This window comes from Lotus japonicus, chromosome 1 (genome assembly GCF_012489685.1).
Source record: "Lotus japonicus ecotype B-129 chromosome 1, LjGifu_v1.2".
NCBI classification, from domain to species: Eukaryota; Viridiplantae; Streptophyta; class Magnoliopsida; order Fabales; family Fabaceae; genus Lotus; species Lotus japonicus.
In genome coordinates, this window is record NC_080041.1 from 37,038,251 (window position 1) to 37,099,198 (window position 60,948).

Here is a 60,948-nt window from a genome sequence, read left to right on the forward strand (position 1 = left end):
GAGCAAGCTAAAACCCAGACTGAAGACTTAAAATTCGAGTAACAAAGCAATACCCAATGTCTCCGTAGTTCTTCTTTCACTTGGTTCTTGGTCTTCTTAATAACAGAAGGTTCTACGCCTCTGTGTATCGAATATCGATAATGTTGCTTCAGATTCCTCGCTTCTCAAATTCTCTCAGAGACCCCTTCGATGTCGACCAGGCCTATCTTCATCGCAAAACCATTCTCCACAACCGAAAGCCTCCTCGCAAGTAATCCACTATCACATCGCATTCATTCTCAATCGCTTTTCCCCTTTTTTCAATTTCACTTTTCATTTTCCGTTGCTTCTCGTTTCGTAGTGCTGCGAGGTCGCTTGATGAATCGGAACTCGCGCGGAAGATTGTGTACGGTTGGGAAGAAGGTAGGTAATTTGTGGCTACTTTTGGATTTTCAGTTGATGCAAAAATTGATATGGTGGCTAATTAGCGGTGACATGTTTGCGTTTGGTGAATTGAAGCAGCTTCTGTGGAAGTGCATCAGACCTCCAAGCAGTTTATAGGAGCTGTGGTGGACTTGGTTGATGGAGAAATTCCATCTGAGGAGTTCCATGAGGTGGCGCTGGCGGTTTACCGACTTTTCGGCAGACCAATGGAGGAGGGGGTTCTATTGACAGAATCCTTTCTGTAAATAAGTTAGTGTTGGCTTTTCAAGTTTTGACAGTTGTTACAGATTTGAAGCGCTTGAACTTGAATAGTGTGTTTTTTGTGTTTTCACTTGCACTTTGTGACCATGTGTTAGGTTGTATATGTCTTTTTGGATCTAAATAATTTAATGAGTCTTGATAAATATCATTTAGAGGACTTGAACACATTGTTGTGGGGAAGTTCTATAAATTTGTATTGCTATGTGCATATTGCAAAATGCAGAGGCCATATATAATATGGTTTAATTATTTGGTTGATTATTGTCAGTGTTTTGAATGTTGGAGAGATTGAAGTATTGTTCAAAATACTAAACACTCGTGTGTGTGTAGCATTGGTACGCAGGTTAGAATTGCAAAAACTTAATTGTTGATGCCAAGTTGAGGCAAGCTGCTTATCTAGAACAGAGACTTTTAGATTTGCAGCCTGGCGATAAAAACTCTGCCTTTTCTTCGGAAAGAAATATCTGCTTATCTCGTTTCTTGGTTGATGTATCCTTAGGGCCCGTTTGGTGATCAGGACAGGATAGGATAGGACAGGATAATAATCATATCTTGTTGTTATCTATTGTTTGTTGTGCCAGGAGGATATGATAACACTATCCTGTCTCCTATCCTATCCTGTCAATCATGTGTAAAAGTTATCCTGAGGGGGAGTTAGGATAGAGCAGGATAGGATATCAGTTATATATTTTCTTTCAGTATCCTAACTTTAAATTAATTTATTTTAATATTATATAATTTATAATTTATAATAATATCAATTAATAAATATAAAAATATTAATTTAACTAAAATAAAAAATAAATAAAATTATTATTCATTAATAGTAAAATAGACTACTCACTTACAAATATTGATTTATTAATAATAATAGACTAATTTAATATTTTCATCTCCTATTATTTAAAAATTATTTATCTACTTATATAATAATTTAAATATAAAATATTTTTGAAATAATAATATTTTTAATTTAGTTAATTTTTATTGTTTATCATGTGTCACAACTAAGTGAAAAACATTGATTACAAACATTAATTTTTTAATAGTAATAGATTAATTTTTTATTTTCATCTCCTATTATTTAAAACTACTTATCTACTTATATTATAATTTATAATTCAAATATAAATTACATTTGAAATAATAATATTCTTAATTTAGTTAACTTTTATTGTTAATTATCACGTGTCACAACTAAGTGAAAACCAATCGGTTAACAGCATAATTTTATTTAAAATATAGGGTATCTTCAAAACAATAAAATAGGCTAATTAATAAAATTTAAATTAATTTTGTTTATTATAAAATATAGACTCATTCATGAAAATGTAAAGAAATTAAATTTAATAGAATGATCAATTTTAAATGTATTTTTTATTCAAATTTAAATCTGATACATTTTTCCTTATCATATCTTGTTCTTATCATGTGCACCTCAAACACATGATATGATAAGAGTCTATCCTGCTCTTATCATATTCTGTTAATATCCTGGTCACATATCATATCCTACCATATCCTATCCTGACCACCAAACGGGCCCTAATAATGGAGGAGATATGATAGATTTTAAATATACAGTTTATATATCATCTCAAAAAAAAAATGCATGTGTGTCACAATATGATAAAAATATAAGAGATAGTTTGAAAATGAATTTTTGTAAGAGAGAAAATGATTGAACCTCTGAAAAACATATTTGAAAATGAAATGCGTAACTGACAAGGAAACAAAGAAATAGTTTGTAAAGGGATATACACTGTCTGTGTAAACAGATTTTACACGGTTATTCAATTGAATTCCGCCATATCATAAAATGTATCTTTGTTTTAATTAAAATTTAAAATAAAAATCATTATTTCTCCTATGTGGCATGTTTTGATTAGTTGTCAGTGTAAAACTATTTTACACATGGTCTATACACATGGTCTATAAACTATTTTACGGCGACAGTGCATATCCATTAAACTCTAAATATAAAAATAAAAATTCTTTAAGTTTCTAGTTTATATGAAAGAGAAAAAGAGTTTGAAGGTAACTTTTAAACATTTTTGATAGGATGACTAACTAAACATTTTTTATAACGAACTAACTAAACATAAATAGTATTGGTTAGATTTTAACTATGTAAAAGATAAGCACATGTGTCACAATATGACAAAAAATCTGATTTTGTAAGAGAAAAATGATTAAACTCCTAAAAAAATTGAAAAACAAACTCGTAACTAACGGATCCCGTAACTAACAAGCAATATACCAAATAGTTTTTGTTTTGAAAATAATTCTATGAAAATAGATTTTATATCCTTAATTTAACAAAATCTTTTTTCAAGATTAAGTATATCCGGCCATTATCCAAATGAATGTAGATTGAGTTTTATAATCTATCTATATATATATGTAAAGCTCACTTGAGCTATAAGTATTAAATGCATTAAATAATGAAGTTAAACAAATTTTTATTCAACTTTTTTTTTAATTTTTAATTAGTAATTGTTAAACTTTTCAATTTCTCATATTTTAAATAAAATATTGATATTATTTAAATTTTAATTATTAATGAGGGAAATTTTTAAGTAATAATAATAATTGAAATTGACTAACTTTACACTAATAGTGTAAGACCCAAGTTTTAAGCTTATGCTAAGTGAATAAACTTCCTATTCACGATTAGGGTTGATGTATCGTGAAAGGAAAACCTGAACAAGAGTTTACTAAATGGAATAAATTATGAAGGAGGGAGTTCAGGAAAAGTCAAAGGATTGTATCGAAGTCGATTTAAGTTATAGCACGAATAATATTCGCTTTAAAACCTAGGACAAGAACCTTAGAAAATCAAACTATGTTCCACCCTTGGAACACTGTAGGAATTTAGTCAAAAAATCTTCAGAGAAATGTTAGAACTTCTCTTTTTCCATATATAACAATCGTTTCGAGGCGAAACTCTAGGATCTACGAACGTCCGATTCCAATCATCGGAAGTTTGCCGAAACCGAATCACTGATAGTTCAGAAACCCTAAAATCAACGAACGATGAAGACTTTTTCTATTCGGAGCATCAAATAAAGATTTCATCCGCGTTCGCCCACTCTAATCGACGTTCCAGATCTTTCTTCAGAAGGAAGTTTCTGCATCCGAGGTCAAAATCATAAAGTGCATTTTAAGCCGGTACACATTAAAAACAAGCCTCGAAAACCAAAAATCATACTGATATTTCTTTGGAGAATTAGAAGATTCAACGGGAAGAATATCGTGTCTAATATACGTTTGAATCAGTAGGAAAAATCGGAATCGCGAAATTCTCATTTTTCCGCATTTTCCATTTCCTATATATAGTATATGAAAGAAAAAAGAAAAAAACAACAAAAAAATCACAACACACACACGGCCGTAGCTTCAAGAGGAGGAAAAGGAAGAAAAGTGATTTTTCCAATTCTTGACCGATCGTCGTTCCGTTCGTTGCTACGCGTAGGCCTCGAGGTACTGATGCTTTTCCTTACCTCTGATCGCTTTTTCCATAGCTTTTCTGTAGAGTTTTCTGAGCGGATAGTTTATGGGTTTTTGCAAAACTATCCTGAATCTTTCATTTCTGATTCTAAACCTCTTCTATATGTGCCCAAGATCACTTCTGCCGGATTAGATTTTCCGTTATGTCGCCGGAATTCCGCCGGAATCAATTTTAGCCTTAAATACCCATTTTTGGAGTTTTTGAGGTAAAGCTTCAACCTTTAGGCTAAAAACTATCGCCTTAGCTTAGTGTTAGTAGGATTAGTTGTCATAAACGTCGTTGGTGACGTCCCTGCAAAATTTTATTTTTGGGGTTTCAGTTTTGAAAATCCTAAGTTAAAAATCATGACCAAAATACCCCTGCGACAGTTTTTGATCCGATAATTTTTCCGAGTTCAGAATACCCTTAGTTACGGCTTATGAAAGCATAGGAACCAAGTTTGATCGAAGAAAAATCGAGCCTCACAATTGTGAAAAGTGGCCGAGCCCTATAGAGGAGGAGGGGGAAAATTCCTTTTCCGAAAACTTGTCCTTTCGCGCTAGATTATCGTACCTTAGAGTATAGATTACTTCGAGTAACCTTAGTAAGTATCGATAACTTAGTTTTCGATAGATTCTGATAGTATTTCTGTGGTTTTGCTCTAAAGGTGATTTTGAGGAATTCCCAGAGGAGCAAGCCTTTGATTGTGAACAAGTGTTAGGAGATCGTCCTGGAGAATCTACAGGTGAGGGCTTCTCACTGAATCTCTAGTTAATGCTTAGAGTCGATGTTTCGACATTGTTTACTGTTTATGCACTGGAATTGTGTGTGATTGGAAAACGTTTTCTGAGGCTTCGGCTGACAATGTAGATGATGCATCTACTGTATGTTTTTGATGAGTGAATGACATGCTAAGTGCTAATTGGGTAATTTAGGATGTGTGGTGCATGCCTTATATGCTAGGTGCTATGTGGTTATTGCTTAAGATATTGACATATGACATGTTGATTGATTATGATGAGTTAATTCTGCTTTTGCACTATAATCTGAGTTTTTGAACGGTGAGAAAAGCGGGCAGGTCATGCCGATTTTATTTTGAGAGTTTTGAGAAAGCTTGAAAGGACGAATGAGATTCGGGCCTTGTTGTGGTGTTGTATGGATCGAGACATTCTCTGGAGTCATTTGGGGATTAGGAGATCCCGAGAACTTATAGGATTCGCGATAAGACTAAAAGGATAATTATTTTGTAAAGAAAACTCATAAGACATTAAACAACCTCTAAATCTTTAAGTAATGGTAATAATCTCGGAAGGAAGCTTTGGATGCAAATCATAGTTTTGGAAAACGAGAAGTGTCGTCGGATCCCAGCATTGAGAAAGTTGAGGGGCTTCGAGTATGTAGTTGTTGTTGTGCTGTTGGAGCAGCTATTGTGGTTGTGCTGTTGGAGCAGCTATGTTGTTGGGCGTATCTTCGACTTTGCGGCGCGAATCCGTATGTCCAAACCCGACGGGTTGGGCCGATTCGGCAATAATTGTTGACACGCGCGAATCCGTATATTCAATCCGATGGATTGGATCGATTCGGCGGTAGTCACTCAGGCACGCGTGAGTCCGTATGTTCAATCAGAGGGATTGGATCGATTCAGCGATTGCCATTTTACCTCGCGTGAATCCGTATGTTCAATCCGAGGGATTGGATCGATTCAGCGACAACTTGTTGACACGCGCGAATCCGTATATTCAATCCGATGGATTGGATCGATTCGGCGGTAGTCACTCAGGCACACATGAGTCCGTATGTTCAATCAGAGGGATTGGATCGATTCAGCGATTGCCATTTTAACTCGCGTGAATCCGTATGTTCAATCCGAGGGATTGGATCGATTCAGCGATAACCTTTCGACTCGCGCGGATCCGTATGTTCAATCCGATGGATTGGATCGATTCGGCGATAGTCATTGGACACGCGCAATGTCCGTATGTTCGACTCTTTTGAGTGAACCGACTTGGCGTTGTCATTTGTTGCGTGTGCGAGTCCGTATGTTCAACCCAAGGGGTTGGATCGACTCGACATGCCTAATTGTGGGAGTTGCGTGTGCGAGTCCGTATGTTCAACCCAAGGGGTTGGATCGACTTGACATGCCTAATTGTTGGGCTATCCTGGGGATAAGTCCGGGAAACCGGTAGTTTCCGAGTATGTGATACTCTTTGCTTGTTGAGCAGTTGTGACCATCGAATTGAGATGAGTCGGATGATCCGGAGATCATCATGAGTTACTATGTTGATGTGAAGAAGTGTCTTTTGTCGCAGAATCGACTTTACCTTAGGGTAAGCTTTTAGAGACTTTAATTTACCTAGAACACGTGGCGACGTGTCGAGTGAGAGTCGGAGACGTTGTTTGACTAATCATCCTGCATTCATGCATACTGATTTAGTTGTCGAGTGTGATTGTTATTTGTTAATCCTATTTGGAACATGTTAATTGTTATTATTGCCGTTAAGTTCATTATGGAATATGCAACCCTAGGATGTTATCCCTAGCTATAAGCCTAAGTGGCTATTCTCTTATCTATATCTATTGGTGCTATTATTTATGTAATTCTTTGGAGTTGACCCTCGCGTCTTCTGTGTGTGCTTTGGCGGACAAACGCCCTTTGTCAGATGTCTTTGGCGGACTGGTTCACGACGGTTCACCCTTCGGGGGAAACTAGAGTTGGGATGCTGGGACAGGAGCGCATCGCGATAGCGAGCGGAGGACGGATGGTGTACATAGACTAGGTCGTTCTGGATTTCGAATTCGGACGACGATCATGCTAGCATGTAGGTTTTAGTGCTGGTGTGAGCTCCTCGAGATGGGATTAGTGTAGGAGTAGAGTCTTAGCTCTGAACATCATTTGTTTTCTTTGGGGACAGGGTAGTTTCCCACCTATAGCTTTTTGTGTGGTTCCTTTACGGGAATCACAGAGAGTTGGTTGGACTTAAGAGGTCTTGTTTTAGGCCATCTGGGCTGACTTATTCTTATTTTGAGGGACAGTGTTGCAGACACCTAACCTTTCTTTTGGATTATACCTTTTGCCTACGGGCGTTCTTTTCTACTACTTTCCGTCACTGGAGGTTACTCGTGACGAGGTTGGGTACTTACAGCGGGGGGTTGTAAATATATATTGGATAATAGTTTTATTGCTTTTCGCATTTGGGTTTTATTTAATTCAGTCTTGTCTTAGTTATTATCAAAAAAAAAATATTTACGTTTTTCCGCATTAAGTTTACTTTTGGTTACTAAAGTGACGCCACCAAAATCGGGGTGTTACAAATAGCAATATTACATAGTTAATAGTAATTTTTTATACTTCTTTCTAATTGTAAAACTTTCTAATTTTTTATATATTAAAATTAAAATTAATTTAATAATAATTATTCATCATGAGTTGAGGAATTTTAAAAAAAAAAACTTATTACTATTTTTTACACCACCTACTAAAATGTAAAAGTAAAAGTTACTTTGAACCTTTGTATTAACATTTTCATTTGTATTAAATAAATTATATTAAAATATTAAAAATGAATAAAACTGCCTAAGTCATTAGCTATTTAAACACCTACTAAAATGTATAATTAAATTGAAATTTTGTTATAAATACACCAAAAAAAAATTGTATTATATACATTAAACTAAACTAAAACCTGATCAATAATATTTTCAAATTAATTAGTTATTCAACAACCAACTAAATTTCATGTTTGTTATATAAGGTAAAATAGAACATGACAAAAGACTCCTGAAACATAACTCTTTAGTTCTCTAAAAATGTGTGGAAAAATAAAAACGAAACAAGACACTCTAATAAACAAAAACTTCACTTTTATTTCAGGTAGGGAGGTTAATACGAGTTAGTGTAATGATTTGATAAAATATTTAATTAGATACAAAAATATTTCAAAATATATATATTAGTCATAATCATTTATTTTTTAATTTAATTCTCATAAAAAATTCATTAAATACATTAAGCAGTAAAATCTTCCTAGCTTTGTACTAAAATAAAGGAAGCAATAGAAAATTTCTTTGTAATTAATATATTAAATAATAAAATTAAAAACTGAAAAAAAATTTATTTTCAAGAGTAATTCAACTACCTAAATTGAATAATAATGGTCATAAACTTTAAAAATTGACTTGAATTTCGCATTAGGGAAAAATAACAAAAATTAAACTTGATTAATGACAAAATAATGTTATCAATAAATAATTTAGGTAAAATAGTTTAAATTTTAATATGACGCTATAAGGTATTTACTATTAACTATAACGTAACGTTCAAAAAAATCTACAACGTATGTGTGTTTTATTTGAAGAAACAATCTCATTATAATTTTATGATCTTATTATATATTAGTAAAAATGATTTTGAGCACGCTTAATAGAGAAAAATAGTTATGACCGAAGTTCAATAAATATAAATTTATTACATAATTCTTAATCTATTTAATTTATATCTTATTATAGTTGAAAAAGATGAAATTGCTTTATTTTTCACGATTTTAACATGTGTTAAAATGTTTGGGAAATTGTGATTACCCTTTCCAAAAAATGACTTTCTCCAAAAAAAGTACAAAAATTGGTAAAACAACTTTTTTAATGGCATTAAAAACTTATTGCTTAATCTTTTTTTTAAATGGACTGTATTATTTTTCACATTCTTAAATAAATAAATAATTAAATTTATAAAATGATCTAACATGTGTAAACCTGTTGGGGAAATTGTAATTGCCCTTTCCAAAAAATGACTTTCTCTGTAAAAAGTACAAAAAATGGTAAAACAACTTTTTCGATGACATTAAAAACTTATTGCTTAATCTTTTTTTCAAATGGACTGTATTATTTTTCACGTTATTAAATAAATAAATAATTAAATTTATAAAATGATCCAATGCTGATTATTAAATATTAATTATTAAATTTGAGCAATATTAATTATTTATAAAGAAAACTCCAATACTATTTATTGAAAAGTCTTTTTTTTCAAAATTATTGAAATAATGAACACAATTATTATTTTTTATTTTAAAATAAAAATTATTTTAATATTTATGTAATAATTTAAACTGTAATTATTATTATATAATGTTAAAAAATATTGTAAATAAACCCGTGCAACGCACGGGTATAATACCTAGTTAGAAGATATTTTGGGCTCATAAAACTCAGAAGATGAGAGTTCAACTATATAAATATTAAATACAACACCCTTTAGACATAGCTCTTTTCATACTGCCTATAATATTATTCATACTACAATATCATCAGTGCGAATCAATATCGATGGATGCGGATCCTCTTTCCCGGTTTCATGAATTTCGACCCGTGTTCTTGATGGATGCAGATGCTCTTTCCAGGTTTCATGAATTTCGACCCGTGAACAACGTGCGTGGTCGCTTTACAATGGAGATCCATGGCCAGATTTTGGGGTTGAAGCCCGAAACTGATGAACATCAAGAAGATTCTTTTGAAAATCTTGAAAGGTTCATAATTGATGCAAATACAGTTAAAGAGTACTCAGAGTGTTCAGTGTGTCTTGGAGAGCTTTCAATTGGATCAAAAGCAATTCAATTGCCAAAGCCTTGCTCTCATGTCTATCATCAACATTGCATCATTCAGTGGCTCAACAATTCAAGAACATGCCCCTTGTGTCGCAGAACTATCTGAAGAAAATTTGTAATGCTTTTTCATTAAGTACTGGATCATATTCTTTTATGTACTGTATAATTTTTCTTTTACCTTTTTTTTCTGTGACTGTGAACTCGATCAGTGTTTAGCTTCATTGCTTACAAGTTACACGCAACTACGATGTTTTTGGTTAATTGTATGAAACATGGTTCGAAGGAAAAACGTTCTTTTTTTTGTATTTAAAAACCTTTGTTTCCCTCATTAGATCAATTCAATTCTTGATTTTGATTTTTTCCAACGTACAGTCTCTTATGTTATTTTTACCTTTTAGTGTAAAATAAAATATCTTTTACTCATGGGGTTTATTATCAATTCTTATTCATGAAGGTAACTTAACCATAATTTGATTTCTACTATATAAATTTGTTACGTTGGTTCAGATTTGGGAGTAAATTAGAATTCAAATTCTTTTTTGGTGATTGGGCAAGAATAAATTCAAACCAAATTGGATCGGCAAAAATCGGTTTAATTTTTTTTTACAATACCAAATTAAGAAAAGACGTATAAAGGTCCTTAAACATTATATCAGATATTGGCACAAAATTGTAAGGGCTTAAGTTGATGGCCTTGTTGGGAACCAAGCGCACAAATGTATGAATATCAAAGTTGATCTTGAATGGGTGCGAGGTTGGATGGAAATCACGACCGATTTCACCAACACCAAAAAACAAAATCTGATATACACGTCATTCACTCAGCAAAGATTGGAATCGATATATAAGAGTCTTTCTAACTGTAGCATGAATCTTACAACCCTGAAATTCAATAAAATGAGGAAATTTGAGATTTATAGTTAAAAAAAAAAGAACGTAATACATGGTTATTATGTGAAAAAGTGATTTACCTTGTCATCCATAAGAATCATGTCCATGGAAAATGGAAGCTTGGAGCCATATTAGCTCGGACTAAGCCACAACCGGTTCACCTTTGCAACAATAGACCATTTCTCCTTTGAGGCATCGATGGTGGCAAGATCGTCGATAGCCATTAGAACAAAGTATATTTCAAAGCTAATAGTTGGTGAGAAGGGATGATGAAGTTAAAGAATAGCATGAGATTATTTATATAGGAATTTGACAATTAGGGTTACTGGTCAATGAATGTTAAAAAAGAAAAAAAAAGGTTGGACAGTAATACAAATCTGATTGCAAGGAGGTAAATTTTTTTTCCAGGTCAATTTTCACTATTGAAAATAATTATTATGGACCAAATACCATGTGTTACACGTGAATTACTCATTCTGATTAGTAATTAAAGGAAAATAGGAATTAAGATTAACATGGTGTTATTACAGTATTTAAGGTTTGACTTTTATTGCAAATCATATTAATTTCTTTATTTTCGCACAAAAAAATAGTGCATATTTATTTCAAGAACGAGTCATTAATATGGTTCTCAAAATTAAGTTTTTAAGTTTTGACTTGTAAAGCAGCATTAACATGGTGTGAATGCTTGAAAGAAATTAACCCGTGACTTGCTCAGCAGAATTAACACTCTTTTAATTTTTTACTTCTTTTCCTTAACAGAATTAACACCATTAATTCTTCATTCAGTGTAGGTGCTGAATCTTAAATTCAAGGCTGTAAATATCCGTTTTAAAAATAGTTTGAAGATTCAGATTCAAACAAAAAAGTTTCAACAGCCTGAACGTTGTATTTGAGAATGTTTTCACCTTACTAAATTACCTTTTTCATGCCTTCCAAAAATTCAAATTTTTTTGAAAAATGATAATCAATGGTATAATGGTATATGTATACAACTTTTATGTTAACAATTAATTAGGGGTTATAAAACAATAAAAAAAAACTACTGAAATAAACTTATTTACTAAACACTTATAATAAACTTTTAAGCTAGTCAAATAAGCTTGAAGTTACTAAAATGTTCTTACCAATCACATAGCATTTGTAGTAACAATACCAAATCCTAGAACCTATATTGTTTAGGGATGAAAATTATGGGTTTCTTTTTTTAAATGAGATTATATTAAACGAAATCAAGCAACCATAGAGGCAACAACACCAATTTAAACCACATGAACAACAGCTGACGAAACCTCTTCCATCCAAACTCTGTTTGGATAAAGAGGAGCGTTCTTGGCCAAGTGATCAGCCACATAGTTTTTGGAGCGCCTAACAAAAGTAAAATGAAAAGACAAGAAATAAGAAACCAAGTCTCGACAATCACTAATAATATAAATTAGTAAGATGACCCTTTCAGAGCCTTATTCCAAGCTTCGAAGAGCTGCAAACAGTCAGTCTCGAAACATACATGCATGAAGAACAAATCAGCCGTCGTAGAAAGAAATCACCAAAATGCTAACGCCTCAACCACTAAAGGAGAAGTTACATCATCCTGATTTGTCATTGTCGTTGTCATTATCTCACAGCGGCAGTTTCACGGAACAAAACCCATACCAGCAACACCACGAATGAAAGAAGCATCAATGTTTATCTTCACAACATCCCCTACGAGATGACACCTAGCAGCTAGAAACTCTCAAACCAGAGCTCGTTGCTGATGCCTACAACGAAGCAACACACAACGTTAGCCGTACAATCGAAGCTACATCATCCTGATTTGCCATTGTCGCTACCATTATCTCACCGCAACATTTTCACGCAACAAAACCCATACCAACAACACCGCTATTTAAAGAAGCATCAAAGTTTATCTTCTCAACATCCCCCACGAGACAATGCCAAGTAGCTAGAAACTCTCGAACCAGAGCTCGTTGCTGATGAACCGCCGGAGCCTACAACGAAGCAACACATGACAATAACCGTACAACCGAAGCTTAGCCCCATGGAAGACCTGCTTGTTTCGAAGCTCCCAGATAGCGTAAACCAGCATCATAAAAAAACTAATCATTATAGGTCTGACATGTTGAAGATCTGTTGCAAAAATCTTGCAATCGTGTCACCAAGCTCGAATCAAAGGGCAAGGGGAGATGCGTACCACCACTGCACCACCATCGGATAGGTAAAAAAAACATATGACAGATCGTCTCCGATTTTGACGAACAGAACATAGAAGAGTCCTAAATGTCAATCCCCAGAAAATATGAGTTTTAAAACCTTGTAATGTTTTTTGACTTCTTTAACCCGTAAAGATGTTGCTAATACTAGTCACTTCCAAAAACATTTGAATAAGATATTTGAGAATTAAAACTCGAAATTTAATTTAAAAAAATCTGGTAGATGGTCCTCGAATCCGAATGATAGCTCAAGTGATCAGAGTTAGGGAACAAATGAGTTGAGAGAGCGAGGTTTATGGGTCATTCCATGAAAGAGGTACAATTTATGTTTAAGATGTAAAAAAAAGAAAATCCGGTGGTAAATGAAAATTGGGGTTTTGAGGTGGAAGTGATTTTTTTAGAAAAATTTTGTGTTTGGTACGTGGAGAGCAAGCTAAAACCCAGACTGAAGACTTAAAATTCGAGTAACAAAGCAATACCCAATGTCTCCGTAGTTCTTCTTTCACTTGGTTCTTGGTCTTCTTAATAACAGAAGGTTCTACGCCTCTGTGTATCGAATATCGATAATGTTGCTTCAGATTCCTCGCTTCTCAAATTCTCTCAGAGACCCCTTCGATGTCGACCAGGCCTATCTTCATCGCAAAACCATTCTCCACAACCGAAAGCCTCCTCGCAAGTAATCCACTATCACATCGCATTCATTCTCAATCGCTTTTCCCCTTTTTTCAATTTCACTTTTCATTTTCCGTTGCTTCGTGTTTCGTAGTGCTGCGAAGTCGCTTGATGAATCGGAACTCGCTCGGAAGATTGTGTACGGTTGGGAAGAAGGTAGGTGGTATTTTGTGGCTACTTTTGGATTTTCAGTTGATGCAAAAATTGATTGATGTGGTGGTTTGTTAGCGATTAATGGTCATGTTTGTGTTTGGTGAATTGAAGCAGCTTCTGTGGAAGTGCGTCAGGCTTACAAGCAGTTTATAGGAGCTGTAGTGGACTTGGTTGATGGAGAAATGCCGTCTGATGAGTTCCGTGAGGTGGCGCTGGCGGTTTACCGACTCTTCGGCAGACCAATGGAGGAGGGGGATTCTATTGACAGAATCCTTTCTGAGAAAAAGTAAGTGATGGTTTTTGAAGTTTTGACAGTTGCTACAGATTTGAAGAGTGCTTGAACTTGAATAGTGTGTTTTTTGTGATTTCACTTGCACTTTGTGACCATGTGTTAGATTGTGTATGTTTTTTTGGATCTGAATAATTTAATGAGTCTTGATGAATATCGTTTAGAGGACTTGAACACGCTGTTGGGGAAGTTCTATAAATTTGTATTGCTAGGTGCATATTGCAAAATGTAGAGGCCATAATATGGTTTTATTATTTGATTGACTGATTGTTGTCAGTGTTTTGAATGTTGGAGGGATTGGACTATTGTTCAAAATACTATAAACTCTTTTGTGGCATTGGTACGCAGGTTAGAATTGCAAAAACTTATAGGTCATGCAATTGCGGATGCCAAGTTGAGGCAAGCTGCTCATCTAGCACAGAGACTTCTAGATTTGCAGCCTGGCGATAAAAACTCTGCCTTTTCTTCGGAAAGAAATCTTGATGCTGATGAGGATTTGGAATTTGGAGCTGATTTGGGGTTTCATGCGCCATCTCGTTTCTTGGTTGATGTATCCTTAGATGATGGAGACATGATAGATTTCAAAAACACTGTTCCTTTATCATCTCACAAAGAGCAGTATGGTCATGCTGACCCAACAGATCGTTCAGTTGTTGACAAGGAAAAGTTCGACTTGACCTGGTTAAGAGATGCATGTGATAAAATAGTTGGGAATTGTAATTCACAGTTCTCTCAAGATGAGTTGGCTATGGCTATTTGTAGAGTTCTTAATTCAGAAAAACCTGGTGAAGAGGTATTACTTGATGTCAACTTGACATGTACTGTCTATAACTGAGGTTTTCTGCGACATTGAAACTCTCTTTTTTCTCTCTTTTTGAAGATAGCTGGAGATTTGTTGGATCTTGTTGGTGACAGTGCATTTGAGACTGTGCAAAATCTTTTATTGGTGAGGATATCCTACTTCCCCTTCTTATTTCTTTAAAAGGTTACTTGTAACCCTTTGTGAACATTACTCTCCTCCCACAACCTAGTCATTATTGCTTCATATGTTGTGTCAAGTATAAATGTTTGCTTTTGATTTTTTTTCATATTTTCCCTTTGTTTGGATAAGATTGTGTTGGTTGCTGACCTTCAGTTCAAGACTGATGGCATGCATGTCAACTATCTGATGGTGAAAGATGGATACGTTTTTTAGTGGATTTGTTTGAACTATAGTAGGAATATTTATGACAATTTGCAGCATCGAAAGGAGATTGTCGATTCTATTCATCACGGCTTATTGGTTTTGAAATCTGATAAAAATGCTTCAAATCCTCAGTTTCGCATGCCTAGTTACGGGACACAGGTATTGGCCATGTTTCTTAAAATTGGTCTGTATTTCTTCACTTGAATCTGGTGAAATGCAGACACATATTCAGTCTTTATATAAAAATATTGCCTTCGATAAGGAACTGTTTCTTTTTAGGTGACTGTTCAAACTGAGTCTGGAAAGCAAATTGACAAGCTTCGGCGCAAGGAGGAAAAGCGAAACAGACGGGGAGTTGAGCATGCTGGTGATGGTGATTTGTCTACACTGGATATGTCATCTTTACTTCAAGCAAGTCAGAGGAAAAATTTGTTTGATGATATGATCGGTTCTGGAGATAGGTCCCAATCAATAGCTGTTACTGCTCTTCCTGAAGGAACTGTCAAGAAGCACTTTAAAGGCTATGAAGAGGTTATTATTCCCCCAAAACCAACCGCGCCAATGAAACCTGGGGAAAGGCTGGTATATCTCTTTTGTTCTATTTAATGAGACTAAGAATCTTATTTGGGAATGGTGACTGTATTGATACTTCATTAACATATGCAATAAGTGGCAGATTTGATACATGGATAACTTTTGTGTTGGGATCTGTGGTCATTGCAAGATGATACCTACATCAAAAAAATTAAAACCCACATTTAGCATATTTTCTTTCTTTAAATATTGCCAAAATGCATGACTAGTGTTACTATTTTTTCCATTCCCCTAAAATGGTCTTCTAAGTATGGGTTTGTGAGAAAGTGGTGCTATTAATGCATATCTACTACAATTATGCACTTTCAGATTGAGGTCAGCGAGTTAGATGACTTTGCTCAAGCTGCTTTCCGTGGTTACAAATCGCTAAACCGCATTCAGAGCAGGATATTTCAAACTGTTTATGGAACAAATGAGAATATATTGGTGAGTGATTTATGATCTAATTTTAAAACAGAATTAACTTTAATAATGATTGTAGAGAAAGAGTGTAACTTTTCTTGTTTATTAAAACGCTTTTCATGTGCTTGCAGGTGTGTGCTCCTACTGGAGCTGGAAAAACTAACATAGCTATGATTTCAATTCTGCACGAGGTTAATATTTGTATTATATTTTGGTCTTTCCTGAAAATATGGTATATTTTTGTCATCTGAAACAACAATTTAGATTGATTTCTGTCCCTCTATTGATCTCATGGGACAAAGAAAAATCTGGATGTACTAGCTGTTTACTTTATGTGTTCCTTACTTCCTTCCTTGATCTTAAACCTTTCTGACATTACACTTTAATTTTCAATTCATTTTCTGCTATGTTCATCATCATTTTGTTATAAAGTAAAGTATAAAATGCCATACTTTACATGTGTTATAGTGATTTAGAATTATTTTATGGTGCCCACTAGGGTGGAAATTTAAAAAATGGTCCACCCATGGACCAAGGGTGTTTTTAGTAATTTACAATACTTGAATATATCAAAAAAATTAAACCCTAAAAGTTTCGCACCTTTATCCACTATAGCCATGGTTGCTGGCGGCGGCCCCCACTTCACCAGCTCTAGATCCTCCCCCTTCCGCACCTTCTTCACCAGATCCAGATCCTCCTCCCCTCATCCTCCTCCGCAACTACTGCAGGTCCCTCTGCGTCTCCGCCAGAGCCGGTTAGGAGGTCGCTTCCCTCTCCGTCCTCAAACTTGTCTTCCTCCTCTTTGTCGTTTTTGGGACGGTGGTAGAGGTGTGTTGGAATAAGAGAAACTAGGGCTAGAGTAACAGAACGAAACTGAATCTGATGTAGGAGCTTTTTAAGATAATTTTAGTATTTTAGTAATTTTACTTATTTGTAATTAGGATCTTTTAGGATCTTAATTATTTTTTGTTAGGAACTTATTTATTTTCAATTAGGATCTTTTATTTTCAATTAGGATCTTTTAGGATATTATTTATTTTTCTATTAAGATATTTTCTTTTCCTATTTAAGCACTTGTAAGGCATAACCTATGGGAGTTTTGATTGATAATAAAATTTAAGAGTTTTCTCTTCTTCTCTGGTGGATTCCAGTGTATTTTCTAGGGTTTTAGCGCTTGCTAATTTCCTTTCTGGTGGATTCCAGAAACCTTTTCCTTAGGATTTGCGCTTGCAATCCTAGTACGACTTCCGCTGCATCAGAATCTGAAATCTTATTAACACTAGTAACTGAATACACTTGATGCTCTTTATATAGAGCCCATTAGCTTCTACAAGAAGCTCAGTAGCTTCTACAAGAAGCTTTACAAGTACATGACAGCTGTAACAGTTTAACTGTTAACAGAAACCCTAGGTAACTGAACTTCAACTAACACACTAGTATAACTAGTGTGTACCTGAGATGTATATCTCTCTAATAAGGTGAAGGAGGAGGGGGGGCTAAGCAGTCGATTCACCAGTTGCAGATGATAAGTGAGAGTTTCTGGGTTTGTAGTACCCAGATCTATCCAAGCCATGAATATTAAGTAACCCATAATGGAATTTTCCTTTTTTTTTGGCTGAAGTGATAAAATTAACGGGAAAGTGATAAATGATGTTTATTTCATTTGTTTAACTTAATGAGTATTCTTATGGTCAGGAGTTTGATTGTTAGATCTCTAGAGCAACTGTAGCGATTTATTGTATTTGTGTTCATGGTGTTGTTTTATTGTTTTATACTTTTGTTTGTGCTTTTTCATTTCAGTTCTGTGAAGTGAACTTATTATCCATGAACTGTATGCTATTTTTATGAATAATGTTATCTTCACACCTCAAAAAAGAGGTGTGGAGAGGTGGAGGAAGAGAGAGATAGGAAGAAAGGAGAGAGAAAGTAAAAATGTGATAGGTGATTTGATTGATAGAGAAAAGAGAAATAGATTGAAATGAAGGTGGAAAAGAAGTGGAGAGGTGTGTATATATCATAATTTTTATGTCAATAAAAATATGCTTTTCATAACCCTGAAGAAATCCTTCATTCCTTGATGACTTGTATGCAGATTGGACAGCACTTCAAGGATGGTTACTTGCATAAAGATGAATTTAAGATAGTTTATGTTGCTCCAATGAAGGTATTTTGGTGCTCTAGGGTCCCTTCTCTTTCTATTTCTCTATTCAGCTTTGCCTTTTGTTCATTGCATTGGTGTGTGATTTTAAGTTATTGCCATTTCTAGGCTTTGGCTGCAGAAGTGACAAGAACATTCAGCCAACGTTTATCTCCGTTAAATATGACTGTTAGAGAGCTTACTGGAGATATGCAGCTCTCTAAAAATGAACTCGAAGAAACTCAGGTTTCTTGCTATGAAAATTCCATGGCTAGGATTTCCTTGCCAGCATGTGAACTAAGTTTCTTGTTTTTGTTCATGGTTTAAATCAGATGATAGTGACAACCCCTGAGAAATGGGATGTCATTACTCGCAAGAGCAGTGACATGTCACTCTCAATGCTGGTGAAGCTATTAATTATTGACGAAGTGCATCTACTCAATGACGATAGAGGTCCCGTAATAGAAGCTCTAGTTGCTAGGACCCTACGGCAGGTAAAATCATTCAGTATGTTTCTAAATTTTAGCAAGTTCTGGTAAAGCTAACATGAAGCATTTCTGTACCTGGTGAATTGAGCTTATGTAGAGAAATCCAGACTGGTTTCTTAGCAATGATGTTTCTTGTGTTTCATTTTTCCCTAGTTTAAAAATTAAATCTAGAATTTTGATTAGATAGGCACTTCTGGCTGGTGGCTATGCAAAAATGTAGTTTTTACGAGCAGAACGAAATGTTTTTGTTTTCTACAATCATTTATTTTAATTGCATTATATAAACTTCAAATGCAACTATTAGAATTATAAGTTACATCCACACATCACCACAAAATCCTAAGCTTAAGGCAATGGGTGTGTGTGTTCTTTATTATATATACACTTGTACACTAGCTAATATACCAAATGTGGGACTTCTTTGAGTCTCCACTTGGTGTTCTCTAATAGCAACATATTTATAGGCTTATAATGAATCTTTAGATATCAATTTTTGTTTTGATGATATCTTAAAGATAATTCTTTTGGTTTCGGTGTAATTTATATGATATGCCAATCTGTGCAGTGGTGCTATTCCTACTATGCTGTGGTGTCCACTACCGCTAAAGCCATTTATTATATTGTATTTTCCTACATCACTACATGATAATTTGCTTCTAATTGAACAAATTATTCTTTCTTTTAATCTCAGGTGGAGTCATCTCAGACAATGATACGCATTGTGGGCCTTTCAGCCACACTACCTAATTACCTGGAGGTGATTGGTCCGAATAGAATATACTTGTTTTTATTAGCTTTATTGACTTTGAGGTTCTGTATGGTTGAAGTATTGCTGGACCTTACCTGCAAATTCTGACTATTCATTTCTCCAGGTTGCACAGTTTCTAAGAGTTAATCCAGACGCAGGTCTTTTCTTCTTTGATTCTACTTATCGTCCTGTACCTCTTGCGCAACAGTACATCGGAATAAGTGAGCAAAACTTTGCAGCCCGTAATGAATTGTTGAATGATATATGCTATAAAAAGGTATTGTTACATTTTTGTTCTCTTCAAAACATTATGAATCTTGCAGTGTTGGCTAATTTACTAACCTTGGTTCTTTTGTTTGAGGCAGGTTGTTGAATCTATTAGGCAAGGTTATCAGGCAATGGTATTTGTCCATTCACGAAAAGACACCGCAAAGACTGCTCAGAAACTGGTTTGTCATTTATGTTCATATTATTTGATCTTAAGTTCTTGGTCCTTATATTGATTGTTGGAACCATGATTATTGTAACTATCATAGGTATATCACTTCTGTGTATGAACAGATTGCACTATTATGGGCCCAATATTTTATTTTTAGTATCATCAGTCATCACTTGTATGCCATGCTCAACAGGTTGAACTTGTACAGAAGCATGAGGAATTGGAACTCTTTAGTAATAATACTCATGCGCAATATTCCTTAATGAAGGTGGTTAGAGTAAACATTTATTTGAAAATTTCTTGTAATACTTATGCTTCTCTTGAGTTCATAATTCTCTCTTATCTGTTACAGAGAGAAGTTGTCAAATCAAGAAATAGAGATGTTGTTGACCTGTTTGAATTTGGCATGGGCATTCATCACGCTGGGATGTTACGTGCAGACAGAGGACTTACTGAGCGGCTTTTCTCTGATGGACTTCTGAAGGTAGAGCATATGCTCTCTGTTTTTCCAGAATAGACCCTTTTAGAAATTGCTAAAAGTTTGCATCTAAGCATGCTTTTTCTGCTTTTAGGTACTTGTCTGTACAGCAACTCTGGCATGGGGTGTCAATCTACCTGCTCACACAGTTGTCATAAAGGTTTGAACCACAATTGCTCTGTATCTTATTTGTTTTTTTTTATATTAAATATGATTCCATTTCATCAATCCGTTTTTTGAATTGTCGAAATTTTCATGTTGATCATGTTTTCAAATTTCAAATATTTGGTTATGGCTTAATTGCAATTTTGGTCCCTGACGTTTACCAATTCCACGATTTTAGTCCCCCACCTAATTTAATTACACGGATGGTCCCTGACTTTGCTGGTCGTCTGCAACGTTGGTCCTGCCGTTTATTTGTTAACGGAGGAGGCTTACGTGGATGTCCAATTGGAGAGAGAAAGAAGGACTGAAGAGAGAGGGAAGCATGCGAGTTGCACGTGAGACCTGCAACGATCATCTTCTACCCTCTTCCTCCTTAAAAAACAAAGCACCGTGAGGAAGATGTTTCGAAGCTTGAGATTGAGCGAAAAAGGAAGAGATAAAGAACGAATGAGTCCCTGGAGGCAAGGAAGAAGATTGAATCAGTTGCTGGTCTCTTTCTCTCTCCAATTCGACTTCCACATCAGCTAAGTGACCATCCACGTAAACCTTCTTCGTTAACAAATAAACGGCAGGACTAATGTTGCAGACGACCAGCAAAGTCAGGGACCATCCGTGTAATTAAATTAGGTGGGGGACTAAAATCGTGGAATTGGTAAATGTCAGGGACCAAAGTTGCAATTAAGCCTTTGGTTATATATAAGTTGAAAATCATGTGTCAAAATTTCAGGAATTGGATGAAAAGGGGAAATGTTGCTAGAGATCTGTTAGGGTCATTAGTATCACAGCATTGAGAATTTGAATGGCTGATAGATATTGTTCTTTTTTAGTAAAAGAATATTGTCTTTAGATAATTCAACAAAAGCTCAAGTGGTAGGAGCTGAGGGACATATGGGTTGGGTAGAGGGAGGTCCAGGGATTGATTCTTGGTGGGTGTAATTTATCATTCCGATGTACCAAAAAAAAAAATAGAACTTGTGGGGGAAGGGCTCTAGGTGGAATATGTCAAGTTGTATGCTTTTAGTGTGTTGAAATTCTAACTGAATTGTAAACTGAATTGTATTTCTGAAAAGTTGAGTTACAATGAATAGCATTTAGCTATTTATAGAATCAGAGAAGCTTGCGTAGCAAGCTGTTACTAAGAGAGAGAGAGAGAGAGAGAGAGAGAATCAGTTACTGTGTAACTGATTCTGTTACACCTAATAACTAATTCTGTTACAGATTGACATGTCAGCAATGCCATGTCAGCATGTGACTACATATATCCTAATACACCCCCTCAAACTGAAGGTGGGTGAGAAACTAGTTTCTCAGTCACATTAAGTTTGCTTCTAAGGTCTTCAAAACGAGTAGGAGAAAGTGCTTTGGTGAAGAGGTCAGCAAGCTGATCAATGGAAGGAACATGATGAACAAACAAAGACTTATTCAGCACCTTCTCTCTAACAAAGAAAATGTCAAGTTCCATATGTTTGGTGCGGGTATGCAATACTGGATTATGAGTTAATGCAACAGCTCCCATATTATCGCAGAAAATTCTGGGAACTGTGAAGGGAACATGCAGCTCTTGTAACAATGATTGAATCCATAGCAACTCAGCTGAGGTATTAGCAAGACTCCTATATTCTGCTTCAGTACTAGACCTGGCTACCAAAGTTTGCTTCTTAGAGGTCCAAGAGACAAGATTAGGACCAAAGAAAACACATGACCCTGAGGTGGATCTCCTGTCATCAACATCAGATCCCCAATCAGCATCACAGTATGCCACTAGAGCTACTGGAGAATGCAGAGAACAAGGCTTGATATGCAAGCCATGATGAATTGTACCCTTTAGATACCTCAATATCCTCTTAACTGCCTTCCAATGTTCCTCCAAGGGCTGACTGAGAAATTGACACACTTTGTTGACTGAAAAGCTTATTTCAGGTCTGGTAAGAGTGGCATATTGCAAGGCCCCAACTATGGACCTATAGAGTGTAGGATCTGCAAAATAATCTGCTCCATGCTTGCTTAGTTTGGCACCACTGACCATAGGTGTAGAGATGCCTTTAGCTTCAGCCATGTCTGCTCTTTCAAGAAGATCACCAATGTATTTGGTCTGAGTAAGTAGGAGAGACCTATCTTGCAAGTGATGGACTTGAACACCAAGAAAATAGTCTAACTGACCCAATTGTTTTAAAGCAAATTCAGAATTAAGCTTTTGAACAATCTCTTGAATAAAGGGCAGAAAATTCCCTGTGATAATGATGTCATCTACATAGACCAAAATATAGATGATACTTGACTTATGATGGAAAGTAAAGAGGGAAGGATCACAACAGCTTGCCCTGAACCCAAATTTGATTAGAGCTGTCTTCAACCTATCAAACCAAGCTCTTGGAGCCTGTTTGAGCCCATATAAAGCTTTGTTCAGCTTGCAAACTAGGGTCTTGTCTGCACTTTGAAAACCAGCAGGCTGCTGCATATATACTTCTTCTTGGAGGGCACCATGAAGAAAGGCATTATTCACATCAAGCTGGTGAATATGCCACTGTTTAGACACAGCCAAGGTAAGAATCAAACGAATTGTAATAGGTTTAACTACAGGAGAAAAAGTTTCTGCATAGTCAAAACCTTTCACTTGATGGTATCCCTTAGCCACAAGTCTGGCTTTATACCTATTAACTGAGCCATCAGCATTTTCCTTTATTCTAAACACCCACTTGCACCCTATAGGATGTCTTCCCTTGGGAAGAGGCACCAAAGTCCAAGTATTGTTGGTCATGAGAGCTTCATATTCAGACTTCATAGCTGCCAACCACTTAGGGTCTTTAAGAGCATGCTTAGTGGTTGTAGGTTCTGCCTGTGCTAGAAGCAAAGTGGGAAAAAGCCTTGGCATAACAATGCCAGACTTTGCCCTGGTTTGCATGGGATGCACATTAACCACTGGTGGAGGCTGAGAAGACTCAGTGGCAGGAACTGAATTGGAAGGTGCAGATGCAGTGGTTGCTGAACCAGAACCAGGAACTGGAGCTGCTGGAGTGGCAGAACTGTTGACTGCAGAAGCTGGACTCTGCTGTGGAGACTGAAGTGGTGCAGGAGATACTTGAGATGTGCTGCCAGTAGACTGGGAAGATTGGTGACTAAGAACTGGTTGCTGCACATGAGGCACAGAAGTAACAACAGGAATAATAGAGGAAATATGTGCATTATTGGAATCAGGACAAGGAGGAGAAAATAAAGTGGTGTATGGAAACTTGAACTCATTAAATTTAACATCTTTAGAGATGTAAATTCTACCATCAGCTGCTAGGCACTTATAACCTTGATGAGAGGAGGAATAGCCAAGAAACACACACTCCTTAGACCTAAAGGACAATTTAGAGGAATTGTAAGGCCTAAGATGAGGATAGCATGCACTTCCAAACACTCTAAGGATAGAATAATCAGCAGGAGTGTTGAAAAGCTTATGGTAAGAACTGATGTTATCCAAAACAGGAGTAGGTAGTCTATTGATTAAGAAGGTAGCAGTAAGAAAAGCATGGTCCCAGTAGGAAGTAGGCATGTTAGCACAAGCTAGAAGAGACAATCCAGTTTCTACAATATGGCGATGCTTCCTCTCAACACTACCATTTTGATGGTGTGTATGAGGACAAGTAAGCCTATGATTAATGCCTAGTTTCTGAAAATATGGGACTAAAGGTTTGAATTCAGTGCCACCATCTGTTTGAACAGATTTGATTTTTAAACTAAACTTCAATTCAGCCATAGCTTGAAATTGAAGAAAAACAGAACTGGTATCAGACTTCCTCTTAATTGGATAAATCCATGTAAACCTTGAATAAGCATCAACACAAGTGAGAAAGTAAAGATAGCCAGTAGAAGACTCAATGGAGGCAGGACCCCATAAATCAGCAAAAATTAATTCTAAAGGTGCAGTATATATAGTAGTAGAGGAAGATGAAGGCAATCTATGAGACTTTGCAACACAACAAGATTGACAAATGTTATATTTTGATTTATGAGGAACTGGTATCTTACAAGTGGATAGTGCTAATTGCAGAGCCTCATGATGAGGATGCCCTAATCTAGAATGCCACAAGTCATAAGCTGTGGGACTAGGTACATTATTTGAAACTGAAACAGAAGAAGTAACTGCAGAAGATGCAGGCTTGGACACTGAGAAGGCAGATGGGGCAGAAACTGGAGGAGAACCCTTGTTGAATGTTGAAGAGTGCATGCCATCAAAGGAATATAAGCCATCTGGACCAAGAGAGCCTCGGAGAAGAGTCCTAAAAGTATCCTGAGATTTAACAGTGCAATGAAAAGGGTGAAACTCAAAGAAAACACCATTATCCTTTGCAAATTTGCTAACACTAACCAGGTTTTTAGTAATATTAGGAACTAACAATAGGTTTTTAAGTTGAAGAGTAGTGTGTGTGTGAAAGGGAGAAGAAAAGGAAGCTGAACCAATGGATGTGATAGGCAAACCTTGACCATTTCCCATGTACACTTGATCATTCCCAGTCACTGACACACAATCGGAAACTGCAGAAGCATCATGAGTAACATGATGAGTTGCACCTGAATCTGGAAACCAATTTCCTAGAGTGGAAGGTGCAGAAGTTAGCATAGCTTGTGGTGCACGAGGCTGTGGTGGTGGAGCTCGAGGATGGAAGCCAAAACCAAAGGTGGATGATGCTGGAGAAGCATATCCATAGCCAGGGGCAAACATTGCACCAGATGCAAGGGGAAAACCAGATCCACCAGCAAAAGGCATGCCAAACTGTGCAGGTGCACCAAAAGGTTGAAATCCACGAAAAGGTGAGTATCCAAACTGAGGCATCATGCCATAAGATGAGCCAAAACCATAAGGAGAAGGCATAGGTGTGTTGGAAGACACGTTTGGCTGAGCATTCTGTGCAGGGGAAGCAGAGTTGCCTCGATGATAGCAGATGCTAGCATCATGACCATACTTATGGCAGATCTGACACTGAACTGAAGATCGATCACCACCGCGTCCACGGTTGTTGTAACCACCACGTCCACCGCGTCCACGGTTGTTGTAGCCTCCGCGATCGCGATTGTCACCGGAGCGAGAACGATCATCATCGCGATCTTCATATGCACGATCCTCTGAATCAGTGCGAGAGGCGTAATGAACCTCAGATGCGACTGATGAAGGCGGAGGAGGCGGCGCTGGTGATGGCGCAGGAAGTGGCGCAGACGGTGGCGCTTGCGGTGGCGCTGACGGAGGCGCAACTGCCTGAGCAAGGAAAGCAGACGGAGAAGTCGCAGGAGTCTGACGCGAACGCATACGCTCCAAACGTGCTTCGTGTGCGATGACCATAGCTTCAGCTTGCGAGATCGAGCACGGAAACTCGCGACTACTCACAATAGTCATGAGATGACTATACTCCTCAGGAAGGCCATCGAAAATCGCTTCAAGATGCTCACGATACGTAACCGGATCTCCAATCGAGATCAAAGCGTTCACAATGGATTTGATACGCTTCAGATAATCGGAAGAACTCTTCGATCCTTTGGTGATGGATCGCAACTCAGATCTGAGTTGTGTGGACTGAGCAAGCGAGTGTGCGTGGAAGAAATCAAGCACTGCTTCCCAAACCTGCCATGACTGAGTACAATTCACAACAGTAGGAAGAACAGTAGGTGAAAGAGACGATAGAAGCCAAGTGAACAACGCTGAATCCTGTTGTTCCCAGGCTTGATACGCAGGATTTTCAACCACATTCTCACGATCCTCATCAGTGAGAAAACGAAGAGGAATCTGCGGTGCTGTGAGAAAACTCTGCAAGCGATGAGTTCTCACAATTCCTTCTACGTGTTGCTTCCATGAGAGGAAGTTCGTATCATCAAGCTTCAAGGTGAGCTTGTGAACCAGAGAAGAAGCACTCAACGATGGTTGAGCCACTGGCACAGGAGCTTCTGGAGCTTCACCAGCCATGGTGAAGAAGAAGAGAAACCAGAGAAAAAAAAAAGATCAAGGATCGTTCCCTGCTCTTGATACCATGTTGAAATTCTAACTGAATTGTAAACTGAATTGTATTTCTGAAAAGTTGAGTTACAATGAATAGCATTTAGCTATTTATAGAATCAGAGAAGCTTGCGTAGCAAGCTGTTACTAAGAGAGAGAGAGAGAGAGAGAGAGAGAGAATCAGTTACTGTGTAACTGATTCTGTTACACCTAATAACTAATTCTGTTACAGATTGACATGTCAGCAATGCCATGTCAGCATGTGACTACATATATCCTAATATAGTGAGAGTAAATAAGGGGACAACTTTATTTTACTACAACTTGTTGAGATGACACTTATATTTTTATGTATTGTCCATTTGATCTAGTTCCACAACCTTTGCAATTTTCTTATCTAATTACATTCTAGAATGCAGCTTTGGTCCTGTTAGCTGTTTCAATCTATCTGTTTCTCTTATGTGTGCGCTGCATGATTTTGCAATTGCTGGTCACGGTTTAGTTTCCTGCTGCAGATTGTTAAAGATAAAAAAACATTTTTCTGTACCTGCAACGGACAGCTTCAGTTCTTAATCTTAGGGCAGTTAGTCCTTAACATTAATAAAGCCTCTTTGGCCAGCTAGTTAAATTTTTTATCCTCGCAATTCTCATTTCTGCATAAATAAATTGCAGCTTTAGGTCTTATGATCCTGTGCTTGATCTACCCTCGGCTTAAAGTGTTTTTATCTGAGGGCAAGTCTTAGAGTTTATACTTATTCCAAGGCATCCCCTCGCATCTTAAGCACGATTAGGAGAGTTGGTCTGTCAGATATTTTTTGTACTTTCCAGTATGCAGTTGCTTTTGACATGAGTTTACAACAACCCTTGCCTCCAGGAATAATTTTTTGCTTTTATTTTTTAATAAATTTTATAAATGTTCTGTTTTTCTACAAAGTGGATTTTGAAACAAAATCCTAGCGCTGAAGCATAATGTTGTGGTGGAATCTTATCGTGCCAATATGTAAAACTTTATTTAGGTAGCTGCTGATCATATTCCCTGTTATCTCTAGTCAGCAGCTTGGTTTTATATTCTTGTTTTTTCCCCAGGGATTCTGTAATAAGTTATTATTTCACTAGGTCCTTGGGGCCTTGAATTACTTTTGCCACTTAATTTGGATATTTATCTGAAGGTTGTTTTTTATTCCAGGGTACCCAATTATATGATCCAAAAGCTGGTGGGTGGCGAGACCTGGGTATGCTTGATGTTATGCAGGTAAAGCATGGGGTTTCCTGTATTTGGAAAATATGAAGTGCTTACTTTTTTTTATATTAGCGAAGTTTCTGTTTCTATGATATTTTCAAGTAGATATTTGGGCGAGCTGGGAGACCTCAGTTTGACAAAAGTGGTGAAGGTATCATAATTACATCTCATGAGAAACTGGCATATTATTTACGACTTTTGACAAGTCAACTGCCTATAGAAAGCCAGGTAATGATCATAAAATAGTTAGTCATTTTCATGTGTACTTTGAATCTTTGCTGGTGCACAACATCATGCACAAGATTTTCTTAATGTATTTGGGATTGTGTACCCTGACTTCTTTGTATTTTTTGCAGTTTATTACCTCGTTGAAAGATAACTTGAATGCTGAGGTGGCATTGGGTACTGTAACTAATGTTAAGGAAGCCTGTGCATGGCTTGGTTATACATATCTTTTCATAAGGATGAGGATGAATCCGTTAGCATATGGTATTGGTTGGGATGAGGTACCGAACTTCAAACTTTTCCTTTATTTAAGTTCAACTAGTTCTATAATGTATTTGTGAATTTAGGATTATCTATGGCATATATATATAAGTAAAAACAGTAACAGGTTTGAAACACACGAGTGAGTGCCCTGGATCAGGACCTAACTCTGTTATTAACAACTGTCTAACTGACTGCTAACAGAATACAAACTGAATGGGTAGAAATAGTAGACTTTGTCATTTTGAAAAGGGAGTTTTTGCATGGAAAGAAAGAAGAGGTGTTGAGCGACAGGATTCTTGAACATAATGGAAAGGTTGATAATTAATGTTTGTGAGGGAAGAATATAAATTATAGATACCACAAAATAAAATAGAAGGTTAATAATTTGCTGCATTTCACAGATTTTTAGCATTGAGTTCCTCTCACTTATCATTTGGAAAAAAAGTATTTTGGGGATTGTGTTTATGCATTTAAAGGTTTTCTAATGTTAAGTTCTTATATAATGTCTGGAGTAACACATGTTATTTCTTGATCCTCCATGCTTTAGGTGATGGCAGATCCCAATTTGAGTTCTAAGCAAAGATCTCTTGTAATTGATGCTGCACGTGCACTTGATAAAGCAAAAATGATGCGGTTTGATGAGAAAAGTGGCAGCTTTTACTGTACTGAGCTTGGTCGTATTGCAAGCCATTTTTACATTCAATTTTCAAGTGTTCAAACATACAATGAAATGCTGAGACGCCACATGAATGACAGCGAGGTAGTAGATTGTGATATATTGTAAAGAAGGTTTTAATTACTGTTGAAGATTCAACCTTGCTGCACGTTCTTGGCGTTTTTTTTTTCATTATTTAATGCTTGTGATGATACCTTGCCCTGCATATTTTTATTAATTCATCCTTTTTTCTTTTATATATATATTTTTTCTATAAAAGGTGTTATTTTACTTTAAGAATATATATATATTTATTTGTGATTTATCTTGTTAATAATTTATTTTTCTTTAAACTTACAAAAGCAGTAATCCTGTGGAAACATGTATACAGTCTGACTGGTTCTTATATAATTTATAATTTTCCTTTTCATGTTCTTGTTACTTTTTCTGTTGTTCTAGGTGATTAACATGATTGCCCATTCATCTGAATTTGAGAATATTGCTGTTCGAGAAGAAGAACAGAATGAACTAGAGATGTTGGCACGCACATCATGCCCTTTAGAAATTAAGGGTGGTCCTTCAAATAAATATGGAAAGATTTCCATTCTCATTCAGGTTGTGTTCTTAAGCTGTTGACTTTGTTTACCTGTAAAGATACCTGAATAAGTGCATGAACAATATATGGCTTGTTGTTTGCAGTTGTACATATCTCGAGGCTCCATAGATTCTTTTTCCTTGGTATCTGATGCTGCATACATAAGTGCAAGCTTGGCTCGTATAATGAGGGCTTTATTTGAGATTTGTTTGCGAAGAGGCTGGTGTGAGATGTCACTGTTCATGTTGGAGTATTGCAAAGCAGTAGATCGCCAAATTTGGCCGTACCAACATCCTCTTAGACAGTTTGACAAGGACCTTTCTGCTGAAGTTGGTCCTTAACCACAGTTTTCACTATATTCACTAGCTAGGTTTCATACTAGTGTCTGATAGTACTTTTTGGTTCTTAGATATTGCGGAAGCTTGAAGAGAGAGAGGCTGACTTAGATCGCCTACTGGAGATGGAGGAAAAAGATATTGGGGCGTTAATTCGTTATGCACATGGAGGAAAGGTATGTCCCATTTTAGTAGGATGGTGTTCCCAGATTTCCTTTGGACGTGGGTTCAGATGTTGAAGAAATGTTGATTATTATTTTCTTATCTCTGTTATTTTTCAGTTGGTCAAGCAATTCCTTGGGAATTTTCCATCACTTCAGCTATCAGCAACTGTGAGTCCAATAACCAGAACTGTCTTGAAGGTAATTCCACACTGACTAATCTTTTCCAGACTAATGAGAATGCAACTTTTCAATTGGTTGTTTGTATGTGTGTGTGTGTGTGTGTGTATATTTATGTATGTCTGTGTGCATGCACAGATGCATGCGAATCAGTGTTATCAAATATCCGCCATGGCGGTTTCTCATGGAGGTTTTTTTGGCTTCCCGCCATGGCCGATATCCCACTATATGGCTGCCATTTCCATCATATTCCGCCATTATTTGTCATGTATGGCGGGATTTTGGATTTCCGCCATGACCCACCATCCGCAATTAACAACGCTGATGCGTGTATAATGTGTGTGTGAGTGTGTGTGCGTGCATGCATGTATGACCGTCATATCCATTTTTACATAATCAATCATATTTTTCAGGTTGATTTGGTCATCACGCCTGTTTTCATTTGGAAAGATCGTTTTCATGGTACTGCTCAACGTTGGTGGATTTTGGTAGAGGTAAATAGATTTTGTTTGCATATCAGACACATAAAAATTGTTTACATTTTGTAAAAAAAACTTAAGATTTATTTTGTTTTTATATAAGAGAAATGTATTAAGATGAAGAGAAATAATTAAAAAGAGAAAGTAGGGTAAGGAATACTCCTAAATAAGGGATTAAAACGTAAAAATACTATGGGAAATACAAATGAAACAAATCTTCCCAATTGCTCAGCATATCTGCTTGTTAATCTGCATTACAAGGACAATATGCTTCAGACCAATTAGATATCAAATACCTGATCTTATTCCAAAATTAAGAGACGTGCGAAAGAACCTCCTTAGAAATGCCGGATTTGTGCTTCCACTAAATTCACCTAATTGTAGCTTATATTGCAGATTAAAACAAAAATTTGGTCCGTTTACTTCTTCCAAAACCATGAAAACTAATCATTAAGAATTGGTTCAGATACCTGGGACACACCCAACATTTACTGAAAGCACGAGTAAAATGTAAAGACAGGTGAGGAACTGATTCTGAGCGTGCACCACCAATGTAAAAGCCTTAGGTAGTCTAAGCACCTGCTGCAAGTCAGTAGTATTTGTTAGTGTTTTATAGAGATATTAACTCTGTTAATATTGTACAGCTGTTAGTACAGCTGTCAGTAGCTTGTGACACAAGCCACTGTGGCTTATAAATACCTATTGTAACTATGAGATATTCAGCTAATACAATTTAGTTAGTTCATTTACACTTTCTCTCTCCTCTCTCTCTCTCTCTCTACCATGTCATTGTTTAACACTAGTAGGTGCCACATGATTAAGAAGAAGAGTTGGCCGCAGTCTAGGTTTTATGATTCCATTTTTACTTCTTGTTACCATTGTATGCAAATTAATAGGTCTAGAAGAAACATAATTTGTAGATGAGGAAGAGGAAGTTGAAGGATTAGAAGACATGTGTGGATGATGAATGTGAATTAGTGTCAGTAACTTGTTGAGAAGGCTGTGGGGATGTATTTTGTTATTAATATTGTTGTTGATTTTGTGCTAGTGGAGGATTTGCAAATAGGAATAGAAAAAAATGGGAGTTGATAAGATAGCTGACTGAAAAATTTGAACAAAAAAGTTGTGAGTATGGATAATTATGTTCATTAAAGATAATATCTTTTGAATACTAAGTTTTCTATGATACTATATTAGAATTTAAGTTAAGTCTAACTCTATTCCAAAATTAGCTTAGGATGATGATTGCTCTACCCTATATAAGGAAGCCATATCTCTAGTCAATGTGAGACCTCTACAGACACCCACATGCCCAAGTTGGACATGTGGAGCGTGAAGTTTACGAAACTGAATATCTACAGGTGGCCTATTTTATAGGTGGCCCAATAAACAGATCTAGGATAGACTTCGATACGATAAGGGAGATTGTGAGACAGAGAGAGAAGAGAGAGAGAGAGAGGATGAGTTTGAGGAAATGTATTCTGTTAGTGACATTGAAAATGTTTACAAGGATTAGATTTGTAGAATCAGTTGTGTTTCTGATCAATACAAAAAGTAGCTAACTTCTAACAAGCATATTGCGACCAATAAACGGATGAACGTAGGCTCTCATACCATAGAAGAGTTTGAGAGACAGAGAGAGAAGAGTGACAGAAGCATTTGTGGAAATATATTCTGTAACTCCAGTCAATGTGGGACTTCTCAACACACCCTCTTAGGCCCAGGGCTGGACATCTAGAGCGTGGAATATGCAGGAATAAGCATCTGCAGGGTGGCCCATATACGGGTGGTCTCTATTAGAGTGAATAGGAAGGTTAGGGATATGAAAATATCGCCTATGTGTACTTGTGTTTGTGCCAGCTGGAATGTCAGCTGGACACACTAGTCTTTTCTGTTATTCTGTTATGTTAGCTGTCAATTCTGTTATGCCAGCTGTCAATTCAGTTAGGAGTAGTTATAGCAGTTAGGTTGTTAGCTTAACTTGCTGAACAAGCTTCTACAATCCTATATAAGGATTCATCTTCTCTGTATCAGTTTAGCCAATTCATAATAGAAGTTTTCAGATGCATTTCTTTTTCTCTCTTTCTGTTTTCTCTAACAGTCTCCAGTTAACGGATATAGGATAGGCTCTGATACCTTAATAGAATTTGGAGTCCTAACTCTTCCCCAAAAGCTTGCTCAAGAGTTGAGGATTGCCTTCCCATATATAAGGGCTATCTTGGCCATATCTCTAGTCAATGTGGGACTTCTCAACATTGATCATTGAAAATAGTTACAAAGATTAAGTTTATTGGATCAAGTATGTGTTTCTGATCCTAACAGAGTAACTAACTTGTTACATTAATGAGATAACAATCTAACAATCAATAGATACCCATAATGTGTGAGAAGGTGTAAATTTGTTACTACCCAAATAGTTTGGGATACTCGCTTACATGACTATGTGCTTAATCTCATCTGGAAGCCAATAGCCTAATATCCCAAATTTTCTCTGTGATTAAGAAACTTTAGTATGTTGCCAACATGCTTAAGCTATCCATTTTATCTAGCCAAAGTATTTATAAATAATTTTTTTTGAAATAGTTTTACCGAAAGTTTCATTTTTTATATAGCCAAAACTGGCTCTATTCTTTCAAGCCAAGCTTGTGGAGCTTGTTTTAGCCCATATATCGCTTTGTGTACTGTAGTTTACAAACTCTTGCTCTGTCTGTAGGCTCAAAACCAGGGAGTTGAGTCATGAAAACTTCCTCTTGCTTTGTGCAGTTTATTGGATCAATTATGTGTTTCTGATCATAACAGAGTACCTAACTTGTTACAGTAATGAGATAACAATCTAACAATCAATAGATACTAATAATGTGTGAGAAGGTGTAAATTTGTTACTACTCAAATAGTTTGGGTTGGGATACTCCCTTACATGAGTATTGTTAGAAATCCTAAGTTAGAACCACACACCACAAAACCTTAGGCTTAAGGCAATGGGTGTGTGTGTTCTTTATTATATATGCACTTGTGCACTTGCTAATCTTGGCAATGTGGGACTTCTTTGAGTTACCACTTCATTATCTCTATTACTCCCCCTCAATTGGGACTCCATTTTTTTTTTTTGACTGTGCCTTGCACTCCAGCGGGAACATCAGTGGTCGTCGGACTTGTGCTCCTTCGTCTGAGTCTGCCTTTCGACTTTCTTTGTCTGGGCTAGTACTCTAGCGGGAGCATCAGAGTTCCTTGGACTTGTGGTCCTTCGTCTGAGTTTGAGGCCTTGGCTTGCGCAAATGGGACTGCCATTTTTGCTTTTTTTTTTCGGATTTTTTTTTACTTTTCTTTTTCGTTTTTTTTTGGAAGCGGAAGTCATGGCTTGGATCAGACCAGCTCTGATACCATGTTAGAAATCCTAAGTTAGAACCACACCACAAAACCTTAGGCTTAAGGCAATGGGTGTGTGTGTTCTTTATTATATATGCACTTGTGCACTTGCTAATCTTGGCAATGTGGGACTTCTTTGAGTTACCACTTCATTATCTCTTTTAAGTATGTGCTTAATGTCATCTGGAAGCCAATAGCCTAATATGCCAAATTTTCTGAGATTAAGAAACTTTAGTATGTTGCCAACATGCTTATGCTATCCATTTTATCTAGCCAAGATATTTATAAATTAATTATTATTTTTTGAAATAGTTTTACTGAAAGTTTCATTTTTTATATAGCCAAAACTGGCTCTATTCTTTCAAACCAAGCATTTGGAGCTAGTTTTAGCCCATTTATTGCTTTGTAACTACACAAAGCAATGTATGGGCTAAAATGCCAAATTTTCTCTGTGATTAAGAAACTTTAGTATGTTGCCAACATGCTTATGCTATCCATTTTATCTAGCCAAGATATTTATAAATTAATTATTTTTTTTTGAAATAGTTTTACCGAAAGTTTCATTTTTTATATAGCCAAAACTGGCTCTATTCTTTCAAACCAAGCATTTGGAGCTAGTTTTAGCCCATATATTGCTTTGTGTAGTTTACAAACTCTTGCTTTGTCTGTAGGCTCAAAACCAGGGAGTTGAGTCATGAAAACTTCCTCTTGTACAAAACCATTCATAATGGCATTGTTTACATCAATTTGCAGCAATACCCAGCCAAATGTTAGTGTTAGGATAATTCTGATAGTGACCGGTTTAATGACTGGAGAAGAAGTCTCTGTGCATTCAAAAAGTCTGTGTTTATTGTTCCATCAGGATATTGTTTTGTTCTAAAAATCCACTTGCAACCAATAAGTTCTCTAGTAGTTGGTAGATCTACAAATGTCCAAGGATTATTCTTTAATATAGCATTTTACTCTTCTAACATGTCACTGCCAATTTTTATGAAATAGTCTTACTGAAAGTTTTGTTTTTAATATAGCCCTATCACATTGATTGATTGATGTTGCTGACCCCATTAAATGGGATGATTTTTCGGTTCTTGTTATAATTATATTTTTGGTATGCATTTTTCAATGTGATTGGATTTTAGTGGAGTCAAAATGTTTAATTTTAAACTTTAGGAGTTGCTCATGTGTCTAATTTATTTTCTGTTTGATATTATCTTGATTGATAGCTTAGTCAGGATCTTTTATTTTTAAACTTTAGGAGTTTCCCACGTGTCTAATTTAGATTCTGTTTAATTTGTATCTAGATTGATAGCTTAGTTATTTAGATTTTCCAATGAAACTGTTCAGTGGTATTGTAAGTTTGGTGATGGCACAAATAAGCCGCTAGGGAAGCATGCCATGTAGGCTTTTTCTCGAGGCATCTTGTTGCAGAACTGAATTTATGGCTTCATAGTTTCTAACTCGAAATTGGATGCATGATCAACTATTTTGAGCAGGATTCCGAGAATGACCACATTTACCACTCAGAGCTCTTTACCCTGACGAAGCGGATGGTTAAGGGGGTACCTCACAAGCTTTCCTTCACTGTTCCTATATTTGAACCGCACCCACCGCAATACTACATTCATGCTATTTCTGATTCGTGGCTTCATTCAGAGGCATTCTACACTATTACTTTTCATAATTTACCATTGCCAGAGGTATTACACATCCTTTTATTTCCTTTCCCGTTTCTTGAGTGGCAACTGGGTAGCCATTCTATGTCTCTGATACTTAGAATATATCTTCATCAGGCTCGTACTTCTCACACTGAACTCCTTGATTTAAAACCTCTTCCTGTGTCTTCCCTCGGCAACAGTGCTTTCGAAAATTTGTATAAATTTTCACATTTTAATCCCATTCAAACACAGGTTTGCTTCATTTGCTTTACTGAATTTTTTTTTTTTGATTATGCACCATTGTTTTACATACATAACATATGGATTACTTGGGCAGACTTTTCATGTCTTGTATCACACGGACAATAATGTTCTATTAGGAGCTCCAACCGGAAGTGGAAAGACTATATCTGCTGAGCTTGCTATGCTTCGTCTTTTCAACACTCAGCCGGATATGAAGGTTAGTACTTAAATTTGTTAGTGCTATTAGAAATATAATAAAACCATTTATGTGTTTTCACACCACAGTTTAAACTTTTTAGAATAGTTGATTCATGACACGGTATCATGTTAGGTTCCATAAATATACGGAAGTGAAATGAACTGAAATGCTTTTGTATTGATTAATTCTGGAATTGCGAGATGAACGCAGACCCATTTTTGGGAACTACAAGAAGAAAGAAGAAAACAGACGCAGGGCAATTTTGAGAGTGCATTTCTCTCCCATTTCTAACTCAGTTTCTCCTAGCTTCACCCTCCCTTCACAAAGTTATACCCCCCTCACGCACATTCTCTCTCCTTCACACTCCATGTGCCTACCTCACTCTCTCTTTGTTAGCTTACTGCCCATATCAGCGAGGCAGTTACGTTACCAATTAATGAGTATAAAGGATATTCTCCCCTTGCTCCTCCTAACATAAATATAGTAATATTGGGCCTATTACTACTACTAGCAATTAGGTCCGCATCATCTCTCCCTTGCCCTAAAACATCCTTGTCCCCAAGGACGGAGGGAGGAAATGGTCCTTGAATGCGGGTTGCTGCTCCAAAATGTACTGCTAATTTGGCAACAGCTTGCATTTAATCAACACCCCTGCACACTTTGGAAAATGACTATGAATTCCGGCACCTGGATCCTACTTTTGAAAAGATATGAACCAAGTTGTCGCTTAAAAATAAGACTAACCTCCAAGATCCCAGTGTGTAAAACATGACAAGCTCCGGGCACATGAGAGAGCACAATTTCCCTTTGAGCCAACAGTTAAACCATCTTGCTCCAGCAGCTTATGCCCTGTAACCGGCCTTTGTAATTCAACCAGAGAACCTAGAGTTGCTGTCAACACTTCTTCAGGTTGTACTGGCAGCTCATTCCCTACTAAGAGCATCAGTAAAAATGCTGCACCTATTGTAGTGCTCCCAGCCCTTCTTCTTCAGCTCATTCTCCCCCATTCCCAGGCTCCTTATCACCTTAAGAACACGACCAGTCGTTGAGTCAGCGCTATAAATCAGCCTTTTACTTCTATTTGGCCCATAATTGGCAAAGAATCAATGTGTCCCCAGCCGGTTGATGCCACAAATTCGGTTCTTGCCTCCCATTAGGATTATTGGACTCGGCATCTTAGGAACCCCAGTTTTGAAATGCAGCTTCCAGTTCAGCAGAAATACAAGGTTGACATGACATCGCGTTTGCCTGCCCATGGACCAGAAGTTCAGGAAAAGGGTAAAACTCCAATCTACAGTTTGGTTCCCATGGTAAAGAGTAAACTATATGATGTGTTGAGCGGCATGTGGAATAAACTCTACCGTGGTCTCTTAACTGTTGAAGTCGCAAGCTAAGAGATTTTTCAAATGCTAGCCCTCCAAGCAAATATTTCCCAAGCCATATTCATAGCCAGTAGAACATCCACTTGAAATATGTGGAGAAACTGAAGGGCTGCAATATAGCCACCAGTCTGCTGAGTTGGTGACTTGGCCATACACAACATGATTCCAGAGTTTCTTTTTTTGAAAGGCCCATTTCCCTTCATTACTTTTGGGCCACATTCTATTGATCCAAACACTGAGCCCTGGTTTTTTATCTTCCCTTCTGTTATGCCAAGAGCAATCAAAAGTTTGTGAAACAATTTCTGGGTTGCAACACAGCCTACCTTGCTGTTGGGCCAGGTTCATTTGGTTGAGAGAGGACCCAGTCCTTGTCGCATCCATCTTGCCGATTCACTTGCCTTGTGACGTCGAGAGACTTAAACAAACTTCTCTCTCATTTCTGTCGTCGGTGTAGCCTGGGTCTCCAACCTCGCCATCGCTGTCGGTGTGGCGTGCACTGCCGAACCAGCACCACGGTCCAGATATTCCAGTGGCTTTGGTGGCGGCAAGCACTTGGCCATCTCTACCTTAGCATCTTTCACCGATGTCGTGCTAGCTGCTATCTTCTTGCCGGTTCTGCCTTCGACATAACATTGGCTATGACCAGCGTTGCTTCTGTGACCTCATTTGCTATGACCACAATATTCACGCCACATAGCGACATTTTCGGCAGGAGCTTCCCGGAGTCCAAGCACTCTGTCACAGCTGCTGACTCATTTTACTCCTTGTCCGGTTCTTTATGTGGTGGTTCTCAAAGGGGTATGTCATACCAATTGCCTGCGGTTCGTCCTCCATTTGGTGGTTCAAACAGGTGTTGGTTTTGCAGCAGAGAACATTCAACCAACTTAGGTGTCTTTTGTTTCGGCTACTGTTGTTGGCTTCACAACATGGACTCCTCCACCAATTTCTCTAAGTTCTGCTCTTCTTGCACCTTAAGATTTTCTTCTCTGCACTGATACTCATAGATTTCTAGGTTTTACCTCAACTTCTCCAGCTTCATCATTCTGAGTTTCTCCTCCACCTCTAGCGTTCTTCTTCTCTTCACGAAGGCATTTTTCTGTAGTGGTTGCATCGGACAAATTCCGATTACGTCTCCTGGGAGATCTGCCTCCATTTCTTTCTGCACGTCTTCCTCTGTCCAGAAAGAGCTGTTGAAGTTCATCAAATTGCATTTCCTCTCTGATCTCATCTCTTGAAAGAAATGTTCCAGGCTCTGAAGTCTGAAGCCTTGACTTCCTTGCAGCAGTGCGTGTGTTAACCATAAGCTCCCTGAACGAGAGCTCTGACACCAAATGTTAGGTACCAGAAAAATAAGGAAGTTAAGTGTACTTCAATGCTTTTGTATTGATAAATATGGAACTCTGAGATGAACTCAGGTCCTGTTTAGGGAACTACAGGAAGAAAGAAGAAAGCATATGCAAGGCAATTTCGAGAGTGCCTTTCTCTCCCAATTTCTAACTCAGTTTCTCCCTTCACACGGTTATACCCCCTCACATACATTCTCTCTCCTTCACACTCCATGTGCCAACCTTTCTCTTTGTTAGCTAACTGCTACGTCAGTAAGGAAGTTATTTTATTTTTACCACTTATGAGTATCAGGGATATTCTCCGCTTGCCCCTCCTAACATAAACTGTAGTAATATTGAGCCTATTACTACTACTAGCAATTAGGTCCGCATAAAATCATATCACTAAAAGGTCTAGATTACAATTTTTGCTGCCCCTCTTCTTATATAAAAGTTGATTTTCAGTAAGTGGGTCTCAGCATGGTCCACACTTCAAGCCCGGGTGTATTAGATGTATAATATAAGACTATTTATGTGTCTTCACCATGTTAAGTTTTTGGGATAGACATAATTTGGGAAAAGAGTGAAAGTTATGGAAAAACAAAGAGAATAATGTATTTTATTTGAAGGAAGTTATGCTGTGTGCTCTTTATAAGCTGGTAACATAAGGTCCTTAATTATATTGAGGTACTATCTTAAGACATAGTAAAAATATCACATGCATAATAAATCACATTTATTAATTTCTGCACAATTTTTACGTTATACCTTATAGCTTAGAAAGATGAGTTTTCTTTTATGGTACATTATTGTATGAAGTGCATAAGCTACTTTGCCATCATATGAACGTGCAGGTTATTTATATAGCACCTTTGAAGGCAATTGTTAGAGAAAGAATGACTGACTGGAAAAAGCGTCTTGTCCCTCTGCTACAAAAAAAAATGGTACTGAACTTTGTTTTGTGAAAAAATATTCTTGAACTATATACTGCTATTGGTGTTAAGTTATATTTTGTTTTTTATTAGGTTGAAATGACCGGAGACTACACCCCTGATTTGATGGCCCTCTTGTCAGCAAATATCATCATATCTACTCCTGAAAAGTGGGATGGTATTAGTCGTAATTGGCATAGTCGAAGCTATGTCACAAAGGTGAGTTCATACTTGTCGTGAGTTTTCATGGGTGTTTGCAGTAATATGTATTGAAAATCATAATACTCAATCTATCTACTTCATATTTGAATCTTGATGGCACTAATCAATAGGTTGGACTTATAATATTGGATGAGATTCACTTATTGGGAGCTGATCGTGGACCTATCCTTGAGGTATATACGTATCAATTGTAGTGGCCTGCTACCTCATCTGTTTATTTAATTTATAAATAACCTTTCTATTTTTAATTCTATCTTATTTTGTTTGTCAATCTTCCGTTTGAACTTCTTGTAAGGGGTGTGTCTAGGGTTGAACAGCGTAGTACACAAGTGTTAAGTATAAAACTATTTATGAGCCTTGACCTGACAACTTAACTTTTGGGAGAGTTTATTCTTGACATCATATCAGATCCTTTATAACCAAGTGGTCCCAATTATTCTTATCAAAATGTTAAATCTGAGCAACCTCTGCATTATTAGAGAATACGCGTACAAAGTATCCACATGTATTTGATCCTGCCCTTTAAGGCAGTTAGCATTGTCAAGAATTCAGTTAGAAGCTGTTATCTGTCAAGCAACAGTCTAACTAACCAGTTAGTTAGGGAGTTAGTCTAATTAGAAGTTAGCTCCTCAATGTTTTGGTCCCCTTCGTCATAGCCAAGGTGGGAGCAGCTGATTACAAGTTGCAGCTTTTGAGAATTCTCTTATATGTCCATTTTTTAATATGTCCCAACTCAACATGGCCATTGGAGCTAAACAAGTAGCACCTACATTGTTTCTGATAGTAGAGTTTGAGGGTATTGCCATACCGGAATAGGTTTTAGCCATGTGAATAGTAGAAATGAAAGGAGAGGAAAAGGAAGAAGCCACTTTGGTGGATGCTTTTGATCTGAAAAGTGAGTTCCCTACCTTCAATCTTGAATACTGTTGTTAAAGAAGGGGGGGGGGGATTGATATAGCCCAAGAAAGTGAGTCCAGAAAAGATATGGGCCTGATGTTGGATAAGTAAAATCATTGACAAATACATATTGAGTTTATTCCAGAATGAAAGAGAGGACACGTATAAACAAATATGAGAGGAGGTTTTTGTGCTGAGTGGAGGGTAATGGTGTTATAAACAGTTGTTGCAGAGAGGCTGTTTAGGAGGAGGGGCAGACGAGGTCAGGATTTGGGGAATCTTACAGCCATAGGCTTGGGCCCACAGCTCTTGGAATTGGGAGTTACTTTTTTATGTCTTCTCCATTCTTGTTTGGTGTTCATTATGTCACAGATTTCCATTTTCTGATTAATTGAAGTCTTTCATTTGCATATTATTAATTGCTTTTTAAAAAATTCCTACCCTGCTTCAATCCATCCTAATCTTGATTCTCAATCATAAATTCAAACCCTTCCATTATGAACATCAACCACTTAGAAACATATTCCCACAGTTAATAGTTCCCATCAACCGCCACTGCCCCAAAATTATTTTACTCAGGTATTGAAACATAATTCAGTCAGCATGCAAATAAATCACCTCAACCATTTTTCACAGCACAAGTTATTATTGGTACATCCACATTATTTTGAAGAAACCAAAACTACAAAATATCCTAAACCTAATTAAAAAAATAACTCATGCTATTTAGGAAAACAAAAGATAAGAGGAGTTTGAGGGAAAAGGTAGGAGAATTATAATACAAAAAATAAGAGGAGTTTGAGGATATTGTGAGCACCGCTAAAGGTGAAGGAGCAACCTTCCTCCAAATTGAAGAGCATCACAACCCCATCTTCAGCAAGATTGCATAGCTCCTTGACCTAAAACCCATTCTACCAGGCTTAACACTCAACAACACTGCCTTCCTCCCCTTTGTGAGCTCCGACATCGTCACTGTCACCTCGCCACTGTCATCCAGGTAGGAGAAGGTGGACTCCGCCATTGCACTCCCCTCCGCGCTGCGGCTTGAAACCACTGCGCTGCTCAGTCGCGCCACCATCCCTTCATTCTCCTGCTCTGGACTACCAAGTTCGCACCCTTTCTTAGACAATAAGGGGTGGTGTGACTTTGGGATTTTGGGTTTGTGAGACAGTTCAGACCACCAAGTTCCTCCTTGTTGGTGCGATTTTGCGATTTTGGGGATATGCAATTGTGGAGTTGCTGGTTGAAGGTTGGGTGGGGTGAGAGTGAAGGAATTGCTGGTTGAAAGGAATTGCAGGGGTCTAGGTGAAGAAGATGATGTGGAAATGGCGTGGGTGATGAAGGTTTGATGAAGATGAACACTCAAGAACACTAATGCACACTCAAGAACACTCATAAAAGCTCAAGATTAAGGTTTTTATTTTTTGTAATTTTGATATTAATTAATACTTTTAATTTGAATTAATCATTAATTATACATCTTTAAAATAAATATTAATTACAAATTACACATGAACTTGCAACGTCAGCTTTTCCAGACACTTGGCAAAGTCACCTAAGGTCCTGGCTCAAGCGAAGACTAAAACCAGCATTTCTACAAACGTAGGAACAAAAAACAAGCATTTTTTCCGATGAGGGACGAAAACCAAAACTCGCTTATAATTTTACAAGGACCAAAAACTTTTTATCCCTAATTTTTTTGAGCATATAATTGTTGTTTTTTTCAGTTACATAGATGTTTCTAATTTTTTAAATGAGGAAATTTCTGTTTCTAGGTTATCGTTTCTAGGATGAGATACATATCTTCACAAACAGAGCGTGCAGTACGGTTTATAGGCCTTTCTACAGCTCTGGCTAATGCTGGGTAAGTTTACTTTCTTTTTCTTCACCTTTATGTAAATTGTAAATGTAAGGTTACTTTGTTTAAAAGAACATCATTTTCAATATTCTCTTCTCCACTAGTATTTGTTCGAGCAACTTATTCCTTTTCCCCCCTTCTATATGTAGTGATCTAGCTGATTGGTTAGGCGTTGAGGATACTGGACTCTTCAATTTCAAGCCTAGTGTGAGGCCCGTACCTCTGGAAGTTCATATTCAGGCAAGTGCATATGGTGTTTTCACATAATAGGTCGTGACACCACATGTCTGTTTTCTTTCTAGTGTTTAGTGTTAACTGTTTTTATTGCAAAGGTGTAATTGGCAGTAGTAAGACTTGGTATTGGAGGAATGAAAATTTGAGACCCAGATAGATGTTGCTACATTGTCAATTATCCATCTTTAACTATTTACTTCTACCAAGCAAGCCCTAAATGCGTTATCCTCTCAATATAAACATGTTATCATTACTTGGTCTTCTTCTAGGGATATGCTGGAAAGTATTACTGCCCAAGAATGAACATGAACAGTATTAATAAGCCAGCATATTCTGTAATATGCACACATTCACATGCAAAAGCAGATAGATGTTCCTATGTACTCAATTATCCATCTTCACCTACTTACTCCTACCAAGCAAACCGTAAATGTGGTATCCTCTCAAAATAAAATCTAATAAACATGCTATCGTTACTTGGTATTCTTATAGGGATATCCTGGAAAGTATTACTGCCCAAGAATGAACAGTATGAATAAGCCAGCATATGCTGCAATATGCACACATTCACCTGCAAAACCAGTTCTTATATTTGTTTCATCACGACGCCAGACAAGACTTACTGCACTCGACCTAATTCAGGTGCAGATCCAATCTCTTTTGGGAAATAGTATTTGTTCCATTATAATTTATTGTTGTTAATAATTTTTCTCTGTGAATGAAGTTCGCTGCTTCAGATGAAGATTCAAGTCAATTCCTTAATATGTCTGAAGAAGCTCTGCAGATGGTCCTGTCTCAAGTTTCTGATCAAAACTTGAGACATACTTTACAATTTGGTATTGGTTTACATCATGCAGGTCTGAATGACAAAGACCGATCTCTGGTTGAGGAACTTTTTGCAAACAACAAGATTCAGGCACACATTATAATTTGAACTCTTAATTGTCTCAGAAAAATAAATCAACAAAAGGGCAATTTTTTTTGGCTTTCCAAATAACTTATTAGTTGTATATTCTCAATGCAGATATTGGTATGTACGAGCACATTGGCTTGGGGTGTAAATCTTCCTGCTCATCTAGTGATTATCAAGGTGATGCAGTTGTAGTGGGTGTTTTAATTTAATTTGTTGGCAGTCATTTCTTTCTTCAGTTGGTCCAGGGAAAGTATGAAAAACAACTTTCTTTCTGGAGAGGTTTTAGCTGCTGCCACTAAGCTCTGACACTATTATTATTGGCTTTTACTCAGATGAGGTTTTGATTTCTACAAATCAATTTTGTTTTTTGAGCGCTTGTTGAGCGTACTTAAAACTCAAACCCAATGGCATTTGGTCAAAGCCTAATACAACTTCTATTGGAAATGTCATTGAGGAATTTTCATTTCTGATATGCAAATGTTAGGCCACATTACTGCAATATTGTTAAGAATGGGATACAAGTTTTTTCCATTTCTCTGCAGTATTTTCATAATGTAAATTGGTTTTTAGTCTCCGCTTCTCCCTTTTTCACCTTTAACATGTCTCTATTATTATACCTTTGTAAGAATAGATGCAAATTCATTATATTTTCTCTGTATGAGGTGACACAGCAGAAGCAAGCTGCGTCTCACAAGACACTGCATTTGGGTAAACCTTTAATTTTGGGGTGGGGGAATGAGATTCGCTCTTGGCTTGAAGGGTTTGAGATCCTGGATTGCTTACACATAGCCATGACTGCCCCAATTCCTTTTGTTAATATCTTGAATCCAATAAATAAAATGAAAAATATTCTTCAAGATTTTATAAAATAATTAGTGAACAATCAGTTATGACTTATGAACACAAACTTCAGTCAGCTTTTCTTATCCGCAAGGTAAATGCTAACAATTCAGGAAAAACTGCTATGTAATTGATTGGACAGTAGAATGAGGCTGAAATTTTTAATCTCACCATGTAATATTAACTTCAGATTTTTATTTTATTTAACAGTTTTGTTACTTTTGCAGGGGACAGAGTACTATGATGGAAAAACAAAGAGGTATGTTGATTTTCCAATCACTGATATCTTGCAAATGATGGGTCGTGCTGGACGGCCTCAGTTTGATCAACATGGAAAGGCAGTGATTCTTGTTCATGAACCCAAGAAAAGCTTCTATAAAAAGGTTATAATTGGGATTGAGGATTATATTCATCTTTGCTTGAGTAGCCTCCTGTGCTGAGAAGTGTAATGTTTGCTCTTTTCTATTGCAGTTCTTGTATGAACCCTTTCCTGTTGAGAGTAGTTTGAGGGAGCACCTACATGATCACATTAACGCCGAAATTATTTCAGGAACAATTTGCCATCAACAAGATGCAGTGCATTATCTTACATGGACTTACTTATCTCGTAGACTGGTATGTATGCTTTGGTGCTTCATTGTTGCTGAAATAGAAAACAGGGAAAAGTAATGAACGTTAACGTGCTTGTCTGAAAAGACTAATTGGAGTTGTGTAGTTGTTCCCAGATTCAAAACGATATTGGGATGCATAATTCCCTTTAGTCTTAAAGATATAAACTTTTCATTTCACACTCCTTCATCAAAATCGTCCTCTCCAAAACTGGAGAGAATGTGGAGAAATTAGAATATATGGTAATAGTATTCTGCTCCATTACACAATCAACTTTCAAATACCAGCAGAATAAAAATTAGTCATGATTAATATGTAACTTTTTTTAAATTTTAATTTAATCATAATTTATTCTTTAAATTCAGAATTAAATTTTAATGATGTATTTTTTAAAATTATATTTTTACTGTTTTGTTACATTGAGAGCTTGTTGTCTCGTGCATGCCGTTGCTTTGGGTGCTTGTTTTGGTTTTGGGGGTTGTCGTTTACTCTTCCTTTGTGTGTGTTTTGCTGGTTGGGCTGTTTTTTGGGTTGTCCTTTGTTTTGCTGGCTATTTGGGTGGTTTTTCTTCCATTTTGAGGAGGGCGTTGTATTCTTTCCATATAAATCATGTCTATATATTTTTCGTTTAAAAAAATATATATATCTATCTATCTATCAATGTTTTTTGGCTTGTAAAAGAAAAACTATCTATCTATGTGCTGGTTCCAAGCTTGAAAAAAGATTATATTTGTGATTGGCAATGGACTATTAATGTAGAACTTCGTTTAATCTACGTGACATGACAAACATATATCCTAATTTTTTTTTAATCTCTTTCGGTATTGATTTTGTTCCCCAAAGCACAATCTAATTCTGCTATTAAAAATGGAAAAATTACAGAAAATCTAAATAAAATGTGACAATTTTCGAACTTTTTTACAATGACTTTATAAGAATGGAAAAATGAATTTATCATTTCTGATCTTCCATTATACATCATTGATATTTGATTACATAGTCTAGTAAGTTTATTTACATTTTAATAAATGCTAGCCTAGAAGAAAATCTGAAACATGTCCTAATAACTCAAATCAAGGAAAACTAAATCTGTGCAAATAAAAATAAAAGAGGAAATAGTAGAAACTAATTATGAGATGATTGGGCAATACCGCACTCCCTCAAGCTGCTGAATGGATATCTATTATTCTCTATTTTCCTGTAAAATCCTAACAGCGCTATGTGGCACGTCCTTTAGTCAATATATCTGCCAATGTTTTTTTTTTCTGTAAAAGAACACATGCTGAACGCTGTATTTATAAGACCACTTTCTTACTGTTCCTTGACAAAGTGACCACTTATCTATTGAATTATAAATATTTTGTAAACTGATAATTTCTCCTCAACTATAAATATTTTATCCCAAAAATTCCATTTTTGAAAATTTCCCCAAGGAATTTTAACGGTGAGCAAATTATGTTTTTAGATTTACCCAGTGTTATATGAATGTAAATGTGTCCTACAGACGTGCATGATATCTATTTTGTGGCAGATGGTCAATCCTGCGTACTATGGATTGGAGAATGCAGAACCCGAGTTTTTAAATTCGTATTTGTCTAGGTAATGACGTGAAATACCAAATATTTTTGATCCCCAGGTTGAGTGGTTTGATGTCACTGATTTCAACAATGGTATTTTGACTGACACCACCCTTTTGACAGCCTAGTACAAAGCACGTTTGAAGATTTGGAAGACAGTGGATGCATAAAGATGAATGAAGACAAGGTGGAGCCCTTGATGTTGGGTTCAATAGCATCTCAGTATTACCTCAGCTACATGACTGTATCAATGTTCGGGTCAAACATAGGTCCAGATACTTCACTTGAAGTAAGGCTGATAATTTTCCTTTCTTACAGCATCATCATTTGAAATATCTCATTAAAAGTCATTATGCTTAGTTTTATTTTCCCGGTGTAGGTCTTTCTGCATATCTTATCCGCTGCTTCTGAATTTGATGAACTCCCTGTTCGTCATAATGAGGTAACTTTGTTGCTTTTATATCTAAAAGTTAGTGCTTATCAAGATAGCAAGTAGAGAATTGCACATGAACTATATTCACCCCCAAATTTATTCACACCTAAATTCCACATCCACCTTAGGGAGAGATAGGTATAGAAGAGAGAGAAGTGAGAGGTGTGGGTGATGTGATAGGTCATAGGGAAAAATGAAAGTCACAGGAATAGAGAACAGGTGGAAATGGGATGGAAGTTCAAGTGGGTGTGAAAGTATTGTGAGGAGTTGGGGTTAGTCTATGGGTATGAGTTGGGTCCATATAAACTTGCAGTTCTACTTCACGTTGTATTTCACACTTATCTAGTCCTCCCTCCATCCCTAATTATAATGTCCTGTTAAGACAACTATGCTTACTAAGAAAACATGTACTTCCTCCATTCCTATTTATCTGTCCAGGAAGAGAAGGTTCACACAAATTAAGTAAAGCAATTAATTGTGTTGATTTTCATAAAAATATTATTTGTTTTCCTATATCACCATTTAGAATGTATTTTATCTTTCTTCATTTATTGTTTATGTAAGAGCATTTCTTGGATAAACATCAATTAATGCTCTCTTGAAACTCTAAGTAGACAGTTATATAGGAACAAAAACAATTCTTCAAAGTGGACGGTTAATAAGGAACGGAGGGAGTAATGAAGTTAGTTAGTGTATTGGTTTTAAAAAAGTTAATACAATCTTCCACATTTACCCTTAATTAATATGTTGAGTTGTGTGGGAAAACATTAATTATTACTCCCTCCGTTCCTCATTATAAGGCCAATTTTGAGTGTTTTTCTTGTTCCTAAATATAAGTTCATTTACAATATCAATGAAACATTAATTATTTTTTCCCAAAACTATCCTCATATTTAATATGAAAGAGACAATGAGATTTTGAAATAATAACTTGGGGAGAGAAATTTATAAGAAATTAAATAAGGTTAATCTAGGAAAGTGAATAAATTCTTTTACAAATTTATTACTTGTAACTACTTTTCTTAATCTAAGAGAATTGAGTAAAATGGACTTATAAATAGGAACGGAGGGAGTAGTTGTTATCAAAATTGTGGAATTACAAAAGTATATTAAATACAAGGGGTATACTTAGAGAATGATAATAAATATTTCTAGAACGTAGTAATGGGTCTTATATATAGGGACAACAGTATGTTTCGAAAGAGTCATATAATTAGGGATGGAGGGAGTATTATATACATCAGCGAGATTGCGCCTAGCAGAACATCCCTGTACAACTACAGTCTCCCAGTCTCTCAATTATTTTCTCTCTTTAGATGGTATCAAGAGCTTAGTTGATTCATCTCAACCGTTCTTGGTCAGCCTTTGTTGCAAAAAAAAGTGAAAAAACCCTACCTGTCGCTCAGTGAAGGCTGGCCATGGCTGCTGGGCTTCAGATCTTGAAGAAATCGGTAGGATCTTGAAGAAATCGGTAGGATGTTGAAATCGGTAGGATGCTGCTGGGCTGCTGGGCTAAATATTTAAAATATTGAAAAATTAATTAATATATTTAAAACATTTTGAAACCAAATCGATATTTAATATTTTTCGAGACCAATTAAACATAATTAAAAGGTTAAGCTTTTGGGTAAGGCCACATGAATTGTTTTATATTATTATTTCAAACAATTAACAAAAAATACTTTAATATTTAATGTTATCTAATTTTCTATTGAGTTAATGACAATTTTTAAAAGAATATATTGTTTTATCATAATGAGAAGCTAAAGAACCCAAATTTTTGTTTGGGTCGTAACATGATTACATGACTTTTTGGTCATTGATGGCTTCTTTTAATTTCTTTTTTGGCCAATAGTTTTTTACTTTTTGTAAAAAAGGGATGGGGAGAGGTGAGTTTAGCTCGAGCTTAAAGTGGTTAGGCCTAAATCTAAACTAGGGTTTTAAAGAGGCTTTATATATAATATTAGCTTTCTTCTTCGTTATCCAGTCCTTTGCAAGTTTGGGGCTGCACCTTCCCTCTATCTTCTATATGCGCTGGTGAGCTTGCTAACTGCACTGCTTCAATGTGTTAGAAGTCCCACATTGGCTAGAGTTATGGCCAAACAAGCGTTTATAAAGGGTGGAGCAACCCTCTAACTCTTCAGCTAGCTTTTGGGTTGAGTTAGGCCTCCCAAATTCTAATATGGTATCAGAGCCTATCCTAGATCCATTTGTTGTGGAGACCAGTGTTGTTAATGGTGGATAGCGTCGCGTAGCGGCGAGCCCAAAATCCGCAATAGCGCTATAGTGTGTAGCGCTATGGCCGCTACGCTGAAGGAGGAGGAGGAAGAAGGAAGGAGCAGATCTCTGTTTTCATCGTGAAAAACAGATGAAAACAGAGGCAAAGGTTGAAGAAGATAGAAAACACAGCGTTCCAATTAAAAGCGTGAAAGCCCCAGAATGCCCTTAAATTTTTTGAAATAATGTTTAAATCGGGGGGCATTTTGGGGTTTTCGTACTAAACAGCTGGGTTTTTATCCCTCACTTGAAAACTGCGTTTCATTAAAGAGAGGAAAACCCCAAAATGCCCTTTAAAAGTTTAACCTAATGTTTAAATATGGGGGCATTTTGGGGTTTTCCCACCTGAACATTAGGGTTTTCCTCCCTCTTTCTTCCTCGCGCCGCTATTACGCTGCTACAGACGCGATTTTGGCCGCGATTGCGGCCGCTAGCGCCGCTACGTGATTTCTGCTACAGCCTCCAGCGTCGCGACCCTGATCCGCCACGCTCCGCCGCTATAGCGCCGCGATAGCCCGCTATTGACAACACTGGTGGAGACTAATAGAGATAATGAAGTGGTAACTCAAAGAAGTCCCACATTGCCAAGATTAGCAAGTGCACAAGTGCATATATAATAAAGAACACACACACCCATTGCCTTAAGCCTAAGGTTTTGTGGTGTTGTGTGGTTCTAACTAAGGATTTCTAACATGGTATCAAGAGCTTAAGATCCATGGCTATGGAGTCTTCACCTTCTTCTCTGCCTACTCCTTCTTCTACGAATTCTCTTTCTCAAGCATTCTCTCACAAATTGAGCATCAAGCTTGATGATTCCAACTTTTACTCATGGAAGCAACAAGTAGAAGGTGTCATCAGATCTCACAAGCTGCAGAAATTCGTTCAAGATCCTCCTCAAATTCCTGTGAAATTCTTGACTGAGGAAGATCGAATCATGGAGAATGTGAATCCTGAGTTTTCAGATTGGGAGCAACAGGATTCATTCCTCTTCACCTGGCTTCTTTCTACGCTTTCGCCTTCGATTCTTCCCAATGTGATCCAGTGTGTGCACTCTTGGCAGATCTGGGAAGAGATTCACTCGTTTTTCAATGCCAAATCGCGTGCTCAGTCAACACAATTGAGGAATGAGTTGAAGAACATCACAAAAGGTACCAAAACTGCTTCTGAATTTCTGCAAAGGATCAAAACGATTGTGAATACGCTTGCTTCAATTGGAGAACCTGTGACTTTCCGTGATCATCTGGAAGCTATTTTCGATGGTCTCTCTGAAGAGTACAGTGCTTTGATGACGGTTATCTACAACCAAACAACCTACTACTCGATTTCTGAGGTGGAAGCTATGGTGATTTCGCATGAAGCACGATTTGATAGGATGCGAAAGAAACAACAAGCTGAAACCACTCCTGCAGTGTTCCTTGCACAGGCGCAAAATCCGCCTTCATCTTCTACTGCACCGGCGCCGCCGCCACAAGCTCTGTGGACTCAGCCTACTCCGGCGCCGCCATCGCCAGCGCCGCAACCTCCTGCAACCAGTGTCGCTTCTTCCCAGCCACTCGATGGTACTGTTGCTTCTGGCTATGAGAGTCGCGATGAACAAAATCGCAATTTTGGTGGCTATGGCAGAGGACGCGGGCGCGGGAGAGGACGCAATGTCCAGTGCACATACTGCAACAAATGGGGTCATGACACAGCTTCTTGCTGGTCACGCCTTAGAGTGAATAGGAAGGTTAGGGATATGAAAATATCGCCTATGTGTACTTGTGTTTGTGCCAGCTGGAATGTCAGCTGGACACACTAGTCTTTTCTGTTATTCTGTTATGTTAGCTGTCAATTCTGTTATGCCAGCTGTCAATTCAGTTAGGAGTAGTTATAGCAGTTAGGTTGTTAGCTTAACTTGCTGAACAAGCTTCTACAATCCTATATAAGGATTCATCTTCTCTGTATCAGTTTAACCAATTCATAATAGAAGTTTTCAGATGCATTTCTTTTTCTCTCTTTCTGTTTTCTCTAACATGGTATCAGAGCTGGTCTGATCCAAGCCATGACTTTCGCTTTCAAAAAAAAAAAAAAAAAACGTAAAAAAAAAAGTAAAAAAAAAAGATTGAAAAAAAAAAAGCAAAAATGGCAGTCCCATTTGCGCAAGCCAAGACCTCAGACTCAGATGAAGGAGCACAAGTCCAAGGAACTCCGATGTTCCCGCTAGAGTACTAGCCCAGACAAAGAAAGTCGAAAGGCAGACTCAGACGAAGGAAACACAAGTCCGACGACCACTGATGTTCCCGCTGGAGTTCAAGGCACAGGCAAAAAAAAAAAAAAAAAAAAAAAATTGGAGTCCCAATTGAGGGGGAGTAATAGAGATAATGAAGTGGTAACTCAAAGAAGTCCCACATTGCCAAGATTAGCAAGTGCACAAGTGCATATATAATAAAGAACACACACACCCATTGCCTTAAGCCTAAGGTTTTGTGGTGTTGTGTGGTTCTAACTAAGGATTTCTAACAGAGACCTCCCATATTTGTTCCACCTGTTGATGTTCATTCTTACGCTTGTCCAGCCCTGGGCGTGAGGGGGTGTGTAGTCCACATTGGCTAGAAATATGACCAAACAAGTGTTTATAAAGGGTAGAGCAACCCTCGACTGTTGAGCTAACTTTTGGGTTGAGTTAGGCCTCCCAAATTCTAATCCATGGTTTTTGTTCGACCTGTGCTAGAGGTCCAACTATCTTCGCATATATGCTTGAGAACGCCGTCCCTGTAACCCGTTCTCCCTCGTTTCTCCTTTTTGAACCCGTCCCCTATCTTGTTTGAACCGGTTTTGATCGGTCAACCACCATTTTAACCGGGTTTACCGGTTATTGACTGGTTTTATGCATATCTGGTTTTCAGTGTCGTTCCAAACCGATTACCATCCCAGTTCCCGGAAAAACAGGTTGAATTGGCCAGTCCGGTCCAATTTTAGAAACCATGATAAGAACTATGTGGAGGTCAGCCTTGGAGGAATGGGAAAGGATGAGCATTTGACGGAGACTTGTCTAACAGACCTGGCAATAGCAGTCAAATGGAAAATAAAAAAGATAAATGCATTCCGGAATTGTTAGTGGACTCTGTTCATAAGCGTATACAATCTAGCATTACCCACCGTAAAACAACGAAGGAGTTATTTGAGTTTTTGCAAGTTTCTTTTTGGAAAATAATTTGAATCGTGTCTATGTGCAGTATTATATCTAAAGAGTTTAAAAAATATATTGAAGTACTTATTTCTCTCTTTACCTACAAATCTGTAGAGGAAATGGTAACCCAATAGAATAAATTGATAGCGTTGAGTTGGCTACGGCCTTGATCTGGAGTATGTGGTGGTTAGGTCTCAAATTTTGTCGAGAAAGTTGGTAGATGATCTCACTGATGTCTTCTCTCGGGTCATGGTCTTCTTTTGAGGAACCCATATTTGCTCCGAATGTTGATACATTTGATTGCTCTTTGTTAGCGGTCCAGTCTGGCACTTGTGGTGGACTGGAGGCAAAGGAGGTCGTGGTGGTAGAGGTCAAGAAGGCCATGGTAGTAGAGGTTGTTGTGGTAGAGGCCTTTAGCAGAAATAACATTTGTAATTGTTTCCTTTAGAAAAAATCTTTGAAATTATACAACAGTGAAAATTATGTTTTTTTTTTACATTAAAAGTAAAAACAAGAAATAAAAATAAAAATAAAAATAAAATGTTTGTCGAGAAAGTTGGTAGATGATCTCACTGATGTCTTCTCTCGGGTCTCAGTCTTCTTCTGAGGAACCCATATTTGCTCCGGATGTTGATACATTTGATCGCTCTTTGTTAGCGGTCCAGGCTGGCACTTGTGGTGGAGGCAAAGGAGGTCGTTGTGGTAGAGGTCAAGAAGGCCATGGTAGTAGAGGTTGTTGTGGTAGATGCCTTTAGCAGAAATAACATTTGTAATTGTTTCCTTTAGAAATCTTTGAAATTATACAACAGTGAAAATTATGTTTTTTTTTACATTAAAAGTAAAAACAAGAAATAAAAATAAAAATAAAATGTTTTTCTCATTCCAAAGAAGCCCTAAATTATTTAATAAATATGTTTAGCGGCCAACTGAAGAATATTGAAGCTTACCTATGTACTGTGAATTTTTTCGTAACATGCACCAGATGGTGCTGGTAGATTTACTTTGCCTATTACAGAGGATGATAGCTGTGAGTTAGTACTCTTTAGCTGGAAAGCTAAGTCCTAAATTTATATGCATGGACTATTGCCCTTTATCTAATAAGTTGATCATTTCTATGTTTCATGTTATATGTTAAAAATTGTTGTTTCCTTGCTCTGAAATCAAATCCGGTCAGTAATGTGATTGACACTATATCATCCCTTTGTCGTAGGAAAAATACAATGAAGCACTATCTGAGAAAGTTAAATATCCGGTGGATAAGAACCGGTTGGATGACCCTCATATCAAAGCAAATCTTCTATTTCAGGTCAGTCATGTCATAACCATGAGTTCTAGCATGGTAAAATTTCCATTATTTTTTCTGTTTATATTTGGAACGTGCAATTATTGATCATACAACTTTTTTGGATGCTGCAGTGTCATTTTTCCCAATTGGAGTTACCAATTAGTGACTATGCCACCGACTTGAAATCAGTATTAGATCAAAGTATACGCGTAATTCAGGCCATGATTGATATATGTGCCAACAGTGGTTGGCTTTCAAGCGCTATTACTTGTATGCATCTTCTACAAATGATCATGCAGGTATTCATTCTTTTTTGTACTGCAGCTGACCTTTCATCTAAGTGCAAGTGCTCATATTTTATGCTCAAAAGAAAGTTTCAGCCAATCCTGCTTTCTTTAACTATTAGATCATAAGCTTTTCCAAAAGCAAAATATGCTAATATGAAGTTCATACCCACAGGCCACAACTGTGAAGTTTCATTCTTGATTTATAGACACATCAGTCAATGAACTTAGAACTGTTGTGCTTAATTATGTGTACTCTTAAATTTGAGCTTGGCCGCAATCAACGACAAAGGCTTAGCTGAAGCGTGGAGATCGTAGGATTCAATTTTGTTTTTGTTTGTGCATGAGGTTGATTTTTAAACAGTGTCAGGTGGCCTCACAGTGGGTTAAAGATAGACTTCGATATCATCTTGATTTCGGACTGGGCCTAACTCAACAAAGCTTGCTCGTGAAGTGAGGCCTGCCTTAGCCTTTATAAGATTCACTTTGGCCGTATCTTTAGTTGATGTGTGATCTCAACATAAGTGCTCTTCATTTTACCTGCAAGATATTCTTTCTTTTGTTTGATAGTACTACTACATATATGATATATTTCTAAATGTGACATTGATCGGCATATCACATTGTAAACTATGCTTTCAATAAAATCATGCATATATTGCTCCTTGAATCTCTCTCTTTCTCTCTCTCTCTCTATATATATATATATAATCTATATATATACATATATATAGACACACACACAGTCGCACAAAATATATCCTATACAATTTCTCCTGAAATCTTGTGACCTGGTTTTAGGGTTTGTGGTTTGAGAAGGACTCTTCCTTATGGATGCTGCCATGCATGAATACTGATCTGATAAGTTCACTTAGCAGAAGAAGAATTTATAGTTTACAGGAATTACTAGATATTCCCAAGGCCGCATTGCCGTCTGTAACTGGAAATCTCCCGGCTTCAAGATTGTACCAGGTAAAGATTCCTAATAACTGCTGCTTGTTTTAATGTATTTTTCATTCTTTTGGGATGGATGAATAATTATGTTTTTGTAGATGGATGATATTGAAAACCCTTTTTTAGGGGGGGGGGGGGGGAGGTGTGCTAGAATATTTGCAACATATCTTAATAGTTGAGAATATGCATAATAGATTAGGATAATTTATGTTATTTTGGAGATATTTAAATTACCTTATATTTAGGTATCTTATTTTGTTGTAAACCTTATGTTCTTGATAATTTTACCATTATGCCATTAGGATTATCATTTTAGTACTCTAGTACTTAAAATATATCCTAGCATAAGTGCATGGTTATTCTACCATATTTACCTACTATTCTACAGTAATTCAGACGTGAGCACATTGTTCATAGCCACAACCAATCAAAAGCTTAAGCTAATATTAAAATAAGTTCAGGATTAGTTCTGATATCTGTTTTCTTATTTATTTACTGCATCCTGAGTTTTTGATTGTTTGTCTACTGACCAGTGGCTCACACTAGAATTACTCATTGTATTATTCAGTCTCTATTCTCTTCCTTTCTCCTTCCTTACCTAAACTCTATGATGTCAACAAGGTTTTAGCTAGAGTTCATTTTGCAATAACTACTATTCATATTAAATTATTCATTTGAAAAGAATCATATATAGTTAACTATTCTTTGCCCTGAAGTTTTTTATTGTTATACTTGACCAATGATGGGAACCTTGCGCTCTGAGCTGCTGTTTTATCGTCACACACTATTTGCATTTTGTATTGTATAAGATTAATGAGTAGAGACTTGAGATTTTAAATTTTAAATCTTATTACTACTAATTCTTCAACCTTTTGGTATGCTATTTTTCTGAAATTTTGCATGTCTGAGATCCGTGAAAAGTATATTCTCTAAGTTGTTTGATGTGTGACGGATCATATCAGTTGGTCCTTACCCTGTATTAGATCCATCTCCTTTCAGTATGTTTTCATCTGCATCACTGTAGCTTCTGCCTCATACTTGCATTCAATGCAATATCAATGCAGTAATTTCGGGGATTTTTAGCTATGTTGCAAAGGCTGGAGTCTGCCAAGCTTCTGTTTATTGATTTTTGTCCAACAGGATAGTACATCGTTCGTGGTTTTTTAAATTCTTACATGACTGCATTCCAGTTACTTTTCTTAGTTTTTGGATCTTAAGATTATGTCCATCGTCCGAACTCCAAAGTCTATTTGTAGGTTGTGTTGCAAGTAATTCCTCTGTACGGATATATTTTTTCTTCATTATTTATCTGGCAGTAGCAGGCATATTATCACCTAATGCATGTGTTTCTTTCTTTCAACCAGGATCTACAGCACTTCCCTCGTGTTAAAATGAAATTAAGGCTTCAGAGTAGGGAAACTGATAGCACATTGCACATCAGATTAGAGAATATCAATTCTAGGCGACACTCTTCTAGAGCATTTGTACCTCGATTTCCGAAGGTATATTTTGTTTTACAGACCCCATTATTGTTATGATTTGTAGTCTGTGCAATAGAAACATAATTTTCAATTTTCTTGATTACAGATAAAAGAGGAGCAATGGTGGTTAATTCTTGGCAATAGCTGTACATCTGAGTTATATGCTTTGAAAAGAGTCTCTTTTTCTGATCACTTAAATACCTCCATGAAGTTGCCTCTAACTTCAGCTAATCTTGAGGTATAATCATTTCTCTCTATACAAAATGTGGTACCCCTTCGGCTCTGGTACTTAATCCCTCATGTGTAATAACTAATAGGATGCACTGTAGTAGTGTATTTACACAAGAAATAGAATATCTCCCGAATAGGAAAATGCTCTGTTCCAACAGGATGGAAATAGATTGTCGTTCATTTACATTCCATTTTTGGGACCCCTTGACATCCCAAATAGGCATGAAAAGGAGAGGGACATACAATTATAAGGCCAGCAAAACAAATTTTTACCATCATTTTTTCATTTCTACCTAGCACCACTATTGGAGTGGGAGTATTATTAGTATTCCACTCGTTATGAGGGATTATACTGTAGAAAGAGTAAGAGAGAGTTAGTAGTGGGGGATAGAGGAATAAATTGGAAAGAGAGTTTGGGACCTTTCAACATCCCAAATAGGCATGAAAATGAGAGCGACATACAATCATAAGGCCAACAAAACAATTTTTTCCATCATTTTTTCATTTCTACCTAGCACTACAAGGTGAAACTATTGGAGTGGAAGTATTATTAGTATTCCACTCGTTATCAGGGATTATACTCTAGGAAGAGTAAGAGAGAGTTAGTAGTGGGGGATAGAGGAATAAATTGGAAACAGAGTTTGGAACCGTAGAGTGGACAATAAATTGTACCAATGGTGGAGTTGGAATAAATAGGAAAGAGGGAGAGTTAGTGCTGCGGTGCCTTTGATTTGGTTGGGAATTTTAGTAGGGGAGTTGATATTACCACCCACCCCAACCCAATTCCCACCCCCTTTAAAGTAATATTTCCCTAAAATTCCCTTTCTTCGTTGTTTACTGAGTTATAAAAACCCGGTACACCTTTATGTTTTTACCGTACCGGGATTTAAAACTCGGTATGTATAAAGGCTCATTTGCTTTCAGGTTCTTGTATCCGGGACAGCTTTTGGAAAAATATACTCTGGGAGTTCCGGAATATGATTCCAGATTTTAAAAAACCCGGTATTACACATTAATGTAACTGGGTTTGAAACTGGAGTTCCTGGAATAGGAACCCCATCGATACCATGAATTGTAAAACCCGATATTGTGTGTCAACAATACCGGGTTTTTGAAGTCGGTATTGTTTAGGGATGACACTATCATTTTTAACTTACCGAGTTTGGGAACCCGGAATTTAAACATATGATGAGTATTTGACATACTGGGTTTTAGAACCCAGTAGCCTTTTAAACATTTCTTCCCTAAACTACTGTTATTAAATGGCGTAAGTCAATTAACACACCTGGATAGTGGAGATCGAAGTGTAAGGGGCATGAGAATGTGGAAGAGGAGAGGAGGGGTAGTTTTGGAATTTTAAAAAGGTGGGTGTGAATTGGGATGCCGGGGTTGGGAATATCAGCTCCCTTTTTGTAGTGGGAGAGCCCTGGCTCTGGAAGGGTCTTTTTCTGATTTCTTTCTGTATTCCATCTCAATATTTGTTCTTGAATCAATTTGATACTGAGTTGGGACTGAGTTTATTTTGATTAAACTTTCTATCTAGTTTCTATTGATTCTAATCCTGTTCTACAGTTATCTACTTAATTTTTGTTAGTTGACAAAGAATTGGCTTACATAGCATTGAGGCTTATACTACCTCCGGTCCTATTTATAAGAACCACAAAACTAATTCACAGTTTAAGAAATCTAGTTAGAGTAGTTATGTGTAATAAATTTGTTCTCAATTGATATTGAACTTCCAAAATTGTCCTTAACTCACTTTTCTTAATTTTTATGCATTATTAATGCTTAAAAAAGTGAAAAGAGATTAAGTTCAATTAAATAATGGTATTCTTGTCAAAAAGTAATTAATGCACCACCAACTCCAAGTTGGTTCTTATAAAAAGGACCAAAGTAAACCTGTTATTTAGTTCTTATAAATAGGATGAGAGGTATTCTTTACAAAGGGAATTAAATTCTTTCCTAGTGTTTATATAGCTGTAATCTGTTCTTAAAGCACTATGAAATGGAGGAAACGAAGTTCTGACTGAATAAAGCTTTTGGCACTATCAACAAACCTGAGTTTCGAAAATTTGCTTCGAACGATAGCAATCTGATTTTGCTGCCTAGTCTCCTTGCTCCAAGCCTCCAACCTCTTGTGTCTATGACTAATTCGTCAATTTCCTTTCTATATCAATTATGTTATGTGGATGAATTTCCTTATTTCTCTCGTCTTTATTTTCATTTGTGCAAGGGTAGAGTGGTAGAATAGAGGGGTGTCAAAGTAGTAAGGACTAGTGAAAGTAGTTAGTTACTTTGAGGTATCAGTTAGATAAACAAGGGGAAAATTGATAGAATTATAGAAAGATTCATTCAAAGGATTTAGAATGTTGTATGAAAATGGAAACCTTTTGTTTGAGGTTTTTTTTTTATAGGCTAATGTTCGTTGTTAATTGTTAGTAAATTAGTTCCTTCGCTAGGATTTGAACCCTGACTTTCACCCTGCAAATCCCTTCATTTCCCTTAGCTCACCCAGTGAGCTACCCTCCCCCCCCCGTCTCCCCCCCTCCCTCATTTTGTTTAAGGGTAAACCGTGAGAGTAATCTTTCTAATCATTCAATAACATTGTTCTTTCCTTTGATTGTATTAATTTTATTTGCTCTTTCCTGGGTTTCTACCAAATTGACAAATTACTTGGGTATGGAAAGTTTAACTAGAGATTCAAATGAGTATGTTGCCGCCAGAGTGCATACGAGTACTTCATTAGCAAATATGTTGAATACTAGAGAATCTGGTTCACCTTTTAAGCAGGGTATCAGGTCTGAAGCATGGATAAATGATGTGATAATAGTGGAAAGCAAACTTTTTTTTTTTGATAAGCTCGAGAGCAAACTTTCTTTAGCATATTTCTTTTGCCCACTATTTAATTTTTTTTCTAGGTTGTTGTCAGGTTTATTTTGATTGTCAATAAATACCTTGTTGCCTGTATATATTACTTAAGTAATTGTTTAATCGCTTGCAGGAAATGAAACTTATTTTAGTTTCCGACTGTTACATTGGATTTGAACAAGAACACTCCATTGGGGAACTTGTTTGATATCAGCCAATAACAGAGCTTAGTAGAAAATGTTCGATTCGAGAAGACTTTTATTCTTTGTTGATCGGCGTGGTGTAAGTGCAAAAATTAATGGCTTAAAAGCATTTCTTGCCCCTGATGTATCATGTTTGTGCAAAAGACACCCCTCCGTCACTCTGACGTTAAAAAATTAACGGAAGGGGCTGATGTGGATTTTTTTTATTTCTTGGAAATGCCACGTGGAAATTACGTTTTAAATTAGGAAAAAATTGTGAGGGAGATTCGAACCCAAGCCTCAAAAGTGGCAAAACCAGAACCTAACCATGTGAGCTACATAGAGACTTGTAATATTTATCAACACAATTTTATTTATACCATTTATTTCTTCACAAAATTCTTCTCCTTCCCCTTTCACACTACTATCTCTCCTCCCCCATTACATTTAACAACCAAATTACCGAAGCAAAATGAAGCAACCCAGCAAAGCAAAAAGGGTGAGAGAAAGTGGTTCAAATACTACAGAAGGAACCATGTGATAGCTAGCTATAAGGAAATTCATCAAAAGAACAAAAGAATGATTAGGTACAGCGTATGAACTTTTCAGATTAAATTGATGCATAGCCAAATGATGCTCGGAACCACCCGTTGCAATTTTTCACCTCTTCATCTGTCCAGTAATCCCCATCAATCAAGGAGAGACGCCTCTTCAATTCATCCTTTATCCTAAATCTGGGCAGGGATCAAAATCCATACCCTTTATGTTAAATTTGGGCATAGAGATCAAAATAACCAA

The 60,948-nt window shown here is 36.8% G+C and overlaps 2 protein-coding genes across 3 annotated transcripts in view; both read left to right on the plus strand.

Annotated features, from left to right (window-relative positions):
- The window catches only part of LOC130731826 (DExH-box ATP-dependent RNA helicase DExH14-like), a 984-nt gene extending 39 nt beyond the window's left edge, over window positions 1-945 (plus strand). The window contains exons 1-3 of one of the 2 annotated variants that reach the window (XM_057584036.1): window positions 1-250; window positions 341-402; window positions 499-945. The exon at window positions 1-250 is cut by the window's left edge and continues 39 nt beyond it. In XM_057584036.1, the coding sequence (XP_057440019.1) occupies window positions 141-250; window positions 341-402; window positions 499-668 (342 nt within the window). In that variant the 5' untranslated portion in view covers window positions 1-140 and the 3' untranslated portion in view covers window positions 669-945. The remainder of the gene's footprint in view (window positions 251-340; window positions 403-498) is intronic. The other variant, XM_057584037.1, reaches the window with a different exon arrangement.
- A 12,382-nt stretch (window positions 946-13,327) lies between these two features.
- On the plus strand, window positions 13,328-60,549 carry LOC130734599 (DExH-box ATP-dependent RNA helicase DExH14). The gene is made up of 49 exons (XM_057587087.1): window positions 13,328-13,554; window positions 13,645-13,706; window positions 13,818-13,989; window positions 14,341-14,785; window positions 14,873-14,938; window positions 15,233-15,337; window positions 15,458-15,760; window positions 16,082-16,198; window positions 16,306-16,365; window positions 18,267-18,338; window positions 18,441-18,557; window positions 18,644-18,805; window positions 19,491-19,556; window positions 19,672-19,824; window positions 19,913-19,996; window positions 20,180-20,254; window positions 20,339-20,470; window positions 20,559-20,624; window positions 27,787-27,852; window positions 27,946-28,068; window positions 28,197-28,346; window positions 28,877-29,089; window positions 29,444-29,599; window positions 29,684-29,908; window positions 29,989-30,090; window positions 30,196-30,276; window positions 30,669-30,749; window positions 35,594-35,797; window positions 35,891-36,007; window positions 36,093-36,215; window positions 39,759-39,848; window positions 39,930-40,055; window positions 40,169-40,231; window positions 42,731-42,819; window positions 42,963-43,053; window positions 43,540-43,689; window positions 43,772-43,963; window positions 44,072-44,137; window positions 45,028-45,183; window positions 45,272-45,415; window positions 46,941-47,008; window positions 47,110-47,275; window positions 47,366-47,428; window positions 54,076-54,171; window positions 54,282-54,449; window positions 55,236-55,406; window positions 56,753-56,890; window positions 56,976-57,107; window positions 60,102-60,549. Exons 1-49 carry the CDS (start codon window positions 13,445-13,447, stop codon window positions 60,174-60,176), a joined length of 6,252 nt encoding a protein of 2,083 aa, XP_057443070.1. The 5' UTR covers window positions 13,328-13,444; the 3' UTR covers window positions 60,177-60,549.
- Window positions 60,550-60,948: the final 399 nt, after the last annotated feature.

Excerpts from the sequence above, each read along its gene's own strand:
- LOC130734599 (XM_057587087.1), top strand. The coding sequence starts at position 13,445 with ATGTTGCTTCAGATTCCTCGCTTCTCAAATTCTCTCAGAGACCCCTTC. Across the intron at positions 19,997-20,179 it reads CAAAGACTGCTCAGAAACTG|GTTGAACTTGTACAGAAGCA; the intron begins GTTTGTCATTTA and ends CATGCTCAACAG. Across the intron at positions 20,625-27,786 it reads CTCACACAGTTGTCATAAAG|GGTACCCAATTATATGATCC; the intron begins GTTTGAACCACA and ends TTTTTATTCCAG.